Below are 72,089 nucleotides of genomic sequence, written 5' to 3'. Positions count from 1 at the left end.
GGAGAACGCCTCTGTGGCATACTTCATTCACTATGGAAGTTATCGTATCTCTTATTAGGAGCCAAAATCGAATATTAAACCCTTTGGGAAGTCCATCGGGGCCATGCGATTTGTGGGAGGGAGAAGGAGCCACAATATCAAGGATATCATCGTGATGGAATACAGAGAAATACTCTTCCTGGAGAGATGGCGTAACAACACTATCAAGAAGGGAGGTGAAATTAACGGACGGTGGACCGTCTGAATCCACTGCAGTATAAAGTGCGGAATAGTACTGGTAAAGTTCACGCATGATACAAAATGGGAGAACCACTCACGCCCATCTAGAGAAGGATGGTAGAAAGATATGTCCTTCGAGATCGCTTGTGAAGCCGGAGAAGATGATAGAGAGAGGTCAACTCATCCTGTACGATTGAACAAGGCTGGGAACGCTATCGGACACCATCCATTTGCCTGCATCTGAGTTTTAGATGGATGGTTGGTTCGTTGGTTTGTGAGATTGAAGGGACCAGACTGCGATGCTCATCGGTCCCTTTTTCCAGGACTGCAAACACCCACACAGGATAAAAACGAAGAATGGAGACGACAACAGACGACACAGGACAAGAAAGACTCAGACAGAGATCAGACAAAACGAATTAAAAACACACAGAGTGTGACAGTGGTTGGCCGACCATAGAGAAAAACAAAAAGGAAAAGCCAACCACCGAGAAAAAAATGGTTCAAATGGCTCTGAGCACTATGGGACTTAACATCTATGGTCATCAGTCCCCCATAACTTAGAACTACTTAAACCTAACTAACCTAAGGACAGCACACAACACCCAGCCATCACGAGGCAGAGAAAATCCCTGACCCCGCCGGGAATCGAACCCGCGAACCCGGGCGTGGGAAGCGAGAACGCTACCGCACGACCACGAGATGCGGGCAAACCACCGAGAAACACATTAAAAACTCAGTCTAAAACCGTAGGCCAAAAGCCAGACTCAAGACAAAATAAAGATAAATAGAGCAAATGATAAAAGCCCCCTACCGAATAAAACGCAAAACTAAGCCTGCCATGGCAGTGTCATTGGTTAAAAGGGCAGGGAGCGTGTCAGGCAGCGCTAACGTCCGCCTGAGCACACCTAAAAGGGTATACTTCAACAAAATGTGGACCACCGTCAAAACGAATCCGCAGCGACATAGAGATGGGTCCTCTCGGCACAATAAGTGGCCGTGCGTCAGCCGCCTGTGCCCAATGCACAGCTGGCAGAGGACAGCAGACTCTTTGCGAGAGACCTACATGAACGACTGCCACACAGTCTTCGTCTCCTTGATAGCACAGAGTTTATTGGGCGTGGTCAGATCGCGCCATTCAGCGTCCCATAGCGCGAAAACTTTGCGGCGTAAGACTGCTCGCGAATCAGTCCCTAGGATGCCAATGTCCAGAGATGGTTTACTGGTGACCTGTTTGGCCCAGCTGTCAACATGTTCATTGCCAGGTATCCCAACATGGCCTGGTGTCCACACATAGACCACAGAGCGGCTGCAACGCGCAGGAGTATGGAGGGACTCCTGGACAGCCACACCAGGCAAGAGCGAGGGAAGCACTGGTAGATAGCTCTTAAAGTGCTCAGGGAGTCGCTACAGATAACGAAGGACTCATCTGAGCAGGAGTGGATTTACTCTAGGGCCCGAAAGATGGCGACCAGCTCAGCAGTGGAAACGCTGCAGCCAGCCAGCAATGAATGTTGTTCGTAGTGGTCCCCTAGAGTCAGAGCATAACCGATACGACCAGCAACCATCGAACAGTTGGTGTACACAACGCCAGAGCCCTTATACGAGGCAAGGATGGAAAGAAAGGGCCAGCGGAAGGCCTCAGGAGGGACGAGTCCTTCGGGCACTGTGCCAATTTTAGCCAAAGGCAAGGGCTAGGCACACGCCACGGGGGTGTACGCAGAGGGGCCCAGAAAGGAGGTGGAAATGGGAACACCCCAAGCCCGGAGAGAAGCTCTCTGATGCGGACCAGGGTCGACGTTCTGGGAGATGGACAACCGACTGTGGGAACAGAAGACGATAATTAGGATGCCCAGGCAAGCTACAAATATAAGTAGCATAAGTGGCCAGTAAACATCGGCTCAGTAACTGCTGTGGAGGGACACCTGCCTCCACCAGTATGCTGTCCACAAGGCTGGTCTGGAAAGCACCAGTGGCAAGTCGGATCCCGCTGTGAAGGATTGGGTCCAGCACTCGCAACGCAGATGGGGGAATGCTGAACCATAAGCCAGGCTCCCATAATCCAGACGGGACTAGATTAACGACTGGTAGAGCTGGAAGAGGATAGAGCAGTCGGCGCCCCAGCTGGTGTGGCTAAAGCATCACAGAGCATGAAGATACCGCCAACACATCTTTTAAGCTGCCGAATATGTGGGAGCCAAGTCAACCGGGCATCAAAAACCACACACAAAAACCGATGTGTCTCCACCACGGCAAGAAGTTCGCTGGCAAGATAAAGCTGCGGCTCAGGGTGAACTGTTCATGGCCGGCAGAAATGCATAACGCAGGACTTGGGAGCCGAAAACTGGAAGCCATGTGCTACAGCCCAAGACTGCACCTTGCGGATAGCGCCCTGCAGATGAGTTCAGCAGCTGCAATGCCAATGGAGCTATACTAGAGGCAGAAGTCGTCAGCATACAAGGAAGCTAAGACAGACATTCCTGAGCCCGTTTATTGCAATTAAAAGCAGGCAGACCCTGAGGACAGACCCCTGTGGTATCCCGCTCTCCTGAACTCGGGGGGAACTATGGTAGGCCACGACTTGCACGCGGAAGGTACGATGCGACAGAAAATTTCGTATCAAAATCGGCAGTGGACTTCGAAGACCCCAACCATGAAGCGTAGAGAGGATGTGATGGTGCCATGTCGTATCGTACGCCTTCCGCATGTCTAAAAAGACAGCGACTAGGTGCTGATTGTGAGCAAAGGCCGTAAGGATGGCTGACTCCAGGCTCACCAGACTGTCGGCCTGAGACGGAGCCAGAAGGACCCGAGACTCGAGTACCCAGCACAACCTCTGACTTATCATGCATTCGAGCAACTTGCCAAGGACGTTGGTGAGGCTAATAGGGCGGTAGCTGTGCACCTCCAAGGGGTTCTTGCCAGGCTTCAAAACGGGGATAACAATGCTTTCCGCCATTGCGACAGAAGCTCACCCTCGACCCAAATTCGGTTGTAAAGGTCGAGGAGGCGTCGCTGGCAGTCCACTGAGAAGTGTTTCAGCACCTGACAGTGGATGCGATCTGGTCCAGGAGCTGTATCAGGGCAAGTGGCAAGGGCACTGTGTAATTCCCACTCAGTGAATGGGACATTGTACAATTCAGGATGGCACATGTGAAATGAAATGCTCCGATGTTCCAGCCGCTCTTTAATGGAGCGGAAAGCCAGTGGGTAATTCACAGATGCGGAACTGAGAGCAAAATTGTCTGCTAAGCGGTTGGAAATTATGTCAGAGTCAGTATAAATTGCCCCATTCAGTGACAGCGCTGAGATGCTGGCAGGGGTCCGATAGCCATACAGGCATCTAATCTTGGCCCAGACCTGCGATGAAGAGACATGGAGGCCAATGGTGGAGACATACCATTCCCAGCACTACTGCTTGTGTTGGTGAATGATGCAGCGGGCCCGCTCACAGAGCCGCTTAAAGGCGACGAGGTTTTCTAAAGATGGATGCCGCTCGTGACGCTGGAGCACCCGTTGGCGATCTTTAATCGCCTCAGCGACCTCAGGCGGCCACCAAGGCACAGTCCTCCACCAATGGGACCCATAAGAACGGGGAATGGCAGATTCTGCGGCAGTAACGATGCCAGTGGTGACCGAGTGAACCACCGCATCAATGGCTTCATTAGAAAGAGGTGTAATATCGAGCATGGATGAGAACATGTCGTAGTCAGCCTTATTCATAGCCAATCTGCTAGGGCACTCAGCAGAGTGACGCTGTGTCAGTGACAGAAAGATCGTAAACAGGTCACTACCACACAGGTCCGCATGCGCACTCCATTGGACAGACAGTAAGAGGCTAGGGCTGCAGATTGAAAGGTCAATGACGGAGTACGTGCCATGTGCCACACTGAAATGTGTGTAGGCACCATCATTTAAAATGGAAAGGTGGAGCTGGGCCAATACATGCACAATAGTGGCGCCTCCACCCGTTGCCACTGACACACCCCAGAGACGGTTATGGGCTTTGAGTCGCCCAGTAACAAGAAAGGTGGCGGCAATTAGGCTATCAGTGTAGCGAGGACATGCTGTGGGACATCACCAACCGGTGGAAGATACAGACTGCAGAGAGTAACAGCCTGTGGCGTCCACACCCGAACAGCGAAAGCCTGTAAAGGTGTTTGTAGAGGGACGGACTCACAGTGAAGAGAGTGAAGGACATAGATGAAGACGCCACCAGAAACCCTTTTTTTAAGCTGCCTGGTTCTTATAATAACCCTGATAGCCACGGAGGGCGGGGGTTCTCATCGCTGGAAACCACGTTTCCTGAAGAGCAATGCAGAAAAAAGGGTGAAGGCTGATAATTTGTCGGAGCCTTGCTAGATGGTGGAAGAAATCGCTGCAGTTCCACTGGAGGATGATATCTAACATGGCTGAGAAAGGCCTGAAGGGACTGGGGAGGCAAATTACGCCACTGGGTCACTTGCTGCCACCGATTCAGTACCCATGCGAATGACATCCATTGCATCCGAGGGTCTGGTAAGATCCAGGCCGTCAGCAGACGCCATAATCTCGACCTCATTTTCAGACACGGAGCTTGTAGGAAGCAGTGGGATGGGTGCCACTGCACTGTCGTGATTCTTGGGAACGTTCTTCTTTTTCTGCTTCTCACACTGTGCCTTCGGTGCTTCAGGCTGGGAGGGCTTCACTGTGTCAGTCTCAGGGACAGACGACGACCGTGAGGCCCTACGACCAGCGACTGGTGGTTGTTTCAGCCACTTGCGGGTGCCCGCTTTTCCGCTGGACGGAACTTGCGAAGGGAGGTCCGTTGGGGACCCCTTCCTGGCAATAGTAGTCGAAGAAGGCTTACTCTTCTCCGGCTGGGAAGTGGGAACTGATGTCTCCAATGGTTTGGGTAGTGTTGCTCCTGAAGCAGATGGAGCAGGAGCAACAGGGAGTGAAGTGCCCCCCACAATCAAGGGCGCTGGTGGAATCTGATCGATCATAGAGCCAACCGCATGTGAGGACACAGGAGATGGGAGAACCGTTGTTGCAGCAGCAGCGTAGGTCGACGTCATTGGCACAGAATGGAGTCCCTCATATTTCTGCCTAGCCTCAGTGTAGGTCAGGCGGTCCAGGGTCTTATATTCCATTATCCTCCGTTCTTTCTGGAAAATCCTACAGTCCGGCTAGCGGGGGGAATGGTGTTCTCCGCAGTTAACACAGATAGGAGGCAGGGCACATGGAGTATTGGGATGCGAAGGACGTCCACAATCTTGACATGTGATACTGGAAGTACATCGGGATGACATATGCCCAAACTTCCAGTATTTAAAACACTGCTTCGGAGGAGGGATATATGGCTTCACATCACTGCGGTAAACCATCACCTTGACCTTTTTGGGTAGCATATCACCCTCAAAGGCCAAGATGAAGGCACCGGTGGCTACCTGATTATCCCCCGGACCCTGATGGACGCGCCGGGCGAAGTGAACACCTCGTCGTTCTAGGTTGGTGTGTAGTTCATCGTCTGACTACAGAAGAAGATCCCTGTGGAATATAATACCCTGGACCATGATGAGACTCTTATGGGGCGTGATGCTAACTGAAATATCCCCCAACTTGTCACAAGCGAGCAACCTCCGTGACTGAGCAGAGGATGCTGTTTTGATTAGAACTGACCCAGAGCGCATTTTGGACAAGCCCTCCACCTCCCCAAACTTGTCCTCTAAATGCTCTACAAAAAACTGAGGCATCAACTTGCGTACAGATAAGGCACCAGGGTGAATAATCGGCACAGCTGTCTTTAGCCATACGTTCCTCCCATGGAGTGGCCAGGGAGGGAAATGATCTTGGATCATATTTCTCCCCATTGAGGTTAGACCTCGATCGCTTAGAGACTACTGGGGGAGGCCCACCAGCGAGAGATGATGTACCACGCTTCATTGGGGGTCATCCTCCCTGATGCCATCCACTCTGACCAGGGGCTCTCCTCACGGGTGCCACCCAGCCACAGCAAAGACCACCTGGCCTTTGCCGGGAATTCCAATGCCCCAGAGGGATAGGCATCTACTCCTCGGCATACGTGGGGAGGTAGCAGCTCAGGCATCAGCAGTGTGATGCCTGTGTAGTCAGGGGGCTACCACCAAGAGAGTACATGACGACCCCACCACAACAGACTGGCTACCGTGCTGGATGTCGGGTGTCGAATATCCATGTGTATTATGAGGGCGAAGATGGAAGTGCATAATGGAGGGCATGTATGATACCCGGAACACACTGCAACTGATGTGGCCGGAAGATCGGTGTAAGGCCAACTCCATGACAATATTGGATGTGCCAGATCTTAGGGCAAGATGGATATAGAATGCACCATGTAAGGCGTCCTTCCCCAAATGGTACGCACCAACGTAAAATTTTGAAATGTAGTGGTCAAACCTCTTAGAGGACCATCACTTTAAGGCCGAAACTTTTGAGACTCCTTTTAGTCGCCTCAGAGGGGTCCGTGAGATGTAGAGCGTTTAGCTTCCATAAAGGACGCGAAAAATGGACCCACTACGGGACGTGGTTAAGAGTCATTGAAACAGCACAGTGATCAATGAAACTGGCAGAAATTACATCAACCAATAGAAGCTGACTACATACGGCAGCAGATAAATAAAAGTTGTCCAATCGGGTACTTGAAGAAGCTGTAAAAAACGTAAACCGCACCAATGTAGGATATCTGAAAACCGAAGCATCCTGGAGATGCAAGGACGTCACCATATCATTACGTTCACGGCAAAATGTACAATTGTGGGTCTGATCTATACGACGTAAGACGCAGTTAAAATGTCCCCCCCCCCCCCCCCCCAACAAAACCTTGCACGTGTTTGGTCGGAATAAATAAACAACATCTTCCTTATAAAACTGCGCTCGATCGGATGAACCACCGGATCCAGACGGAGCATAAGGAAAAATTAAGGTGAGGTTATAAAACTACAGCGTCATAAAAACATCTAGCGTTTCGAAGTCCGTCAGCGCGATTCCATCTCGATAAAGCAAAGCTATACCGGTAGAATTTTCAGGCGTGACTTTGGAAAACAGAGTATCCAGGAAAACAAAACACATCAAATAATACCTCTTGTAAACACGATATATCAGCTTGGAAATCGTAAATAAACTGGCGTAACGCAGCAAGCCTTAATATGGAACGTATCCTATTAACATTGAGGGGTAGAAATGTGTATGCCTGCATCCGTTAACACTTGTAAGGTCAAAGTAAGGTCAATAAAACAACACTAAGAAAAAGCACTCATCACGTCCGTGTCTCCTCAACGTCTGGAGGCAGGTGAAAGAAGGTATAATACTAATCCTCCCTTCCGGATGCAGGGGAATCCTCGTTTTTCTTTTCACGACGCGCCGCTGCAAGTGCAAGTTGAAAACGCTGTTTCACACCACTCCGTGAAAACATACACTCTTATGTGGAGGGGTTGGGGGTCACGTCATGCTCCAATTTGAGAGGAGCCATCACTACTGCACTCGTCGGAAATCGGGTAGCACAATTCAGAAAGACCAACATCAACATCAGGTACAGAAGAGACAGGCAATTCAGTGCGGGTGTCGGATGACATCTCCTGATCATCAGGAAGAGAAACCATAGAATTCTGTTGCTCCACCGTCTCAGCGTGGAGGAGCGGTGCTATTGCACTGGAACATTGTAAAGACTGGCCAGCAGGCAACGTTTCTGCGGGAACATCTGAACTGACGGGAACCGTCAGATCTACGGGTGAAGTGGGGGATGCAGATTCAACACACATTTCGACAACAGAAGCAGCTACATCAACTCTGGTAATGCTAGGATCACAATTAACGTCAGTAGACAACCCATTACCGCCAGAAGGTGCAGCCTCTGTCAACGCCTTATCAGAAGAACGAGACTGGAGTGGGGAGTCCTCGAAATCTTTGCTGTCCTCAGTCCGCCGGCGTTTGACGTGCGCTGCAGGAGCCGTCGTCACCTCGTGGACAGAGGCCGTACTGATACGCATCGGTAACGGTGGAAATTCGCGAGGAGTAGCGTGGAATGTTGTCCCTACATCGCTTAAAGCTGGAGATTGACTGGCAGTTGACTGCGAAGATACTATGTCTGCTAACGTTAAAGGAAGACGTTTTTGATAAGACTTCGTCAGAGCAGTAGTACCGCGCCGACAATCAGATCTGAGCTGACCGCTTTCGTTACAGGGAAAACGTGTTCCTTCTTGCCCTGCATACGTAACATGGATTCGGTAACCACAAACAGTTAAGTTGGAGTAAATATTCTTTTTCACGCACATGTCCACAGTCCAGATACCATTATAACACTGGAAGCAATGTTGTGCTGACCAGCGTTCCCATCGGATATGCCGTATTACTCCAAACGGAAGCAACGCTGTTTTAAGAAATGAATCGTCCACTTCAGGAGGAGGGCTATAAATTCTAACCGATGTATACTCGAGTGCCGCATTTTCAAGGAGGACTTGACTAACGGAGCCATCGCGATGTGTAAACAACACTTTAGGACCAACCCGGGAGAGAAGCCGTTCTACTGGAACGGGATCGTAAAACTTCACAAAGAATGCATACAAAAAATAATCAAAATAAGCAGTGTCTACGTGATAAGGTGCAGCACGGATAACATCAGCCAACCAATCTTGAATTTCTAAGGAGCCAGGTTGAACACGACGCGTACTATTGTCAAAACTGAAACGAACGAACAAATGGCTCGGGCAGAAAACACCGTCGCCAAGAGGAAAACGACAAATAACTCCGATACGCAACTACAGGGTGTTTCAAAAATGACCGGTATATTTGAAACGGCAATAAAAACTAAACGAGCAGCGATAGAAATACACTGTTTGTTGCAATATGCTTGGGACAACAGTACATTTTCAGGCAGACAAACATTCGAAAATACACTTGTGGGTCTGAAGACATATTGGTATGGATATTACTCACGTAGTCAGACATATGTAAACGTTTTTGAGGTGTTTTCAGATATATTTGTTTTGCAAACAACCCCGCCTTTTCTTGCTGCACGGTAATGCGGTTATACGAGTGTAAGTCGATTGTTGTCTCCAAAGTAGTTATAAAAGTTTATTGTAATCATATAGGAAACTTACAAGAACATCTTTTTTGGACATAGTCTCCTTGCGTTTCAACGCACTTGGTCTATCGTTGTACAAGCTTCCTGATGCCCTCATATCAGAAGATTCTCGGTTGAGCTGTGAGCCAGGAATGCACTGCTTCTTTCACTGCGTCGTCCGAGGCAAATCGACGGCCCCTTAATGAATGTTTGAGTGGACCAAACAAATGATAGTCATAAGGGGCAGTATCGGAGGAGGGTGATCTAGTACTTCAAATTTGAGTTTCTGGAGCGTTTTAGCAGCGTGGGTAGCAGTATGCGGACGGGCATTGTCGTGCAACAACACAACACCTTTTGACAACAATCTTCGACGTTTGCTTCGAATTGAGGGCTTTAGCCTGCGTTAAGCATCTCACTGTAACGTACACTGTTTATTCTTGTGCCCCTTTCCCCATAATGTTCCAGTACTGGACCTTGTGCGTCCCAAAAAACAGTAAGCATCAGTTTTCCTGCCGATGGTTGGGTCTTGAACTTACTCTTGCACTGCGAATTTGGATGTTTCCATCCCACACTCTGTCGTTTGCTCTCCGGCTCGTAATGATGGATCCATGTTTCACCACCAGTAATGTCCTGACTAAGAAGTTGTCCCCTTCTTTACCATAGCGATCCAAATGTTTTTTGCAGTTGTCTAATCGCGTTTGTTTATGCAACTGTGTGAATTGTTTTGCGACCCATCTTGCACAAACTTTATGAAACCTAAGTCCGTTGTGATTGATTTCGTCGGCAGAGTCGTGACTAATTTGCAGACGATGTGCCACTTCGTCAATAGTTAGTCGTCTGTGCAAGAGAATCATTTCACTTGAACGCTCAATGGTTTCTTAATTTGTGGCGGTAAACAGTCGTCCGGCTCCTTCATCGTACGTAGCACTTGTGCGACCATTTGGGAATTTTTCACTCCATTCGTAGACACTCCGTCGTGGCAAAACACTGTTCCTGAACTGTACGGAAGGTCTTCGATGAATTTCGGCTCCTGATATGCCTTCCGACCACAAAAAACGATTTACTGAACGTTGCTCTTCTTTGGTGCAAATAGATAGCGGAGCAGCCATGATTAACAACACGGCATCGATAACGAAACTAACCTAGCAACTTGAAAATTGAAAAGATATAACAACAAATAAACAAAGCATGCCTCATCAACGTAAAACGACAGTACTACCAAAATAAACAAAATATAATTAAATTTTGGGTAATAATTGACTTACCCTCGTATTTACGAAACAAATGTCTGTGTCCTTTTGTGGAGGGTGTCCACTTAAGCGAACTTGTTATTATCATGTATAATTACTGGTCTAATACTGTAATACAAATATGTGTTTTGCACCGATTGTTCCAGAAGTATTTACCTATTTATACCAAAGCATAATTTAGTAACTTTCCAGAAATGTAGCTTCCAGTTCACGTGTTTAGTCACCTGTCTGTTTATCAGACTAAATTAGTAAGATTAACATATTGCTTTCTCTTGGCAACAAGCATGAGTATTAACTCAGTTGGTAAGATAGTCAATATTTGTAGATGCTTGTAACTGAGCAACTCCTGTCAGGATTGTCTAACTAATAATTCAGGTAGTAGATTCATTTACATACTTTTAAAAGAACCACCAGTATTAATAGCGCGTTTAAATTCAGTTATTATTTTATATAGACGCTTGCCACTTAATAACCCTTGTCAAGACTGTCTAACTAATAAATCAGTTACTAGGTTCATATGAATACATCTCAGTGCGTTCCAGTCTTATTATGCAATAACAAATTCTGGCTGCTCGCTTCCAAAGTGCCAACTCTCGGCTAGTCAGTTAACGACAAATAGCCTGTACACAGAAAGGGGTGCTGTCGTGCTCTCCCGTACGCTCATAATGCAGTAAGCAGTTTTGTTTCTGTTGTGATCTTTTTCTGAACTCAGCTACTCGCAGTTTATTAAATAATTGATCATTAGTATCGAATACTCAAGGAGGGTTGAACATTACATTTACTAAAATGATTTGCAGAAATGTGGCCAATGGGTCGTCTTACACGAACAAATAAATTGTGAAGTTAAGAGAATCAACATGACAATTTTTTTGTATAATTCTGAATTCGCTTTCATTACATTGATGGCTAACTTCTTTTATTCTGGGCTGTGAAAAGTCCATAGTGACTGTAGGTATTAAAGTGGCTGTCGCTTGTAAACAAATGACCGCCTACCATCGCCACTCCTGTTTCAGACCAATCCATTCTCCATGCTTTACTTTCCACTTTCTTACTCTTTACGAATATGCAGTTCAGATATAGTTCTAGTCGTCCAAGTATTGTTTGACAGTCTAAACGAGCGTAACTCTCTGTTGTCAGTGTTTACTCATTCTTTCAGAGAGCACAGGAGGGCGGAGTAAGCTTGTCGCAACCGAACCTGTACACACAGGGTCTGCGTCTTCTGGGTAAAAAGGTTGGTGTCTCTCAGACGAACTAATGTGCGACAATAATGGCACCCATGTGCCTTTAAACTTAATACATAAAAAATGTTTGTACATGGCAGGACATTAAAACTAGAACAACATGAACACGAAGGTAACATGCAACAAATGATCAATTGCAACGAAGAGTACTTGTACCACGTGATTGGTTATGCAAGTGATTATCACTTCAGCACAACCACACAGAGCAGGTAGAACTAACGCCTGCGGCTGGTCCCGGCGGAGGTTCGAGTCCTCCCTCGGGCATGGGTGTGTGTGTTTGTCCTTAGGATAATTTAGGTTAAGTTGTGTGTAAGCTTAGGGACTGATGACCTTAGCAGTTATATCCCATAAGATTTCACACACATTTCATTTCATTTTCAACTAACGCCATCTACATTCTGTATACAAGGAAAGGTTACGCAGCAGGTTTCTTATTCGTAAATCGCATTTGAATCTTGGTTATTGTAAGTCGTATAAGAAAGAGAATTGTCTACCGACACATTTTGGAATTAGACTGCAGCAGTATCGTGACCTATCGGGTCTGCAGTTTATCATTCCACAATCTTCTTCGGCCATCGATTGGAATTCCACGATTGCCACATAAATACCAAATTGATAGGTTCAGGAGGCCTATACTCAGTACCACACAAGGTCTCAATGGCCCCACACAACTAGAGTCCAAGTAGACTCACTCGGCCCTGCAGCATCGTACAGTAACATCACTTACCTTGAGTCAGGAAATGGGCTTGTTTGCAGCAAGGCAAGTATGTGTACGTGACCACACCTGGAACACCGTGGGGTTGTAGCATGGTATCCATTGTTGGAGCAGCACAGAGAGCTATGCCAGCAGAGGTATGACAACAATGGACACAAGAGTTGCACCACGGCAGCTTTTCAGACGAGTCTCTCTCCTACGTACTGTGTCACGAGAGGCGTATGCGTGTGTGGAAGGCTCCGAAGTGAACATAATATTGCCGTATCCACACAGCGCGTGGCGTACTGGTGGAGGATGTCACTGGGTATACTACTCAATCATTTCTGGTTTGCATAGTAAAAAGAACAATAGTTATGTATCTGCTCAGGCCACAGGCACCATTACATCATATCTAAAAAAGACACTCCAAAGTCGCAGGCTGCTAAACTTGTCATGATCTTCCTTGATGCTCTTGGTATTCAACACTTCCCCAGTTCATGTTCTGCGCATGCATCATCCATTGAAATTATCTGGTAAGACGTTATCGACAGACTGACATGCTGTCATCACTAACCACTATGGTAATGGAGTCCATGACAGAGTAGAAGCGCGATCACATACCCATACCCGTGATCCACCTCCATTACCACTCAATACCTTGATAGTCTAAAGCCATTGTTGCCGTCAGAGGTGGAAACTCTGTGTTCTAAACGTCACAATTTTGTTGTGTCACGATTTCTCAATATCTCATGTGGCAGAGTTAATGTCAGTACCCATCATTATTTGACACAATATGGTTCAGGGTGGCAGGTGAGAGGAGGCCGCCTAGGCGTCCTTTGGCAAGAAGCTCTGGGTGGCCTGGGCTGACACAGCAAAAATCACTATCTATACCTTACCCCACATATACGACTCACCATCAGAGGCGAACACTGACAGAGCAGAAGGAAAGATGGCAGGCTGTAGTTATGCTGACTGAGGTTACTACACCTCCTGGTCCAACACCTGGCTATTCTGTGTCCTAAGTGACAAAATACACTGGCTCAAATACCAATCGTGGGTAAAACCCCCATTAATGCTGCCCGCTTTAGCCAGGCAGTATAAGCCACGGCCAGAAAATTTCGAGAAATGCTCCATGTCACTCACTGTCCTGGTATGGTTCATCTAGCTGCCAGTTCTCGATGTTGCTCCACTAGCTGTTACAGGCAGGGCCGAGGCCTGATGTTGCAGAGAGTCGAACTGGTGCCTTCAAACAGGGGTCCACTCACTGGCTGACTGCTGCTGACTCCAAAACACCCAACTGGTAGTCTAGTATACGTATCTTGGCATGACCAGCTGACAAGTCGTTGCATCCTTACTATATGCAGACTTGGCTGTTGTGTTGTGCAGGAACAGTAATTCTGCAGGCTACTGTTGTGCCGCCCCCATACAGGGCCAACTCAGTGCACTGACAGCATTGTGCCAGCATATCCTCCCTCCATAGGAGTCTGAAACTAGGCTGGGAGCCAAACTTTGCACTTCTCCACCTGCCCAAGTACCGACTCCATGACACCTCACCTCGGCCTACCACTGTGTAACTAACCGGTTACTACGGGTTATTACGTTATTATTGGGAATGTAAATGCTTATTGCTTGTGAAGTTAACTTGACAAGATTAGGGTCGCCACCGACTCTAACCATACAATAATCGAAGGTTTGGTCGAGTCGGAAAATAAATAAATTTGATCACAGATCAAAAACTCACAAAAATGCATACGTTGTGAGGTCGCTCATAGCGGATACAATGTAATTAACAGTATTGCCCGTGCACTGTTCACGACAATCAAACATTTAAAATAAAATAGAAAGTGCATGAACACTGCATAAGATCAGCTCCCAGCAACACACCTGAAAATAAGACTTAACCTAAAGAATTTGTTATGAAATACAAGGGGAGACTAATCACTGGATCTGTGCATAAGGAAACGCATTGGATGTGCTAACGGGAAAGCTACGAGGTGAGTGGCTTAGGTGCAAAAACGTAATCTCCGAACACAAGAGAAAATTGTAGGTAAAATCATTTATTCCTAAGATAAAGATGTGAGGCATGTACACGATTCCTGATAACACGTGGTTTGTGGAGACACAGTTTCTAGGTATAGTGCCAAATTCCAACAATATCACATCACACAATCATGTTAACATTATCTAAAACAAACATGCGATCGGACAGTTAGTGATGCCGGTAGCCCAACAACTATAATGTTCTACCACGTGGTTGGCTCCCCACGGACGAAAGACACATAAAGCAAGGAAAATTTACGAGAAGGCAACGCTCTAAATATTTAGAAAGGTGAAAGCTTATGCAGGCACAGCTGAAGGCAAACAGACATTCATACAGAAGCGAGTGCTCACTTCTTATCGACACCTTTGTGTGGCGCTCTTCCGGCGGATCCAAGTCTGCTACAGAAATTGGCTAAAAGAAAAATCTGCCAAAGTTTTGCATTTCTTGCTGCGACAAGGCAAAGCAATCTTCCAGACTTGAAAAGCGAGACCAAAAGCTAACAGCTCTCCCCTCGCCAAGTAACAACGCTCCACGCGGTCAGTCTAACTCACCCTTCTTCGACTGGAGCACAGCTGTGGACGCTTCCCGCAGCGGCGGCAGACTGCCCCCTTTTTCCTCTCCAGCCTCCTCCACGCTCCGCGTGGACCGGAAAGCCCAAAGATGCCATTTCCGTCATCAACCTAACGCAGGTGGATTTCTCACAAGTAGCGCAAACCTCTTTGCCTGCTTGACCACTACGAGAGTTGGTTATTCTGTACCAGTGCTGCTGAATCTGTACGACTATCGCAGACTTTCTGCAGCAGACTACGCCACCGTCTAGCAACGTGACACACAACCACATTCATTCAATCACGCCACTATGAGAGTAAAGAGAAAAGAGAAACAAGGAAAAGAAAGAGAAATACTTGTGAAATTGGGCTACCGGACTAATGAAAGGTGGCTACAGGACCCTTTCAACTGCTGTAAACTGGTTAGTCTGTGAAGGCTGCTTGTTGAGTTCAGCACTCTGGGCTGACGTCTGACACTCGCTGCTAATGGTAACAACACAACTGCTATAACTGATGGAGTAAATAAATTAATCTCTTTTCACATTTCCCTGGCGTACTAACTGCCGTCCACTTGGCTCCAACTGTTCTGCTGTCTAAACAACACTCACCATCGCCGCAATCAGTAGTGGGGTACCTAAGTATCTACATCTACATCCAAATCCATACTCCGCAAGCCACCTGACGGTGTGTGGCGGAGGGTATCTTGAGTACCTCTATCGGTTCTCCCTTCTATTCCAGTCTCGTATTGTTCGTGGAAAGAAGGATTGTCGGTATGCCTCTGTGTGGGCTCTACTCTCTCTGATTTTATCCTCATGGTCTCTTCGCGAGATATACGTAGGAGGGAGAAATATACTGCTTGACTCTTCGGTGAAGGTATGTTCTCAAAACTTCAACAAAAGCTCGTACCGAGCTACTGAGCGTCTCTCCTGCAGAGTCTTCCACTGCAGTCTATCTACCATCTCCGTAACGTTTTCGCGATTACTAAATGATCCTGTAACGAAGCGCGCTGCTCTCCGTTGGATCTTCTCTCTCTCTTCTATCAACCCTATCTGTTACGGATCCCACACTGCTGAGCAGTATTCAAGCAGCGGGCGAACAAGCGTAGTGTAACCTACTTCCTTTGTTTTCGGATTGCATTTCCTTAGGATTCTTCCAATGAATCTCAGTCTGGCATCTGCTTTACCGACGATCAACTTTATATGATCATTCCATTTTAAATCACTCCTAATGCGTACTCCCAGATAATTTATGGCATTAACTGCTTCCAGTTGCTGACCTGCTATATTGTAGCTAAATGATAAGGGATCTTTCTTTCTATGTATTCGCAGCACATTACACTTGTCTACGTTGAGATTCAATTGCCATTCCCTGCACCACGCGTCAATTCGCTGCAGATCCTCCTGCATTTCAGTACAATTCTCCATTGTTACAACTTCCCGATATACCACAACATCATCCGTTCTGTTATCTAGGAACTCTTCAGTCCAATCACACAATTGTTCCGATAGTCCATATGGTCTTACTTTGTTCATTAAACGACTGTGGGGAACTGTATCTAACGCCTTGCGGAAGTCAAGAAATACGGCATCTACCTGTGAACCCGTGTCTATGGCCCTCTGAGTCTCGTGGACGAATAGCGCGAGCTAGGTTTCACACAACCGTCTTTTCCGAAACCCATGCTGATTCCTACAGAGTAGATTTCTTGTCTCCATAAAAGTCATTATACTCGAACATAATACGTGTTCCAAAATTCTACAACTGATCGACGTTAGAGATATAGGTCTATAGTTCTGCACATTTGTTCGACGTCCCTTCTTGAAAACTATAAATTGGTGGGGAAATCTACTCGAAATATTTTCCAAATTATCCTTCAGGTGCTGAGCCACAACAACTGCTGAGCCAGGGGGCCTATAGAGACATCCATTTACCATGTCTGAGCCTGCTTTAACCGTGACCTTCACCCAAATTATTTCACATTTCGGATCTCCGTCAATTTCCTTCGATACTATTGCACTTCTTATCGCTGTAAACACGCCTCCCCCTTCACTGTCCAGCCTGTCTCTGCGGTACACATTCCAACCTGAGTTTAGGATTTCATTACAATTAACATCTGATTTCAGCCAACTTTCTGTCCCTAGTACTATGTGGGCATTGTGACCGTTTATTAATGAGAGCAGTTCTGGGACCTTTCTGTAGACGCTCCTGCAGTTTACTATTAGCACATTAATATTGTTATTTCCTGTTGCATTTTGCCTACTCCTATCTTGCCGGGTCTCAGGAGGCATCTTGTCGGGCTTAGGGAGGGAATTCTCTAACCTAAAAAACCCACATGTGCACTTCACACGTACTCCGCTACCCTTGTAGCCGCTTCCTGCGTGTAGTGCACACCTGACCTATTCAGGGGGACCCTACATTTCTCCACCCGATAGCGGAGGTCGAGAAATTTGCACCCCAGATCTCCGCAGAATCGTCTGAGCCTCTGGTTTAAGCCTTCTACTCGGCTCCAAACCAGAGGACCGCGATCGGTTCTGAGAACGATACTACAAATAGTTAGCTCAGATTCCACCCCGCGAGCGAGGCTTTCCGCCTTCACCAACTCCGCCAACCGCCTGTACGAACTGAGGATGACCTCTGAACCCAGACGGCAGGAGTCATTGGTGCCGACATGAGCAACAATTTGCAGTCGGGTGCACCCAGTGCTCTCTATCGCCGCCGCCAGGGCCTCCTCCACATCTCGGATGAGACCCCCCGGCAAGCAGACAGAGTTATTTCCCTAAGGGGCTCCATCACCAGCCTATCGTTGGAGCTCCCAATAACTAATAAACCCCTCGCCCCGTGTGCTGCTCGGACCTTACTGAAGGAGCGGCCACATGTCCACTCACAGGCAGAGCGGGCGATGCCACACGGCCAGCCTCCACATTGACCCTCCGCCTCGTGCGCCACGAACGCCGCTGAACCCGCCACTCCCCTTGGGGAGAGGGTGGCCCAACCGCGCCCGGTACTCGCGAAGATGTCTCGATAGCAGGGACAGTGGGTGAAGCATGTAACACCAGACTCCCCACTGCCGCTACACTCCGAGGCAGCAGCCTGACGACGGCTGACCGCGGCCATCAACACGCTCAGCTGTTCGCGAACAGTGGCCAGCTCCTCCTGCGTCCGTACACAGCAGTCACACATCCTATCCATCCTAAGAAATCAATTTACTGTAGAGAGTTAATCAACTTTTAACTACACTGCTAATTCACGAAAGGCGGCTGATAGTTGGCTAAACTGTAGTTACTAGACATTTCTTGTAGAAAACAATGAAAATAGCACTACCTGTCTCTGGACTGTATTGAAAACAAACACTAGCACTACTGGCACAATGTTTGACTAAAGGGGCTCTCTCTGACTGTATTCAGAACAAACACGAAATCTATGGAACACTATCACTAGCATTCGACAATTAAAGCTTCCTAAAAGCAAAATCACACGGAAGAAGAAGTGACAGTAAGAAAAATAAGTACAAGCGCCATCCTCATATCACTCTGAAACTTATTTGTCTTCAATGAACAAATTTAATCAAGTGTTTCTCTGCCATACTGTATACATACTACTGCACTATAAACAGAAGTAAATTATTTGCAATGCTTTGTGTTACCTGGTTTTTAATGTTCTGCAGTATATTTTTCATACTTAAAATATAACCACGATACAATGAGTTTCTAACATCTAATAGAACTCAACCTTACTTCCTTCACCAGCTCACTGCATTATTGTGGCTTGTATGTTTCTCTTATACTACCTTTGATAAGTATTTATTATAAATCTCTTAGCAGGTTTTAAAATGGAAACAAATATTATCAGTGGACATTCAACTGGGTTCAAATTTTCCAACCAGGTAAACAACGCTCATAACCACTACGACTGGTAATGGGATACCTGATTTAAGCGCTGTCCTCGTGCACCACTGCAACTGGCGTGAAATGTGCTGGAGCCGCCATCACCACTGATGACAGAAGTGTTTTCTGGCAACAACAGAAAGAAGGAACAAATTGTATTTATTCTGTGTTGACAGCCGCGACATACATCGTCATCACTACAGTAGCGTCAGTCCAGAGACTGTTCTTTCCCATTGTCGTATTGCATTGGAACGTTAAATGGTAAAACGCCTCAACTGGCACTGGAATTTAAGCGTAGCATATACACTCCTGGAAATTGAAATAAGAACACCGTGAATTCATTGTCCCAGGAAGGGGAAACTTTATTGACACATTCCTGGGGTCAGATACATCACATGATCACACTGACAGAACCACAGGCACATAGACACAGGCAACAGAGCATGCACAATGTCGGCACTAGTACAGTGTATATCCACCTTTCGCAGCAATGCAGGCTGCTATTCTCCCATGGAGACGATCGTAGAGATGCTGGATGTAGTCCTGTGGAACGGCTTGCCATGCCATTTCCACCTGGCGCCTCAGTTGGACCAGCGTTCGTGCTGGACGTGCAGACCGCGTGAGACGACGCTCCATCCAGTCCCAAACATGCTCAATGGGGGACAGATCCGGAGATCTTGCTGGCCAGGGTAGTTGACTTACACCTTCTAGAGCACGTTGGGTGGCACGGGATACATGTGGACGTGCATTGTCCTGTTGGAACAGCAAGTTCCCTTGCCGGTCTAGGAATGGTAGAACGATGGGTTCGATGACGGTTTGGATGTACCGTGCACTATTCAGTGTCCCCTCGACGATCACCAGTGGTGTACGGCCAGTGTAGGAGATCGCTACCCACACCATGATGCCGGGTGTTGGCCCTGTGTGCCGCGGTCGTATGCAGTCCTGATTGTGGCGCTCACCTGCACGGCGCCAAACATGCATACCACCATCATTGGCACCAAGGCAAAAGCGACTCTCATCGCTGAAGACGACACGTCTCCATTCGTCCCTCCATTCACGCCTGTCGCGACACCACTGGAGGCGGGCTGCACGATGTTGGGGCGTGAGCGGAAGACGGCCTAACGGTGTGCGGGACCGTAGCCCAGCTTCATGGAGACGGTTGCGAATGGTCCTCGCCGATACCCCAGGAGCAACAGTGTCCCTAATTTGCTGGGAAGTGGTGGTGCGGTCCCCTACGGCACTGCGTAGGATCCTACGGTCTTGGCGTGCATCCGTGCATCGCTGCGGTCCGGTCCCAGGTCGACGGGCACGTGCACCTTCCGCCGACCACTGGCGACAACATCGATGTACTGTGGACACCTCACGCCCCACGTGTTGAGCAATTCGGCGGTACGTCCACCCGGCCTCCCGCATGCCCACTATACGCCCTCGCTCAAAGTCCGTCAACTGCACATACAGTTCACGTCCACGCTGTCGCGGCATGCTACCAGTGTTAAAGACTGCGATGCAGCTCCGTATGCCACGGCAAACTGGCTGACACTGACGGCGGCGGTGCACAAATGCTGCGCAGCTAGCGCCATTCGACGGCCAACACCGCGGTTCCTGGTGTGTCCGCTGTGCCGTGCGTGTGATCATTGCTTGTACAGCCCTCTCGCAGTGTCCGGAGCAAGTATGGTGGGTCTGACACACCGGTGTCAATGTGTTCTTTTTTCCATTTCCAGGAGTGTAGTATGCCAGAGTCGCGCATAGAAGTGGCTCAGTTTTTGGAGAACACTGGGGAGGACCATTGAGCCATGTGTCCAGTATGGTGTGCACAGTATGAACTGTTAGGTCACCGGGATTCCTGCACATAATCAGCACCGGTGATGTGTGTTATGTGCCACAGCTGTGGTCACAATGTCAGGCTGAAACTGGGTCCAAGTTGCTTATTATCAGACTCAAGGCTTACAGGTAGTGTTAGACTGTTACGATTGACTACGTATTTTTTCTTCTAGTGTGTATTTATGGTTTTCATATATCGTTATGTGTTTTCCTTATTGTATAAAAACCACATATCGGTTGAGTCAGGAACCCAGACAGTTAGGAAGTAGATCAGTTCTTGTAGCAGAAGGTAGCTCATATGAGAGAAGATAATATCGAAATGAATAAAGCGTTAAATGATATGAAGAATGATATAATCTTCTCCTTTTAACTGCTCCCGTTTAGATTCAGTTATCAAGGGATTAAATAATTCTTTCTCCGGCGAGGCAGGAGAGGAAGTGCTGCCATTTTTAGATAATTTGTCAGCGGCTGCAAGGCCAGTATTGTGGACATATGAGCAGTTGTTATAGATCATCAAATTCCGTTGCCATGAGGTCTTACGAAACTAAGTTTGACAAACTCAACAAGGTTCTGGTATAACGTTCTAAGAAACACGATAGCGTTAGATTTTATCGTGAGCAATTGTGTCGTATCACAAGGCGAATTACTCTGTCGAAAATTTTGTAGTTATAATGTGGAAGATCCATTTTAATATCCGCAAGTGCAGAGATAATATTGAGGCCAATGGAATCATTCTACAGGGAGCAGATCATAGACCAAAAGAGGTATTCTCATGACGACTGCACTTACTGTACCAAGGAAGTTGGGTGCTGAATTTCCAAAGGACCTGCGTGATTCTATTCTTTTACCCCATGTGTTGGAGGAAATAGGTATAGAAATGAAGGTCCTCTATAGAAGGAATGTGTCCTCTACTAATGTCATCTTCTGTCGCTGTGTACCTTCAGGTCACATTCAAAAGGAGTATGACCAGCCATTGTTTAAGAAATGTGTGAAAGTGGAACACCTGGAGTGTGACTGTAGAAGTAAGGGTTATAATGGTAAGAGATTAAGTTCAAATAATCAGCTGATGACAATGGCAACTTTAAAACCACCAGACGGTATTCCTAGTTATATTTCATCTAGATTCAATGTAGAAGTGATGTGTTCCGATTGACATGTTAGACAGGAAGTCCATACGTTTGTGTCGACTCTAGGGACAGTTAGAACTTCCACATTATAGATTACGTAGTGTGGCGATAATAGTTACAGTCACAAGGATCAGCAATTTTAAGTTTCTAGGTAGGAGTGGAAATGGAAAGATTCAGAGGTTGGTGGGGGGGGGGGGCGTGCTTAGGTTAGGTGAAGGGTACTGTGCAATCTTATAGTTGTATTTCATTAATAAGCATCATGTTAAAGTTGATGTATGGAAATACATTATGGAAATTGGGGACCATAGATCCTAATAGAGGAAGCTGTTGTCAGTGATGTATTGTTTCAAGGTTCATCTGTGATGAGCGACAAACGAATTAAATCCACGCAATGTCATTAACGGTCAGTTTATGTGGTCAAATATTGGAAGATACCAAGAAACTACTTTGGGTCAATGTAGGAACAGAACTACCTGCAAAGTTATCGTGTGTGGTAGAAACACTGTAAAAGAACGATGAGTTGGGTACATAACAATAATTATATCTGTACGAGTGTGTATGTGAAATAGACGGTAAACAAGTAGTGTTGATAACTGTGGATAATTTTGATATCGAGGACTTAAGGCTCTTTAAGGATTATTGATTGCCATTTTGGATGTTCCAAACAAGGATGACCTAGACTGGATAAGATGAGACTCCATTCAGGGGCAAGCCACTGATATAACTGAAGGGCTTATTTCAATAGTGGTACAAGTCCACGTTTCACAAAAATGGAGTTATCCTCACGTACGTACTCACACAAGCCGTGTTTAGTTTATTTGTGTTGTGGGACAGCTCCAGCTTCGTCCTGCTGCCAACAGGGAGCACCTCAATGCTGACGCATTAGATAATGCAAGCAGGAATTTATTTCAGTAGTGGTACAAGTCTGTGTGCTTTTGTACATTGCAGCGTGTTGCTATTCTTGCGAAGATGGTGGATTCAGGAGCATTATCAAGTGATACAATTGATGATCCAGATTTTCAAACGATTGCAGGTAAAAAGAATTTACTTACTTTTATCTCAGCATTATAGACATTTTGTTCCAAAAAAGGAATATGCGAGAATGAAGGTCATATTGACAATAACAATGGAAAATGAGGGTGTCCATCTTAATTTATTTCACATATACATATGTTTTCAGTCAACTGGTGCTGTATAAATCATAACTTGTGTTACTTTCTATCTAGATACCAGTGCCGATGACGATGAAACTTCGAATGAAAGTGCAAAAAATGACGAAACAGGAGACACTGTTAGTGATGCCTGTGCGAACGGTGCAGCCGCAAATATGCAGACAAAAAGGAAGCGTACTCGAAGCAAGAAGGGTGCAAGAAGAAACGGACACATATGAAAAGCATATTCGAAAGAAAAAAGGGATCACTGGGGAATTATACGTCACAGCAACTGGTAAAATAATTCCTCCAAAACCATTTCACAATGTGGACTGCAGGTGCGCCCATAAATGTTTCAGTAAAATTTCAGATGATGAGGAAGACGTTATTTGACAATTTCTGGACTATTGGTGATATTAATCGGAAAAATAGTTATGTGAATGGATTATGAAATTATCATTCAGTTAACCGCCGACAGCCAAGAGATGGCTCTGGTTCTGAGAAAAGCTTTATTTATGAATATCGATTACATGTAAACGGAAACTGTGCAATAGTATGCAAGAAGTTTTTCTTCAATGCTTTTGACATTTCTAATGGACGAATTTCTAGGCTTACAACAAAAAGCAAGGAAGAAAGTACACCTCACCTTGATGGAAGGGGCAAACATCAGAACAAATTCTCTGTACCGGAGGGTCTGATCAATGATGTAAAGGAACACGTCAAAATCTTTCCAGTTTCCGAGAGCCATTATGCAAGGAAGGATAATCCCCACAAAACGTTTTTAAATCCTGAGCTGTGTGTGGCCAAAATGTATAATTTGTACAAAGGTAAATGCCTAGCTCAGAATAAAGCAATTGTGGGGGAGCACATCTATAGAAAATCTTTAACAAAGACTTCAACCTGTTATTCCAATCACCAAGTAAGGACACTTGCTCTTTTTGTGACAAATTGACCTTTGAAATGGAAGTTGCTACCAATGCAGAAGAAAAAAGGAAGCTTCAAAATGAAAAGTAGCTTCACCTTAGGAGGGCTGAAGCTGCAAGAACAGCAGTGGCTATAGACACAGCATGCAGTGAAGAGACAGATTCCCAGGTTTACCTTTGACCTGCAAAAAGCACTTGCATTTCCTAAATTGACAATATCGGTATCGTACTACAATTGAAACATCTACGTGTATAAATTTGGTTGCCGCAATTTAACTGACGGCAAATCCATATGTATTTTTGAGATGAAACATCTGGATCAAGGGATTCACGGGAAATTGGTACCAGTTTATTGAAACATATTGAAAAGTGTGGCACTTCTCAAAAACAAGTATGCATACAGTGACACGTGTGGTGGGCAAAACAGGAACATAAACATTGCCCTAACACTAATGAAGGTGACTCATTAACAGATTTATATACAATGTTCAGTTTATTTTATTTCAATAGTGGTACAGCTACATTACCTCCACTTTTCAGCCTATAATGTTGCTGAAATTAATGATCCAAACAAATAGAAAGAAAGGTTGATATCTTGCAACAAGCCATATACTTGAATATTTGTAGTATCTCAACTGCAGATTTTTCAGCGGTCATTTAGCTTTGGGGCTTTGTGTCTCAGAATGAACAAAAATGGACATGTATCACTATTGAAATAAGCCCTTCAACTGCATTACACTCACAAGTCACAGATTTTGAATGATCGGAAGAAGTAGTCATCGAGTAATTATTGGCAGAATTCGAAGAGCTTTTTAACCCTGGGGGTCCATTGCCAGCAATTCTGGTGAAGCATATGATTCCAGTCGGAAACCAATCACCTTTGTATCATGAGCCGTACAGGTTCCCCCCCCCCCTCTCCACATATAGTCAGAAATGGAAGTGTTATTAATCAGCAATCACTGAGAATTGCACAAGTCTATAGGGTTACATCAGTCGTAAATGTGGCTAAGATGTCTTCAGATAAAAAAATGAAATATCGCTTTTCCTGTGATAACAGGTACCTTCAATGCGCGTATGGTCACTGACGAATATCCAGTACCCAATAATACTGAAACCCTGGAGAACTCGCCATAATATAAATATTGCTCCACATGGATTTAATAAGTTAGTACAAAAAATGGTTCAAATGGCTCTGAGCACTATGGGACTTAACTGCTGAGGTCATCAGTCCCCTAGAACTTAGAACTACTTAAACCTAAATAACCTCAGTACATCACACACATCCATCCCCGAGGCAGGAATCGAATCTGCGACCGTAGCGGTCGCGCGGTTCCAGACTGTAGCGCCTAGAACCGCTCGGTATAAGTTAGTACAGAATGACCGACCAAAAACTGTTTTTACAGTTCCTTGGGATCATTCCCAGTATTGGAGAAAAGTGGCCAATCATGTTTCGAAGATTTTAGCATGACGTTTTGAGGAGATTAAAACCATTGCAGTGTGTAGTGTACCTTGATGATATTGTATTTGCTGTTAGAGGTTACAGCTGTCTCTTATACATGTCACAATTTGCATATCCCCGAATCACCTAGAGCTATATTCACATATTCTTCTAGTACACTGCACACGCGGAGTACGTTCGCTGAATCTACTTGCTATTCTTCAGTCATTGTATTTGTAATGTCCATCGATGTTCTTTTCGCACGCGGAACACAGTCGTGACACAACGAGTTCGTAATATCTAACGGAATTCAAGTTTCCTTTCTTGGCCATCACATTATGTTGCTGGGCTTGTTTGTTTTTTCTAGACAAAATGGTTGGCTCTGAGCACTATAGGACTCAACTGCTGTGGTCATCAGTCCCCTAGAACTTAGAACTACTTAAACCTAACTAACCTAAGGACATCACACACATCCATGCCCGAGGCAGGATTCGAACCTGCGACCGGAGCAGTAGCGCGGCTCCGGACTGGAGCGCCTAGAACCGCACGGCCACAGCGGCCGGCTTTTCTAGACATTTACTGAGAAAGAGTTATTATTAAAACTCTCATCGATTATTAACTTAAGGAACAACCATTCGCTGACATGATATTCTATCTTCTATCTTTCTCTACTCTGCGGCTTGTTTGTTGACATAACTTTCTCTGAGTATCAGTTTCCTCACTTGTTACTGTACCAATGTATTTGATACTACAAATTATACTGAAGTACTGTTGACTTGATTTAATATGAGTAGTGGAGGTTTTCATCGAGCTTTCTCGTGGAAAATGTATGACACGAATAACTTTCACGTTTTAATTTTGTGGTCGTGGTTGTCATGGCCTGAATATAAGCAACTTACTGTCAGCAGACACAGCGACACAGATATACTGATGTACACTGACAGGGGTAAACACCATAAGCCCGAAATGCCTCGTAACAGAAGCAATGAGGGGAGAATGTTTGAACGAATGTAACTGACTTTCATAGCACGGAGCAGGGAATCATACTAACTGCAAGCGGACACTATCTTCAGAATTTATATGGGTACACATAGGGATGAACGTAATGTTAAACGTTCTTCACCTGACTATAAAAGATTTTTAGGTCAAAAAATTACTTGCCTTCGGCGAACCAGCGTATTCAGTTAACGAATAAATTATATTCTTCAAGGGAATACATGAAATTCTACCAAATACCCGTCCCTGACCTTTGCAGTCTGTTTCCTAGTCACAAAATCTCTTGGGTAATGAAATTGATGGAATTGAGAAGTGATAAGCCTGTCGAACAGGATGTAATAAGCCTGTCGAACAGGATGGGTTTCGGAATCAAGGTTCTTATGTATTCACGTAGCCTGGACATACTTTTATCTCCCACTTACTCCTGAAAGCTTGCTTGCTCAATAATGTTCACGTCTGGGGAGTTTGTGGCCAGAGGAAGTGTTTGAACTCAGAAGAGTGTTCCTCCAGCCACTCTACAGCAATTCTGGACGTGTGGGGTGTCTCATTGTTCTGCTGGAATTGCCCAAGTCCGTCGGAATGCAGAATGGATATGAACGGTGGCAGATGATTAGACAGGATGCTTACGTACGTGTCACCTGTTAGAGTCGTATCTAGGTGTATCAGGGGTCCCATGTCACTCCAACTGCACTTGTCCCCACCAGACTGAACCGTCCTCTGATAACATGCAGGGCCCATGGATTCATTATGTTCCCCCACACCCGTACACGGCCATTCGCTCGATACAATCTGAAACGAGACTCGTCTGACTAGGCAACATGTTTTCCGTGATCAACAATCCAGTGTCGGTGTTGACGGTCCCAGGATAGGAGTGAAACATTGTGTCGTGCAGTCATCAAGGATATACGAGTGGGCCTAGGGCTCCGAAAGCCCATATCGGTGTTGTTTCATTGAATGGTTCGAACGCTGACGCTTGCTGATGGTGCAGCATTGAAATTTTCAGCAATTTGCGGAATGGTTGCTCTTCTGTCACTTTGAATGATTCTCTTCATTTGTTGTTTGCCCCGTTCTTGCAGGATCTTTTTCTGGGCTCAGCGATGTTGGAGATTTGATGTTTTACCGGATTCCTGATATTCACGGTACACGCGTGAAATGAAATCCCCACTTCATCACTGCCTCAGAGGCTGTGTCCCATCGCTCGTGCGCCAACTATAACACCACGTACAAGCTCACTTAAATCTTGATAACCTGCCAACGTAGCAGCAGTAACCGATCTAACAACTGCGCCAGACACTAGTTGTCTTCTACAGGCGTTGCCGACCGCAGCGTGGTATTTTTCCAGTTTACATATCTCTGTCTTTGAATACTCAATTATACACCAGTTTCTCTGGGAATTCATTGTATATGCATGCATGTGTGTTCGCGAAAAAAACGGAGTAAGCAGACGGAGCTTGTTGCTTCAATACAAATCTGTTTCTGGATGTCGCGAATTCTCAAATGCTTGCTTGGAAGAGTTGATTGCAACTGAGTTGTTGACCCCAGTATACCAATGTAGATAATTGTTAGAGGTGCATATAGCGCCTGAAGATGGCATGATGGATTGCCGAAATTTGTAGCCAAAACAAAAGAAAGTAGTTTCTCTATTTGCATAGCTGTTAGGCGAAATACTTTATTAAACATTTGACCAGCCGCTGTCCCACGCCCACAATGGACCAACACATACCTTTGCGATTGTCGTCTGCCCAGCAAGTCGTATGTGCTACGACTTAACAAGGAAACTGAAGAACCAGTATCTAACTGCAAACGTACATCACGTCCAGCAGTGTTCGCACGCACAAACAATTCCCTGTCCCGGCGCTGTACAGAAGCCGAGTGCCCTGTCTGCGAGTCGCACGCACTGCTGGTCTGTGTGCGAGGTGCCGCAGTGTGTGGCTCAGACGACACACTGTGTGCAGGCGGGGAAGTTCGGGATCTCAACTGCATCTATCGCTATGCAGTGTAGACATAAAACTGGCCCAATTACTTCATAAACATTTTTAATTCTTCTGAAAAAGCGGATACATTCTGTCGCTCATAATCTAAAGCATAGGTTGAATCCAGACAAATAAAAACGTGGACTGTTTATGAGTGAACTTCTGTGGGGGACGTCTCTCAAATGGGATATCCCCGTACGCAACGTAGAGTCGTTTAGACAAAAATCGATGCTCTTATGTTCGTTACAAATTATTGCCTGTCGCTCTAGACTGAAGCATGTAAGAACAAATACTCCTAGCATAACGGAATTGTAACATACAACAATTAGTGCCACATGTGTCTATACTTTGCCTTTATGATGGCTTTTATTCTGCTAGGAACACTTTCAATGAAACGTCTTAATGCCTGTGGGGAAATGGCAGTCCAGTTTTCTGTAACAACCAAAACCAGTAATGTTGGATGGTTAGTTTTGGAGCGAATTCGGCGTTCTAACTCATTCCACATTTGTTGCATTGGGTTCATGTCGGTCTCGAGTGTGTCCAGTCCATTTCCATTTCAAGCATATTATTGTGCAGAAATCGTTATTTCACAGTAGCTCCTTTTTAATAAGGTGCGTTATTGTGTCGATAAAACAATCATTTCCTCCGAACTAGTCCTCGCCTGCATGTAACAGACAGTTGTGTCAAATATCTTGATATCCTTACGTATTTAGTGTCACTGGTCCCTATCGTGAATTAGAGGCTGGGCAATATAGCATACAAAATGGATACTATTAGGGCAGTAATGAGGAAAATTCCATTGCCCAGAATGATATATTTCATGCAACAACTATGTGTTGCAAAGTGCAATAACGGGACCAAGCCCTAACTAGGTAGAACAGCCCCACACCGTAAACCATAATCACCTCGGTACTTCACTGCTGACAGCTAGAGTAAACCAATCCAGATCATTCGTTTCCAGTCGTCCAATGCCCAGCAGCGTCGCTTTTTGCAACACTTCAAGTGCTGCTTAGCCCTGATAACAGAAATTTGTCGACCATCCCACTCCAATAGTTTTAGTGTCGTCTGGAGCGTGCTACGATCTGAAACATAAATTAATTGGGCAACGAATCATTTCATTAATCATCAACAACTATGTGGTGCAGAGAAAGTAAGGCTTACCTAGTTGCTACCAGGCAACTGTCACTCGCTCAGTGTCCAAAGAACACATAATAAAGGTAGCTTACACTATGCCTTTCGTGAATTAGAGGCTGAGCCATATAGCATACAAAATGAATACTATTAGGGCAGTAATGAGGAAAATTCCATTGCCCAAAATGGTATATTTCATGCAACAACTGTGTGTTGCAAAAATAAGGATTGATTCTGTGTATAATCAATAGTATGAGACAATTGACCTGTTTTACACTCTCACTCGGTCAGAATCGTAACTCAGATAGCTCACACTGCGCCTCATGTGTATTGTTGTGCTGACCAGCATGGACAAAAGTACTTTTTTTAAATACGCTCTTTGTCATGATGGAGTCATTGTCTCCATTTCCTGTGGTTTGCAATTAAAAATTGAAGCTTCACAACAATCTTTTTTTTTTTCAAAAATGCATATTAACAGACCATGATTCACAACAAATTTAGATGAATCTTCTCCATCCTTTTTTCTTGGTATGTTCGATCTGATGCACAAGAAATTTCTTGGAGGGAATCCACTCTACATTTTTTTTATGAGTAGACCATCACCCACCTCTCGTCATAACATAAATAAATATTAATTAAAAAACTCTTTTTAACCAGCTACGCATTTATTTAACGCAGAACATCTTTTTTGCTTCTAGAGAGGAAGCCTGGACGTTTTTCTAGTCGGAGGTAAGTCCTAACAGAAACCTATCTCAACCACCAGATCCCAGCTTGCCTGTTTCTGCAGTTATCAACGTCTCTTAATTAGATTGAACGAAAGGTAAGACTTAAAACTCAGATGTTGAAACTGGCATTGCTTCTAAATGACAAACTGAAGCTGCTGGCACTGTACTGGAAAAATGTTTAGACTAATATTCAGCCGCTAGATGAATTGGGAGAACTATTCGGATAGGAGAATAACACAGACATTTTTAGTTCTTATGAAAAATGAGATTATGGTGATGAAGGAGAAGTAGAGTTTTGACTAAAAATTATATTGTATGCATGGGGTGGACTGGAAACATGATTTTTTTTTTTTAGCAAAGTAGCAGACAGAACGCATTACGCTGCACACATCAGATCTAACCTACAGCAAGAGTGTGGATAATTGCCGAGTCACCAGTAGATGCCTATGGGGATGGTCTAATTATTCACGATATAGGCTACTCTAAAGCGAGAGGATTGTATAATTTATTGTTTAAAATTAGATCTACCAAAACGAGCTACACAGCACTAGAGGTTTAACATCTTCAAGTCTAGCAACGCCCATAAGCAAAGCTGTCCCTGTCGCAAAGCATTGCATTCAAATTGTAGCTATAAATACACTCAGATAGTGAAGCCTGCATTAAATAAAGTAGGTGTATCAACAGTGAGATATACATGTCGGTAAGAGAGGGGACGAAAACGCGCTTGAAGTTAGCGATTGAAAGAGTCTCCAAAAAATGGCTAGAACATAACAGTTTTGTTCACTGGAATAATTTGAATGACTTGCGATTAGTATGCTTAGTAGCTTCTAAAACAGTAGACATTAATTCACGCTATAATCAAATAATATCTACCGAAGAGTAAATTAACAAAACATTGATTATTGCTTAAAGGTTTTAATGTTTGAGAAGATCAGTTTTGGAAACAGTCCACCCAATTACTGCAGAAGAATTTAAAAAGAAAAACAAAATGTTGGAGACAGTACTACTGAGAGTGTGGAGCGAGGCAAATGAGCGAGTTCACTTCAGATGACAACCTGCGATATAACAGGTGCGTGTAATCTTATCTCTTGGAAAAAAACCGTCATGATTATTAGGTGCAGGATCTTTTTTCTCTGAAAGACAAATAAATTTTAGTGCGTCTCACACAAAATTTTTTTAAATGCAGAGTATCTCTTACGCTTCTGTAGAGGCTTGCAGTTGTGAGGAACAGCTGAGTGCAGTAAGCCTTTCCAATTTTCGGCACTCGTTTCTTTCTTGTCTCTCCGAAAAAAAAAAAAAAAAAAAACCTTCCCCAGCTTCGTTAGGTTAATCTCTTTCGTCATACTTGGTATTTATGGGAGACAGGTATTTCCAGGAATGTTACTGTGTGATACTGATGCAGTAGACAAGTTAAATGATGATTCAGGGAGGGATGCTATAAAAGTTGGGAAAAGCTCAATGGGAAGCTTGGTGTGGGAGCTTAGCCATCATTGACGTCACCACCACCACCACCACCACCACCACCACCACAACCACAACCACCACCACCACAACCGTCATCGCAGCTGTCATGACAGTTTTACACCCTAATCATAACTGTTATTATAGCTCTTGCTGCTGTGAAACCGAAAAAATATAATCATGAAACACGCACACATATAAATTCTAATAGCTCATGCATGTTTTATTTTTATTTAGTATATATATTACTATTAACAATATTACTCACCACTGATGTTTGTTTCCTCACTTAATATTACAGAATATACGGTCCTTCTGATCTAACATCATCATTATCATCATCATCGTCCTCAGCTTGTGATCAAGTAAAATAGTACTTTATGCAACTATAAATAATGATTGAGGCATGGAAACCAGTGATGGTGCTCTAGAATGTGTTTGTGAGAATTCAGCTTTCAAAGATCGAGTACTTACTGCCGTAATACTCAGTCACGATGGGTTCAAAGATCCGAAACAGTTTCTTGTCAGATGTCCGCAGATTTTCACTTTCAGAGTTCAAGAGCCGAATCGATAATTTAAGATGAACGTCACATTACTCTGTAAACTTCTGCTGCTCAAAACAGATGACATTAGGGAAACGTAGTCTGAACACGAAGAGCACACCTCTATTGGCTTTTGATGACATTAGTGAATGGTACTCAGCCAATGTCTCAGTGCGACTTTTGAAAAAACGGAGACTTTCAACGTTCGTGATTCAGCCTGGGCACAGAAAGAAGTTATTCTACTGGACGTTAACATCAATGAAAATAAGGGTTTTACACAGGACTACACACTGAACTGCCGAAGGTAATAGCAAATAAACATACGTCCAGTCAAATGATAAATCATGATTTAAGATGCCCTTTCGAGCAGGGTTATAACCTATAAGACAAGATGCCTATCGTGTCTTTAAATATATTCTATACGCCAATAAATTAAATTTGGCCAGCTACTGTTCCTTATGGAGTTGAAACATGTTCGAACAATAGACTAAAGACGTGCTTAAAAGTGTCTATCGCATCCAGCATTCAAATTATGATAGAATAATTGTAGTAGATAAACGAAAAAGTACAGAGACCGGGGTACATATTACAAAACACCGTCACGCGAAACTTGTTGTCTGTTAATGTTGCTGAGTACTGATAACATAGTTACATGTCATTTGAGTTACATAAACAACCTGTAGACCTGTGTGAAGACTAGCACCACTTCCTGTCATCTTTATATAGTAATATTCGAACGCTGCCTGTGTTTTTATTCCGAGAAAAAGTCATATCCATAAGTAGCTGAGAAAAAATGTATGTGTGACGAATGTACAATTTTAGATTTTGAGTTTGCAACCTCCTTTCAAAGAATTTATTGTATTGCTCAGTGATCGATTTAAAGAAAGTGTCATTTGAGAGAATGGTTTCGAACCGTTTGCTTCCGAACCACACGCCTGAGTTCCACTGAAGTGACATGGCGGAGCTGTTATTTTTATTCAAGTGAATCATGTGAGAAGGTTCCTGATATGATTATGGCCGCCCGACTAGAATTAACAGATTTTGAATACGGAATGGTAGTTAGAGTTTGATGCATGGGAAAGCGTTAGGAAATCCATTATTCCGAGAACCACAGTGTCAAAAGTGTGCCGAGAATACCAGATTTGAAGCATTGACTCTCATCATGGGCAACGCAGTTGCTGACGGCGTCCACTTAACGACCGAGGCAGCTGCGTTTGCGTAGTGTTGTCGGTGGTGACAGACAAGCGACAGTGCGTCAAATAACAGTAGAAACCAATGTGGGCTGCACGGCGAAGCTATCTGTTAGAATAGAGCAGTGACATTTGGTATTAATGGGCTGTGGCAGCAGACATCCGACGCGAGTGCCTTTTCTAACATGACGACGTCATCCACAGCGCCCCTCCTGGGCTCGTGAAAATATCCGTGGAACCCCAGACGACGGTAAAAATGAGGCCTGGTCAGATGAGTCCCGATTTCAGCGGTAAGAGATGTTGATATTGTTCAAATGTGCGCAGACATCACGAAGCAATGTACAGCAAGTTGTCAACAAGACACTGTGCAAGCTGGTGTCGGCTCCATAATGGCGTCGTAGTCGATACTTACATGAAGTGGACTGTCTGTGTCTTCTGGTCCAATTGAACCGATCATTGCCTGCAAATGGTTAAGTTCGGCTACTCAGAGACCATTTGCTATTATTCGTGGCCTTCATGTTCCCCCTTTTATGGATGACAATACGACATGTAGCGGGGAAACAAGTGTTCGTGACTTGTTTGAAGAACAATCTGGACAATTCGAGCGAATGATTGGGCCTCCCACATTGCCTCATGTGAATCCCATGGCACATTTTGTGATATAATCTAGAGATCAATTAGCGGAGAAACTTCTGCATCGACAACACTTCGGCAATAATGGACGACTACAGCGGCTGCATGCCTATATACTTCTGCAGGGGACTACCAATGACTAGCTGGATAGATGCCACACCGTGCTGCTGCTCTACGCTGGGGAAAAGGAGGTCCTACGCCATATTAGGAGGTTTCCCATGACATTCGTCACCTCATTGTGTACTGTAAGTAGCGAGACTGCCATTGCTCCAGAACCAGAGGGGCAGGCAAGAGGACTAAGCACTGAGACTGTGAGCTCGGAAACAGTCGTATTTAAGCCGGATATAACGTCATCGCAGCCAACGATGCATTCGTTTGCCCTCTTTATCCAAAGGTGTCAGTGGACTTCTCACAGTCGTGCTGACTCAGTTATTGTCATTTCCCCATGCCTTCGGAATTTCCATCAGCGCCACCACGCCGTGGAGCAGCTGAACTCAGAGGTTATGGCTCTGTAGTGCGAGGCTCGCAGAATGAGCCATTAGGTGGCGTCTGCACTACTTGGTTACAGCTCGGCTCGGTGTGGAAAAGTTGCCCTCTGCAACTTTGCACTCCTTCCTTGCCTCAGATCTTCTTGTAACTCACAGTATGAGCCAGATCTGGTTCCTTGGTACCTGCGCCAAGTAATAACATCAAAAAGTTACAGACGCACCGAGGAGTTGAATTTGATGTGCACCAATATTCACTCTATGGTCTTTTCCCATACAAAACTAGCGAATGAGTCTGTCTCTGAGCTGGGCTGTGTCTCATCAGTATAGGTAAGAGGGGCAGCGGTACCTCAGCCTGGGCTGGGTTGCTCCCTCTGTCTGGCAGTGACAGGTGAAAAGCTGGACTGACACAAAGTAACCGATGAAAAAAAAGTTTAAGAGCTCTAGTATTTATATTTCTTTGCAATAAAAGAAATTGTGATGTGACATATAGTGACGAGACAGATGTGCGCAAACCATGTGAGAGATCAGATTTAATGAGGACATTAAATGACAAGAGCATACAGAGTATAATTTCACGGAAAATTTATTGCAGTGTCTGGGATAACTGACCGGAGCTGATTATTGATCGCATGTGTGCTGAAGGAGCATCATTGGGCTTAATGTATGAAATACTGAGGTATGTGTGAGCAAGAAGGTGAGAGAGGGAGGGAAACAGAACTTATTACTATAAATAGCAGAATTTGACACTTTAAATACAGTGATTTATGTATGTCTTTAATGCATATCTTTGACCTTGGAGTCAATTTAATATTCAGCCAGATTTGTGTATGAGTAGGTAAATAATGCTCAACTTTGAGTTGTTAGCGCTTTAATATAATTTAACATTCATATCTTTGTATGTAAATAATGCAATGTGACACCATTTTTATGATGGGGATAATGAATATTTCTGACTCTCAAGTATGTTACGAAAATCTTTGATTATCAAGTGGATGTCACGAAATTTTTATTATATAAAAAGGTAGTGTGCTTTTGAAATTATGTAACTTGACAACAATTTAAAAAATCATTTAAATACTACACTCTGAATGATTATTCCTCAGTAATTTATTAAAATAAGAAACCATTTTGATGCGCTTGTGTGTGAGACAAGATATTATTACTTTGCAGAAGGGATAATGGACATATCTAAGATATTTGTAGTATTAAAGAATATAGAGATATGTGTATATATAAATGATGCGTTACTTTGTCCTTGGAATAATTTTTTAATATTATGCTTGAATTATGTTTACATACACAGTCATCTTTGACTTTTCATAGAAATGATTGAACTAGACAAAATTTTTATGCATCATAACTATTCGTAGACAACTGTAATTATACCCGGCTATTTCCATACCGTTTAGCGTTTACCCTTAATCATTTATTGTTTATCGTTTAGCATTTCCCATTCAGCATTTACTTTTAGGCACCCAGCGTTCACCATTTAGCATTTAACGTTTACCGTTAACCGTTTAATGTTTACTGTTTACCATTAGACCTGCAGTACACCTTCACCTAAAATGGAATGCCAGTTCCTGCAAATGGTTTGCGCTTTAGAACAGTTTCCTGTGTGGTGGTAAATACAATACCATCCGTGATCAATTAAAGAAACGTTACTGCTGGAATCGAGGTAAGCACAAGCTAGTTCTGAAGCAAGGAGACGCTCTCTGTCAACGGCATGCACCTTACGTCAGCCACTCGGAGGCGAGTTGCCGCTGCAGTACCTCAAAACGTCTCAGCTGCGTCTCTTCCTCGGCCGCGACTGCTCACAATCCTCAGAAAAATCGCCGAACTTATCACAGTCAAGTCACATACTACAGGATTAGTCCTGCATTCAGTTGTGGCAGTAGAAACGGCTGTAGTACGTAGCCTTCCCCCCCCCCCTCCTCCCCTGACAAGCAATCCACTTTTCGTCATTAAGCCGGCCGCGGTGGTCTAGCGGTTCTGGCGCTGCAGTCCGGAACCGCGGGACTGCTACGGTCGCAGGTTCGAACCCTGCCTCGGGCATGGGTGTGTGTGATGTCCTTAGGTTAGTTAGGTTTAAGTATTTCTCAGTTCTAGGGGACTTATGACCTACGATGTTGAGTCCCATAGTGCTCAGAGCCATTTGAACCATTTTTTTTTTCGTCATTAAATCGCATATTCCCAATCTCCGTAACCATTTTATCTAAATTATCAAACGTGTGTGGCTTATCGGTAAACCAAACCTGACCCGGTTTTGGTAGCATTCCTTCCGAAATATTAAGTACTGCCTTTTCTTCAAAATTTCTAAGCAGAGCGACATCATTACCGTACGGGCACTGTCAATACAATCCCCTAAAGGTCCGTTCATCGCTTGAACCCCGAAAAAATGCTGGTCATTGAATTTCTTTAGTCTGTGGGTTCCAAATTGCCAAAAAGAACTTTCCTCCAGACTCCCCGAGTTAGCCAACACTCTGCAGAACTTCACCAATTAGCCCACTTAATTAGCAGACTGATAGTGGCTAAATAACGAGCAACGCAGCGCTATACATAATTGGCATCTCATTGTCCTTGCAGTTAACTACAATATCCTAGCATTTGGTTAGTACATTCAATAAGCAACCTCTGAAAATTCTGAATAAGCTTAAGTCTATTTTAAGATACGATAATCCAGCATGAAAAAATATTTAAACCTTAATGAACTAATAAACAATGCAATAAAAATATTTTATTTTAATGGACCCAACAATTATTAAAAAAAACTCTTTACCGTTCCATGTATTTAATCCCAGTACAAACAAATTTCCAATGATGCATGTTAAATTACAACCCAGATGTTATGCTGTTGATCTCCAAGGCCTCGCTGAGAAAACTTTGCCATGAAACTGATATTTGCGTTTGACACTGGTCGCAAAGGGCCATCCCATTCGTTTTACACAGGTAAAATAAAAGCAGTTAAGTTCTAGAGCTCGGTAACTTATTAAATTCTTTTCTTCAGTTATGTTCTTACCTGGTCTAGCAATTGTATTTAAATTTTACTTGTAATCACTTTTAAATGCTTTATTCTCTGCCTCAACAGTATAGGAGACGGCAAAAAAAGCGACTACTATATATATTGCTACCCACCACGTACCCAAAGAGGAAACCCCGCCTGCTTTCAGAGTTAACAGCCTCTACTGTCCCTGGCAACCTTCACGTATTCCTCACTCCCAGCAGACTCCCACTAACGTAATGAGTCACGGCCTTACTTGACGGCAAGCAGCACAGAATGCTCACAGTGACCGAATGCTGTACAGCAGCTGCAACTCAGCATGTTGATGGTGTGTAGTGCAAGATAACTAGGTTAGGGTGACCGGTAGCGGTGACAGCTAAGCTACACGAGGAATTCCTGAGAGAGGCACATTATCACGTGCTCTCTGGTCTTGGAGGCTGCAAAGTCACAGACTGACGGGTGGCTGAGAGGTCTCGTGAAAGTAAAGGAAGGGAAATGTGTATCAGTATGTGAAAAACTTGTGTGCAGAGTTCACACAAAGGGGACTCATAAGCGAAACGGGAAATATCGCACCCGTTTGAGATGATTAGGATGGATGTGCAAGGATGATTTATCCGGGCTTCACATGGAATCTGTTTTCTTTCAATAATAACAGGTCACCTTTCTCGGTATGTGGATATGATTGCTACATCAAACCAGCAAGAGACAAAACTTATTCACTTTATTAGTTGTTGTGTTCAGTGTCTGTACTTTATGTTATTTTAAGAAACAGAGCAACCAGACGCACATTTATGTTAAAATTTATTCCCGAAACTTAACTTAATTGTAACAGGTACAGATGTGCTACCTAAATCGTTTGCAGTGTGCTACGATCTGAAAGGTAATGAAAATGGGGAACGGCGGATTTCATTAATCATCAACAACTATGTGGCGAAAAAAAAGTGGGGTTTACCTTGATGTTGTGTATAATCTATACTACGAGACAACTGTCACTCGCTCTACGCCCAAACGAAAACTATCAAAGGCAGCTTACACTGTGCCTCTTGAACACAGAAGACTGTAGCACTCATCAGTATTGTGAATGACAGGCTGGGCAGCATTATTCTTAAAAATACGCTAATAACATAGAAAACGGATACTACACTGAAGAACCAAAGAAACTGGTTCACCAGCCTAATATCGTGTAGGGATCTCTTGAGCACGCAGCAGTGCCTCAACACGACGTGGCGTGGACTCGAATAATGTGTGAAGTAGTGCTGGAAGGAATTGACACCATGAATCTTGCAGGGCTGTCCATAAATCCACAAGTAGGAGGGGTTGGAGCAAGGCATCCCAGATATGCTCAATAATGTTCATGTCTGGAGGGTTTGGTAGCCGACGCAATTGTTTAAACTCATTAAAATGTCCCTGGAGCCACTCAGTAGCAATTGTGGACGTGCGGGGTGTCGCATTGTCCTGCTGCACTTGCTCAAGTCCGTCGGAATGCACCATGGACATGACTGGATGCAGCTTGGTTCAAATGGGACTTAACGTCTTAGGTCATCAGTCCCCTAGAACTTAGAACTACTTAAACCTAACTAACCTAAGGACATCTCACACAACCATACCCGAGGCAGGATTCTAACCTGCGACCGTAGCAGTCTCGCGATTCCGGAGTGCAGCGCCTAGAACCGCACGGCCACCGAGGCCGGCTGGATGCAGGTGATCAGACAGGATGCTTACGTACGTGTCACCAGTCAGAGTCGTATCTAGACATATCAGGGGTCCCATACCACTCCAAATGCACGTGCCCCACGCCATTACAGAGCCTCCACCAGCTTGAGAAGTCCCCTACTGACATGCAGGTTTCATGAATCCATGAGGTTGTCTCCATACCCATACAAATCTATCCTCTCGATACAATTTGAAACGAGACTCCTCCGACCAGGCAACATGTATTCAGTCATCAACAGCCCAATGTCGGTATTGACGTGCCCAGACGAGGCCTAAGGCTATGCCGTTCAGTTATCAAGAGTACATGGTTCCATCTTCAGCTCCGAAAGCCCTTATCGGCGATGTTTCATCGTAGTCTGACACTTGTTGATGGCTCAGCATTGAAATCTGCAGCAATCTGCGAAAGGGTAGCACTTCTGTCACGTTTGGGAAAAGGCAGATGCAGAGATGTGGACATGAGAACGTGGATGGATACATGCGTAACGTAACGCTGCATTGAATTCAGCTATTTTTGTGCGTTTATTAAAATTGCTTAGAGTCTTATGAGTGGTGTGACTGATTGTAATGAATTGTAAGTGAGTTGTGTGCGTAGTAATGTTTAATTTAAGGATTCATTTTAATTTACTTTGGTTTAGAAATCTGACCAACGACAGCGGTCCTTCTGAGGTGCGTGGCAGGGTGACAGTAGCCCCTGTGCTCAAGTTGCTGTACACCAACAGTGAGGGTGGAGAAGGTGCTGGTCGCGGCCGCACTGCATCTCTTCGCCTGGAGCGAAATAGAGGCGCCACTAAATCAGCACCTGGAGGGAGGAGTTCTGTTTACAGGGGAGAGGACTTGGTGGTCATCAGTTGTCAGTGCACGCTAAGATTAGTTATCAAGGCTTGGGAATTGAGAAATGAAGTGAGGAAGCTGGAGGTCGTGTTTCATGTCTTCAACGAGGAGCCAACACCAGGGGTGTGCTCGGAAAAGTTTCAGGGAAATGCGAAAAGCTACAGAAACCGTATGAACGATTACGGGAACACATGCAGTAGCCAATCAAACTTGTACAGCATTCGCGATGTCGATGAAATAAAGGTTGGCTATTTGCTTGTTGGAGAATTTTGAAGAGTGTTTTCGATATGGAAAACACCACTGACCTCTAAGAGCTCAACGGGAGTGTAGAGGAAGTGAAGAAATTGGCAGCGGGTAGCACGTCATTGGTCGAGTGGCACACCACGCAGATAACAGGCTAGGAACGTGGCTCCTTCAACAATACGCGCATGTAACGGAAAGTGCAGAGCGAAGTGATGGAATATCCAAAGACATCAGAGGAGGCCATAAATAGCGATACGTGAATCATACAAGCGCTGCTGGATGTATTGGCTGTGAGAGTGAAATGGCTGTTGTAACCACTAGTGGACTGCATTTGGGACACGTGGGTGGTGATGACGAACTTGTAGGAAGCCCTTCAGCAGATGTCACATGGGCAGCTGAGTCCATTTGTGTTATCATCAGAGCAATAGTTTTGGAGCTACGAAAGGTGCGAGGGTAACTGCCGCCAGACTTGGGACTGATTACAGAGCTCAGCGACAAGGCGACTGGAACTGAAAGGTGCGTTGTTGATTAATGGGGACGCATATGGCATAACAGGGAAAATAATCCGTCTACCACCTATGCTCATGGGGACAACCAAGCTCACTGTAAGAAAGGCGCAGTTGTGGCGGCTAGAGTAACCACTAGAGGTTCTTCCGTTGCGGAGTTCAGCCTCCTTCAGCAACGCACTGAATTCAGAATGTATCCATTCCCTGAAACGACTCACAGCTGTGCAAGAAGGACGGATTTTAGAAGAGCTGTTGATGTAGCATGTGCAGGAGAAAGGGGCAGAGGAAAGACGCGTGACTGCGACCATGCGTTTAATATACCTGCTCCTGTTGTGATTCTGACGCTACTGTTTGCAGACTTCATCTGTCTGTATGTAAACCCATCCGTAAGTGTGATCCACTGGTAGTACATATTCCCGTAGAATGGATCTCTGAGTTTGCATCTACATATATACTCCGCAAGCCACCCAACGGTGTGTGGCGGAGGGCACTTTACGTGCCACTGTCATTACCTCCCTTTTCTGTTCCAGTCGGGTATGGTTCGCGGGAAGAACGACTGCCGGAAAGCCTCCGTGCGAGCTCGAATCTCTCTAATTTTATATTCGTGATCTCCTCGGGAGGTATAAGTAGGGGGAAGCAATATATTCGATACCTCATCCAGAAATGCACCCTCTCGAAACCTGGTCAGCAAACTACACCGCGATGCAGAGCGCGTGTCTTGCAGAGTCTGCCACTTGAGTTTGCTAAACATCTCCGTAATGCTATCACGCTTACCAAATAACCCTGTGACGAAACGCACCGCTATTGTTTGGATCTTTTCTATCTCCTCCGCCAACCCAATCAGGTACGGCTCCCACACTGATGAGCAATACTCAAGTATAGGTCGAACGAGTGTTTTGTAGTCCACCTCCTTTGTTGGTGGATTACATTTTCTAAGGACTCTCCCAATGAATCTCAACCTGGTACCCGCCTTACCAACAATTAATTTTATATGATCATTCCACTTCAAATCGTTCCGCACGCATACTCCCAGATATTTTACAGAAGTAACTGCTGCCAGTGTTTGTTCCGCTATCATATAATCATACAATAAAGGATCCTTCTTTCTATGTATTCGCAATACATTACATCTCTCTATGTTAAAGGTCAGTTGCCACTCCCTGCACCAAGTGCCTATCCGCTGCAGATCTTCCTGCATTTCGCTTCAATTTTCTAATGCTGTAACTTCTCTGTATACTACAGCGTCATCCGCGAAAAGCCGCATGGAACTTCCGACACTAACTACTAGGTCATTTATATATATTGTGAAAAGCAATGGTCCCATAACACTCCCCTGTGGCACGTCAGAGGTTACTTTAACGCCTGTAGACGTCTCTCCAATGAGAACAACATGCTGTGTTCTGTTTGCTAAAAACTTTTCAATCCAGCCACACAGCTGGTCTGATATTCCGTAGGCTCTTACTTTGTTTATCAGGCGACAGTGCGGAACTGTATCGAACGTCTTCCGGAAGTCAAGGAAAATAGCATCTACCTGGGAGCCTGTATCTACTATTTTCTGGGTCTCATGAACAAATAAAGCGAGTTGGGTCTCACACGATCGCTGTTTCCGGAAACCATGTTGATTCCTGCAGAGTAGATTCTGGGTTTCCAGAAACGACGTGATACGTGAGCAAAAAACATGTTCTAAAATTATACAACAGATCGACGTCAGAGATATAGGTCTATAGTTTTGTGCTTCTGCTCGACGACCCTTCTTGAAGACTGGGACTACCTGTTCTCTTTTCCAATCATTTGGAACCTTCCGTTCCTCTAGAGACTTGCGGTACACGGCTGTTAGAAGGGGGGCAAGTTCTTTCGCGTACTCTGTGTAGAATCGAATTGGTATCCCATCAGGTCCAGTGGACATTCCTCTGTTGAGTGATTCCAGTTGCTTTTCTATTCCTTGGACACTTATTACGATGTTAGCCATTTTTTCGTTTGTGCGAGGATTTAGAGAAGGAACTGCCGTGCGGTCTTCCTCTGTGAAACAGCTTTGGAAAAAGGTGTCTAGTATTTCAGGTTTACGCGTGTCACCCTCTGTTTCAATGCCATCATCATCCCGGAGTGTCTTGATATGCTGTTTCGAGCCACTTACTGATTTAACGTAAGACCAGAACTTCCTAGGATTTTCTGTCAAGTCGGTACATAGAATTTTACTTTCGAATTCACTGAACGCTTCACGCATAGCCCTCCTTACGCTAACTTTGACATCGTTTAGCTTCTGTTTGTTTGAGAGGTTTTGGCTGCGTTTAAACTTGCAGTGAAGCTCTCTTTGATTTCGCAGTAGTTTCCTAACTTTGTTGTTGAACCACGGTGGGTTTTTCCCGTCCCTCATAGTTTTACTCGGCACGTACCTGCCTAAAACGCATTTTACGATTGCCTTGAACTTTTTCCATAAACACTCAACATTGTCAGTGTCGGAACAGAAATTTTCGTTTTGATCTGTTAGGTAGTCTGAAATCTCTCTTCTATTACTCTTGCTAAACAGATAAAGCTTCGTCCTTTTTTTTATATTCCTATTTACTTCCATATTAAGGCATGTTGCAACGGCCTTATGATCACTGATTCCCTGTTCTGCGCTTACAGAGTCGAAAAGTTCGGGACTGTTTGTTATCAGTAGGTCCAAGATGATATCTCCACGAGTCGGTTCTCTGTTTAATTGCTCGAGGTAATTTTCGGATAGTGCACTCAGTATAATGTCACTTTATGCTCTGTCCCTACCACCTGACCTAAACATCTGAGTGTCACTGTCCATATCTGGTAAATTGAAATCTTCACCTAAGACTATAACGTGCTGAGAAAATGTATGTGAAATGTATTCCAGATTTTCTCTCAGTTGTTCTGCCACTAATGCTGCTGCTTCGGGAGGTCGGTAAAATGAACCAATTATTAACCTAGCTCGGTTGTTGAGTGTAACCTCCACCCATAATAATTCACAGGAACTATCCACTTCTACTTCACTACAAGATAAACTACTACTAACCGCGACAAACACGCCACCACCGGTTGCATGCATTCTATCCTTTCTAAACACCGTCTGTGCCTTTGTAAAAATTTCGGCAGAATTGATCTCTGGCTTCAGCCAGCTTTCCGTACCTATAACGATTTCAACTTCGGTGCTTTCTATCAGCGCTTGAAGTTCCGGTACTTTACCAATGCAGCTTCGATAGTTTACAATTGCAATACCGATTGCTGCTTGGTCCCCGCATGTCATGACTTTGCCCCGCACCCTTTGAGGCTGTTGCCCTTTCTGTACTTGCCCGAGGCCATCTAATCTAAAGAAAACGCCCAGTCCACACCACACAACCCCTGCTACCCGTGTAGCCACCTGCTGCGTGTAGTGGACTCCTGCATTATCAAACAGAACCCGAAACCCCACCACCCTATGGCGCAAGTCGAGGAATCTGCAGCCCACACGGTCGCACAACCGTCTCAGCCTCTGATTCAGACCCTCCACTCGGCTCTGTACCAAAGGTCCGCAGTCAGTCTTGTCGACGATGCTGCAGATGGTGAGCTCTGCTTTCATCCCGCTAGCGACACTGGCAGTCTTCACCAAATCAGAAAGCCGCCGGAAGACAGAGAGGATTTCCTCCGATCCATAGCGACACACATCATTGGTGCCGACATGAGCGACCACTTGCAGATGGGTGCACCCTGTACCCTTCATGGCATCCGGAAGGACCCTTTCCACAACTAGAATGACGCCCCCCGGTATGCACACGGAGAGCACATTGGTTTTCTTCGCCTCTCTTGCTGCCATATCCCTAAGGGGCCCCATTACGCGCCTGACGTTGGAGCTCCCAACTACCACTAAGTCCACCCTCTGCGACCGCCCGGATCTTGCAGACTGTGGGGCAACCTCTGGAACAGGACAAGCAGCCATGTCCGGCCGAAGATCAGTATCAGCCGGAGACAGAGCCTGAAACCGGTTCGTCAGAAAAACTGGAGAGGCCTTCCGTTCAGCCCTCCGGAATGTCTTTCGCCCCCTACAACACCTTGAGACGACCTCCCACTCTACCACGGGTGAGGGGTCAGCCTCAATGTGGGCAGTATCCTGGGCAGCCACAGCCGTAGTCCGATGGGGGGATGTGTGGGACGAGCTGGCCGTCCCCGACAAACCCCCATCCGGACCCCCACAATGGTGTCCATTGGCAACAGCCTCAAGCTGTGTGACCGAAGCCAACACTGCCTGAAGCTGGGAGCCAAGGGCTGCCAACTCAGCCCGCATCAGAACACAGCAGTTGCAGTCCCTATCCATGCTAAAAACTGTTGTGCAACGAATGTCTGAACTAATCTACAGAGTTCACAAAGTATTCGACACAAAATTTAAACGGTTATTAAAATACAAGATTGCCTAGCAAATACAGTCATGCTGCTACTTGTGCACTGCTGACACACTGCTCGGCGGCGGAAGGAGACTACGCGATTTTACACCATTCAGGTACTCAAACGCGATGCAGCAACTCTCAAATACTATAATACGCCCGAAATTTATGAATTAAACAATGCAAGTACCCAAAAACACGCAAAGAATTTAAGAATTCAACTATGTAACAAATAAGTGAGCTAAGAGTATACGACTTGCTGCTGGCTGCTGCTTATACAACGGCGGCGGTCTCAAGGCTGAGTGCATGAGAAATATTGTTGTGAGAAATGTGTTCCCTTTAGCTTAAATGGATAGAAGGCTCAGAGCATGCTTTGTAGTAAGGTGAGAGAATTGCAAAGGGCACAAGAAAAGCATGATAATAAAGTTAGAATGTGATAAGCGTTTCAAGAGATCTAATGGCCTGTTAAGTCAAGAAGTAAATAAATAGTCTAAGAAGAAATATGATGAGTTACCATACCATGTTAAATGCAGTCTCTCAAACGTATCGTATAAACCACCAGACACTCTTGTGATGGAATTTTTTTCTGTAAAATGTGGTATGGTATTCACTCGATGTCGTAATCTTAGATGTAGATCTCTTCTAAATGTGGGCCCAGAAGTTATGTCTGACCATTGGAGTGGGAAGTGTAGTGTCATTACTATTTTGTGGGCAAATCTGTGGGAGTATGGTGGCAAAGCTTTGCTGCAGAAGGTAGCTACTGGCATGTGCGTGGTTTCAGCGTTTCATTTACAGTGACAGGGCTGTTTACATGTTTATCCAACTTGAGGCAGAGCAGGCTTGGCGCTGAAAAATCTGCCAGCACAACTATAACATAAGGTTCCTGCATATTGGCAAGAAATTTCCTGCACTACAGGCTTCAGTGGCGTCGTCCAGAAAGCGAATGAAGGCGGTGTATTGGCATGACAGGCGCACTTCTGGCCTGTAGCATTAGCTGTCGTTTTGAAGCCAGCAGTACCAGTAGAACATGCAGGTTTCACCCGTTGAGGGAACGATATGGAGCCGTCAGCAGCAGTCACAAGTTGGGGCCTCTGTCACTATACCTCGCTGCCATGGCGGGATAGGGCCATCCCAGGTTCATTCCGTCTTTGGGATTGGTGCCCGCCCAGGGCTCAACAATGGCAGCCGCTTTCGGACTGTCTTAAGGGGAGTGGCCGCGGTGCCCACCATCATCCACGAGGAAATAGCCGTCTGCTGAGGAAATGGCTATCGCTGAAAGTATGCCAGAGGGCGCAGCGGATGCCGTGTGACTGCGTCATAACTCACATAACGGTGTAGCAGGCACAGGCGTCATCAATCCTGGGTACACGTCTCACAGCCAGCCAGCTGTCTCCTCGCCTGCCACGCTACGCCCACCAGGTTCTGAGTGAAATAAATCGCTTATTTCTTCATAGCTGTGTTTGCTGTTCGATTCCCGGCTGGGGCGGGGATTTTCTCCACACAGGGATTGGGTGTTGTGCTGCCTGCATCATCATCTCATCCCCATCCGGTGGGTAGGTCGCCCAATGTGGCGTCGAATGTAACAAGACCTGCACTAAGGCGGCTGGACCTGCCCCGTAAGGGGCCTCCCGGCCAATGACGCCAATCGCTCATTTCTATTTTTTATGAGTTGCCACCTACCTGCAACTTCGCCACAACCCTGCACCACACACCTTCTCGCACTGAAGCCACCACATTCCTCCGGGGGTTGACTTCAGTATCTATAAGAATGGGATATTACCTTGTTCGTACACTTGCTAATATTTTACTACACAATGCTCAGAACTTTTTTTTATAATCATTACGAATGGGTTAGTGAAATTCGTTATTTCACGGATATGTGGATGACATACAAATTTTTTTCTCTTTACATTTTACATTCTGCCTAAATTTCCCTTGTTCGTATGCTGTGTTTCTGCTTCTTTTCTTCGGGTCAGTTTAGGTCTTGTGCTCTCTTCGGCTTCTCTTTCTTCCTGTTCGCCCTGTGTTCCTTCATCCCCTGGCTGTGTTCTTGTCGTCTCTGTTCAGTCCATTGTGTTCGTTTGTTGTGTGGTGTCTCTTGTAGTTTGTTTCTTCTGATCACTTTCCTAAGGAGTGTTTTGTTTTGTATTGTTTCCTGTCTGATGTTGAGTTGCTCCATGCCATTTCCTACTGCACGTGTCCATTTGCTGTTTTTCGTTGTGAGCACCCAGTCAATGATCCGTCTCGTTATCCTATGTGGTGCCATTCTGCTGAGGTGTGCGTAAAACTATAGTCTTCGTTTCCTCATTTGGTCTGTTATTTTCATTGTGTGTTCGTAAAGTTCTTCAGTTGGCCTCTTTATCCATAGCCCATCTTTTTGCGTCTCCCCGAGTATTTTCCTGAGTATTTTTCGTTCCGTCTTGTCTCCCTGTTTGATTCGTGTCTGTCCTTGTACAACTGTGGTCTCGGCTGCGTTTAGTGCTTCTGGTAGCACCACCTTCTCGCAGTGTCGTAGCTTGGCCTTGCGTGAGATAGCCTCCTTATTGTACTGATTCCAAGTCAGTTTGTAGGCCTTCTCTAGTTTCGCTCTTCTCTCTTCATTAGATACCTTATTTCTTCCAGTACTATGCTGAATAGGAATGGCGAGAGACCTGACTCCTTTTCTGATTTCGAATTCTTCTGAGAGCTCTCAACAGAACTTCACTTTAGATGTCGCGTTTGTTAGTGTTTGCTGAATTGTGGCTAGTGTCTTCTTATCTACTCTGTATTCTTTCAGTATTTTAAAGAGGGTTTCTCTGTCTATTGAGTAGTACGCCTTCTTGATGTCGACGGAGGTGATGCTTATGTTCTGTTTGTGTTGCAGTATCATCTCAAGTTTACATATCTGTTCAGCGCACGACACGTGTTTACGAAACCCAGCCTGGTATTCGCCAATAAGGTGGTCTGTTTGCGTCTCTAATCTATTTGGCATTGGTTTCGAAAGTATCTCATATGTGACAGGTAACAGTGAGATGCCCCTATAGTTGTTTGGGTCCGACTTATCCCCTTTCTTGTGTAGAGAGTGTATCAGTGCTTAGCGCCATGCTTTCGGTATCTTTTCCGTTTTCCATATCTGTTTTTTTATTTTTGTATGTATTCTAACACACACACACACACACACACACACACACACATATATATATATATATATATATATATATATATATACTCCTGGAAATGGAAAAAAAGAACACATTGACACCGGTGTGTCAGACCCACCATACTTGCTCCGGACACTGCGAGAGGGCTGTACAAACAATGATCACACGCACGGCACAGCGGACACACCAGGAACCGCGGTGTTGGCCGTCGAATGGCGCTAGCTGCGCAGCATTTGTGCACCGCCGCCGTCAGTGTCAGCCAGTTTGCCGTGGCATACGGAGCTCCATCGCAGTCTTTAACACTGGTAGCATGCCGCGACAGCGCGGACGTGAACCGTATGTGCAGTCGACGGACTTTGAGCGAGGGCGTATAGTGGGCATGCGGGAGGCCGGGTGGACGTACCGCCGAATTGCTCAACACGTGGGGCGTGAGGTCTCCACAGTACATCGATGTTGTCGCCAGTGGTCGGCGGAAGGTGCACGTGCCCGTCGACCTGGGACCGGACCGCAGCGACGCACGGATGCACGCCAAGACCGTAGGATCCTACGCAGTGCTGTAGGGGACCGCACCGCCACTTCCCAGCAAATTAGGGACACTGTTGCTCCTGGGGTATCGGCGAGGACCATTCGCAACCGTCTCCATGAAGCTGGGCTACGGTCCCGCACACCGTTAGGCCGTCTTCCGCTCACGCCCCAACATCGTGCAGCCCGCCTCCAGTGGTGTCGCGACAGGCGTGAATGGAGGGACGAATGGAGACGTGTCGTCTTCAGCGATGACAGTCGCTTCTGCCTTGGTGCCAATGATGGTCGTATGCGTGTTTGGCGCCGTGCAGGTGAGCGCCACAATCAGGACTGCATACGACCGAGGCACACAGGGCCAACACCCGGCATCATGGTGTGGGGAGCGATCTCCTACACTGGCCGTACACCACTGGTGATCGTCGAGGGGACACTGAATAGTGCACGGTACATCCAAACCGTCATCGAACCCATCGTTCTACCATTCCTAGACCGGCAAGGGAACTTGCTGTTCCAACAGGACAATGCACGTCCGCATGTATCCCGTGCCACCCAACGTGTTCTAGAAGGTGTAAGTCAACTACGCTGGCCAGCAAGATCTCCGGATCTGTCCCCCATTGAGCATGTTTGGGACTGGATGAAGCGTTGTCTCACGCGGTCTGCACGTCCAGCACGAACGCTGGTCCAACTGAGGCGCCAGGTGGAAATGGCATGGCAAGCCGTTCCACAGGACTACATCCAGCATCTCTACGATCGTCTCCATGGGAGAATAGCAGCCTGCATTGCTGCGAAAGGTGGATATACACTGTACTAGTGCCGACATTGTGCATGCTCTGTTGCCTGTGTCTATGTGCCTGTGGTTCTGTCAGTGTGATCATGTGATGTATCTGACCCCAGGAATGTGTCAATAAAGTTTCCCCTTCCTGGGACAATGAATTCACGGTATTCTTATTTCAATTTCCAGGAGTATATATATATATATATATATATATATATATATATATATATATATATATATATATATATATATATATATATATAAATTGATAATGGAATAACTTACACTTACATCTATGATTCACCATTATTAACATAATAAAATAAACCTCCTCAGTCCAAACAAAACAATAGAAAAAAGACGATAGATACAACGGCAAAAATCCACTGTAGTCAACCAACTTTATATTAAATAGCTGTACACAAATTAAAATAAAACAAAAGACAGCATTACGCTAAGAAAAACACGTGGAAACGAAACAGTTCTGTAAATGTCACAAAATATTTGGGAAAATTTGTAGATAAAATAATAAGTGCACTTCATACAATCAACTAGCCAACAAGTGTCAAATCATAAACAGAATGCTACCACGTATTTCTCGCAAACTAGAACAATCCCACAAATTTACCCATTCCATTGTTTCTAAGTTAAAATGGGGTAGCCCAGAGAAAATATACACCGGACAGAGAGGAAGAAATTTCGAAGCAGTATTCACAGAAGATCTGAATCACACTGACATCAAACTGTCTTCATTTTGCTCACACCTAAACCTCAGCCGATGTCAGAATATGATGTCCGTCGGTCCCCACAACCGCCGAAAAGGTAGTCTACTAAATATTTTAGAAGAAATAGAGAGTTTCACATATATGAGGGATCATCCTGACATCATTTAGAACGAAAACACCGACCTAAAACGTAAAGAAATTTATCGAAAATTTCATCAGAGTTGTTGTAAATGTTGAATGTGGATGTAAATACCTTGTGTTTAGAAATTCCATTAACACATATAATACAATTTAGGAATGAAGTTACATACGTTCTGTCACGAACAATTCAATTCTTATCGTTAGATATACGGCAGATCGTCACTGACAACTGCACTGTACGCAAACCTATAGTTGATTACCACTGGCATACAGCAAGATAACAATATGTCTGTGGCTAAGAAAGCAGTACATATATTAGTCGAAATTAATTACATGCAGAAATGGCAGTCAAATTAAACAGTATGGAACACTACACACTAGAAGTTAATGTGCTCCGGAAGGTGCTTTGTCTTCTGTAGTGCAGCTGTTGCAAGCGGCAGAGCACTCCATCTACAAGAAACAACGTGTTGTTTTGGAACAGAGAGAGGAAAATTCCTTGCTTTCTTCTTCTCTTTTATTGAGCAATGAAAGTGTGGTCATCAGTAATATTTTTACTTCACAGCGTAACATAATATATAAAAACAGAACTACAATATTTCAATGAATAAATAATAATTAAAAACAATAAAAATTTATATTGGTGGTATGACAACGAGAACCACTCAATGGGAAGATAAACCTGCGGCTGCAATGTGCATGACGAGTTAGCCACCACATTGTTGGACTTTGTGAGAGGCCCATAGGTGTTTTTGTATTACTCTGCAGATGTCCTCAGCTAACTATAAAGCAACGCGTGTTATCGTGCGAAATTCAACAAATTTATCGGCACGCAGCTCAACAGTATTGCAATACAGCGTATCAGTTGTCACGCAAAATACAGATCGATAGAATAGTATGTGAGACGTATGATATCATGAAAGGGTATTAGGCCACGTAATAACTGAACAAAAGATAATTACATTCATCCTGATTTGGATGCTTCGTTCATATGCGCAAACGAGAATATAGAATGTTCTAGATTCTACATAAGAACACCTACGACAGTGACCAAAGATTGCCTCTCTCTCTCTCATCTATCCATCTCCGTCCCCCCCCCCCTCCTTCATCATGTTTGCAGTGTCGTTATTAATTTTAGTTTAACTATATAAGCTGTATTGTTAATGCTATTACTTTTTATGAACACAGACCAACTGTGCTGGAATTCGTAGAAACGTCTGTGAAAATAAAGTGATGGAAAGGGTTTAATACAAATAACTGAATCAGGTGCGTTTTTCAACTTGCGATTAACATACGTAGTTCAACTGAAAATTCTATGACGTTCATGGTGACAGAGTTACGTGGAGAGGTAATGATTCTCAAACCTTCCCAAATTCTGTAAATGAGCGTTTTCACTGGTTTAATATCGATGTAATACGTCGTTTCAATTTAGGTAAATCACGTCCGTAATTTCAAGCAAGCACTCACTAGAAAATACAGTGTAATTGTAATAGTAAAGCGACAAACTTGATAGTAAATTGTGAGATGGAGTATTTTAGTCTCTGAACACGTGTGTAGGAGAAACGGGGCAAGAATTTCCGTTTCTTCCGATGATTTAGGTTTGTTTATTTTATCTAGATGACTGTCGAAATTACTCCTGCAACAGGCAACCGCCATTTCGTTCTCCAAGAGATTAGCGCGCCGTCTGTGTTGCTCCCGACCGTGAGTGTGTATGACTTCTCATGTCTTCTTATTTGCTATGTTCCTTAACTTCATTTACTCTGCTCATAATGTTTAGAGCTCTCAGGCTGTCTCTCTCATCTATCAAGGCTTCCACTGTGATACTCATTGTACTGAACGTTGGGAAGTGCTAAGTCGATGACTTTTACGAAAGAATAATAATAATTCTCGCAGTTGATCACTGTATAACGGTAACGTCAGTGCTATTAATTGCGTGGAATGAGTATAGCTACTTACACTCAAGATTACATACTCTCATACACAATAATTTGTGTCTCATTTGACTTACCTCAGTTTTCTTCATTTGCGTTGTGAAGAGATCCAGCGGCATATACGGATAGTCGAGTTTCTGATTTGATTTAAATGGTCATATTTTCATACCGGCGTTCGTTGTTCTATAGTTATGATTACAGCTGCGTTATTAATCACGATCCATTATTCTCATAGTGGTTTGTGGCACTATGTGCTACGAAAAACACATGCGTCAAGTAAATGCTACCTCATGGCTGTGTTAACACTGTTAATCAGTTATATATCGAGCATTCTATAATTGAAGATCTGTTTTCTTCCGTCACAGGTACTGGAGATTCCTGCAGTGCTAGCCGATCCTGAAATGGAGAGTAGGAGAGACGTCTTAAGGTCTGTGGCACGATACCACCCCATCTGCAGGGTTTTCGGGCTGACGCCGTTCACAGTGGACGCTGAGAGGTGTGAGCTACGGAGGACACGTCTTGGTACACTGTATGCAGCGGCTGTTCTCATCATGACCCTGGTATCATCAACACATATGTGGTACTGGGTGCAAACTTTGCACGTCAGAAGAAAGGATTCCTTCAACTTTGTGTGGCTGGTTGCCTCTGCGGCGGCGCACAACGTCACCATGATAACGGCGGTCGCTACAGACCTGTTTCGAAACACGCGCAGGTACCAGAAGATCTTCACACTGTTGTCATATCGGGACGGCGGCGTCTTGGATTCTCAACGTTTCTCCAATGGGGCAGTAAAGACCTCCTATGTGGCAGTTTACGCCATGTCTCTAGCTCTGACTGTTGCTGTTTTTACATTGGATTGTCAGAGGAACGGCATGAGCTGGGAACTTATCCGCATACTCTTCACAAATAATATTGTACCAACTGCTGTTTCCAAGTACGTGGCACTTGTTCTTCTGGTGAGGGTTGACATACGACAACTCAACCAGTGCCTGGGAGCTTCGGAGCAAATTATCAGCCAGCGCCGTCCACTTGCAGACCGCTACCGGAAACTGAGGAGAGTCTACTCGGCACTGTGCCACCTGTCGCAGGAGGTTCTGTCGGCGCACGAGCCGTTCTTAGTTTCTTGCATGGTTACAGCGCTGTGCAGCATTTCCTGGAACGTTGTTGCAATAATTTTATTAGAGCGGGATAGATGGCCACTCGTGATATATATTTTGATTCTCTCGTGGCAGTCGTCACGTGTGTTGATGGTAACGTCGGCCTCGCACGCGCTGTCCAGGGAGGCGGCACAGACAGCTCCTGCCCTGTGCCGGCTACTGCTGGGTTCGAATCTCACCAGCACAGAAGCGGTGGAGCTGCGTCGCTTCTGGCGCCTGGCACGCAGCCAGAGCCCCGCTCATCAGCTGTGCGGCGTCACTCCGTTGGATCTGCGGATGTTCGTGACGTCCTTGTCCTTCATCACAACCTGTATTGTCATACTGTCGACTTTCTGGGCAGTATTCTGAAGAATCACTACTTCTAAGAATTAATAAGAGCAGTATTGCACACAGTGGGGAGTTCTCCAGCGAACTCTAAAACAGTGATGCTATGACTACGGTTTTATAGAATATATCATATGTTATATTAACTTGTACTTGAAGTGTAGGACACTATTTAATTTATTTATGTTACGCGTCTCGTTCCGTTGGACAAATTTGAAGAACAGATCTCTGTGGTCATGGAATACCTAAGTTCATGAAATTACAACAGAAAAGGAGTATTAGACCAATAAAATGTTTATGAATCCCAAAAATACGACAGACTATGAGTTTATATAAACGTAATCAATAATGTAACACAGGAATTAGTTTAATTTTGCAAGGAACTTCTCTGCTGAATAAAAGGAGTGACGCATGAGGAAAATCTTCAGCTTGGATTTGATAACGCGTGGATTACTTCTAAGAATTTTGGATTTTTGTGGCAGCTTATTGAAAATGGATGCTGCACAATAATCCACCCTGTTCCGTAGAAGAGTGAAGGCGGTAAAATACAAATGCAGATTGGCTTTCTGCCTGGTATTAACTGAGTGAAAGCAGCAAACTCTTGGGAAGATGTTGCCATTTTTAACCAGAAACGAGATTAAAAGTCATGCGGGGTGGACCATTTTAATCTATAAATGAGAATAATGATAGAGATGAGATACAGCAAATTGTTTTAGATGTAAGTTGTAAATAGCAAAGACGGTCACGCAGTGCTACCAATGGCCCTGACGTATAACGTGATTTTCAAGATAACTTGGAGGTTAAAGTAATTTTCTTTAAATGGGAACCCTAATATTTGAGTTCACATTTAAAAAGACTACAAATTACACGCATAAAATGATACATTATTTAAGGTCAATGAAGGTAAACAATCAAATATGCTTTTTGTTCTAGTAGAGATTATTCACATAAAATAGAGAAGGGCAGAGCAAAATATAATGTGCGATACCAACTGGAAGGAGCATCCCGAGGAATAAGAGGAAAGGCGGCTCATTAAACGACTTGTAAATCAATGATCTACGTTTTGTTTATGTTTGTTCTGTTTTGCAAATCCCACAATAAAACCTATACACTGTGATACAATTCTTTTTACCAATAAATTCGTTAATTAAATCTTAAAGACCAGATCTATGTTTGCTATTTCCAACTGCAACAACACAAACAGGGGTTTCCGTGAAATAAAATTCAATCTTCGATAACTGCATTTAAAATTACGGTTACGGTAATGACACGTGATCCCTTAGACCCCTTCCAGTCTGTATCTACAAACGTAATTTGCTGTATCCCTTCTCTATTCCGAGTTAATCCCTACTAGAACTAAAAACGTATTTCCTTATTTCATCTTAACTTAACCTTACCTTGACCATGAATAACGTATCATTGTATACGTGAATTTTTTCGCTCTTTTCAAATCCTGAATCAAATATTAGGGTTATACTTCAGAAAAACTCACATTAACCTCCAAACCACCAAGAATATTGCTTTCAGGTCACGGTAATTAGTAGCCATACATGACCCTCCTTGCTACTTACAACTCCTACCTAAAACATTTTGCTGTATTTCATCTCTGTCCCGATTTATTCCTTGAGAGGCCAAAACCAGAACATCCAGACTAATGAACAGAGGTAGACAACAGGTTCCCGAACATATGCCACTTATTACCCGAACCGCCCGTTTCTGAGTCAAAAATGCCCTTTGAGAATGGGAAGAGCTACTCCAAAACTTAATATTGTACATCATAAGCAAATGAAAATAAGCAAAGTAGACTATTTTTCGTGTCGAACTATCACTTACTTCATATACTTTTCTAATAATAAAATGGCAGCATTAAATATTTTAACAAGATCTTGAACATCGGCTTTCCACGATAGTTTAGTATCTACCTAAACGTCTAGTAATCTGAACTGTTCAGTCTCACTAATCATATGGCCATTCTGTGTAATTAGAACGTTAGGTTTTGTTGAACTGTATGTTAGAAAGTGTAAAAACTGAGTTTTACTGTGGTATGTTTAATACTATAACCATTCTGCTGTGATGAGGTCTTTATTTTTCAAAGTAATATCCTTACTTAAATTGCACAAAGTGGCTACAGGATAGGAAGGAAACGTATTCAAGTCTTTTGCGTAAAATAGCCAGAAATGGTGGAATGAGTTTAATTGAAAACCAATACCCAACATTCATCTTAGCTAACCGAAGAACTAGAGCAGCTCATGAATATCAGAGACGCTGGGCCTCTGGTGTACAAAATGCTTACAAGCCATAGTGCTTACAAGCGTAATAGAGTCAGTCATGGTGCGATAAATGCAAATTGCACGCATCCACATTAACTGACAGCAGAAGTGGGTGACCTGTCCTATCGTAAAGCATGCGCGTTTTGGTGTAGAAAAAGTGAATGCTACAGCTGGCCATACTGTCCCAACCGAAGAACTGAACCGATACTTCACATTACCCTCAAACACAATTGATCCAGAAACAAAATAGAGTCTCATTGTTAACTTCATGTCGGGTAAGCTACTGTAGCCACGAAAAATTCTTTCTAAAGCATGTTACTTTCAATACCGTCAAATAGGCCATCGTTTATATCAGATCAGCTACTATTGGACACGATGGTATCACGATACAAATGATGAAGCATGTAACTGACCCAATAATGGCCGCTGCAACAGACGTCTTCAACCACTCCTCAAGGATAAGTGTTCTCCCAGATGAGATCAGCACCTAGTGGACACAATGGCATCACGGCACAAATGATGAAGCTAATAACTTACAATACATGTCTTCAGCCACTCCTCAACAACAAGTGTTCTCCCAGATGCCTCGAAACAAGGACTAGTTAAGCAACTAACAGTGCGATTCTTATGTTCTTATAGTTCAGCAAACCTTTGACACTGTCAACTTTGATGTTTTACTTGACAAACTTAGCATCATAAATTTCTCGCCAAGCACAGTGCAATGGTTTCTCTCACACCTGACATCTCGACAGCAATGCGTCATATCTGGCACCATACAGTCGCAATGGAGGCAGGTTGTATCACGTGTGCCCCAGAGTTCAGTAATAGGTAGTATACTCTTTTTACTGTGATGTGTCATTGATTTTGTCTTGCTGCAAATACCATGTGTACGCTGATGGCCCCCAGCTGCATCTAAGTGGAAAGCGAATAGACCTGAAAAACAGCTATCGGGAATCTCAATATCCATCTCTGCGCACTATCAAAACTGTCGCAGGATTTTGGGTTAAACTCAACCCAAACAAAATACAAACCGTACTGGTAGGTCATTCTAGGCTCATATCGGTAATCGCTACTATCTTTAACCCTGTATGGGAACGTATCAGCTCCTCTCCTTCGGCAAAGAGTCTGATAGTAATAGATGAACATTTAAAGTGGACTCAGCCCGTAACTTCCATGTGCCCTGCACAAATACTTCCATTTACTGATTACATTGGTATTATACTACAAGGCAATTCTCAGGAAATCTTATGCACCTGGAAGTGGTTATGAATGCCTCTGTTCGCTATATGTGTGATGTGTTCACCATCGTATGTGTAAGTACACAGCTGGATGCACACAAGCGCAGAGATTTCCATACCATTTGTTTTCTGTGCTGTTATATGAACGAACACTGTGCCTCGTAAGTCTCCTAAGCTTTAACACTCTTTTTTGAAAAAAGTAACAGTAACACGCGTTCCCATTAGAGCAAAATCCTTTTGATCTCATTCCACAGTTCGACCATTTTCTTGTGCCTTTCTTAGTAGCAGTGACGCAACTGTGGAATAACGTCATATTGGAGAACTGAACAATATCTCCAGTTTAAGAAGACAGTTAATGACATATCTAAAAGAAATACTGATTATTACTATTGTCCCTGTACACAGACGTTACCCTTGCACATCCTTCATTCAAAACAGATCTCTCTCATTTCCAAGTATTCTTCGATGGTCCAGTCTCCTTAAATTTCCTTTCCCAAGAAATCGCTATCTCAGAGCACGTATATTTTGCACACCTATAATTTGTTAAATATCTTCCACTGTTATTATTGTGACGTTATACGTGCAGACAGAAGCGACGAGTGAAAATTCGTACTAAGGCCAGGATTCGTACAGAGACCTCTTACTCACTAGGCAGATTCGCTAACTGCCACGCCACCCTAGAAGACTGGCATTGCACGACTGCATGGACTATCCTAGCAGGCCTCCAAAACTCCGTTCAGGCCTCAGCCAACTTCAGATTCAGCCTACATATATATGCCGTAGATGTTTGAGACTTGAAATGGTCTCTGGAACCATATACTTTCATTTGATTAAAGAACCTATACCTTGGTTTAGTTCGATGCTGAGGTGATATTCCAGTACAGTCGGACAGCCTCTGCAATGCTGTTAGTGTCTAGGGGCAATAGCGTGAGGTCTGAGGGTTGATTGGCTGGAGTTTGGACAGAGGAGGGAAGTGCGCCAGGGTAGCCCGCGCAGATTTAAAAAGTCTCTGTGCCAGGGTGGCGCAGTGGTTGGCGCGTCTGCCTGGCGAGCAGGAGGCTTGGGCTGGAGTTTTCGTTTGTCGCTTTAGTCTGCATGAATACATCATAGGCGCCTGAGGCTTGGGAAGGTCTCTGGAGTCATATACTATTTGACCATCATCATCATTATTATTATTATTATTATTATTATATTCCTTTATCAGACGTTATGTCTGGTTTAAAATGGAAAGTGACGCGGACCTTGATCAAGCGTGACTTCCTTTTAACCGTGTGGTATATGTTACATTGCATTTAGGAACTTTCAGGTAACTGAACATGTATCAATAATTACAGATTTCTGTAGTTGTATATATACATTTGGATGTAGCTGTATAGCGTTGATGTACTCGTGGATATTGTGTGGTATGACTCCTGTAGTTGATAGTATAATTGGTACAATGTCAACTTTTGTCCTCATGCCACATGGCCTTGATATCCTCAGCCAGTTGGATGTATTTTTCAATTTTTTCTCCTGTTTTCTTCTGTGTATTTGTTGTATTGGGTATGGATATTTCGATTAGTTCTGTTAATTTCTTCTTTTTATTGGTGAGTATGATGTCAAGTTTGTTATGTGGTGTTGTTTCATCTGTTATAATGGTTCTGTTCCAATATAATTTGTATTCATCATTCTCCAGTACATTTTGTGGTGCATACGTGTATGTGGGAACCTGTTGTTTTATTAGTTTATGTTGTATGGCAAGTTGTTGATGTATTATTTTTGCTACATTTTCATGTCTTCTGGGGTATTCTGTATTTGCTAGTATTGTACATCCGCTTGTGATGTGATCTACTGTTTCTACTTGTTGTTTGCAAAGTCTGCATTTATCTGTTGTGGTATTGGAATCTTTAATAATATGCTTGCTGTAATATCTGGTGTTTATTGTTTGATCCTGTATTGCAATCATGAACCCTTCCATCTCACTGTATATATTGCCTTATCTTAGCCATGTGTTGGATGCGTCTTGATCGAGGTGTGGCTGTGTTAGATGATATGGGTGCTTGCCATGTAGTGATTTCTTTTTCCAATTCACTTTCTTTGTATTTGTTGATGTTATGTAATCTAAAGGGTTGTAGAAGTGGTTATGAAATTGCAGTGGTGTTTAGAAATGTATTTATATGAGCATTGCTTTGTATATTTTGCTAGTTTCTGCTCGTTCTATAAAGAATTTTCTTAAATTGTCTACCTGTCCATAATGTAGGCTTTTTATGTCGATAAATCCCCTTCCTCCTTCCTTTCTGCTTAATGTGAATCTTTCTGTTGCTGAATGTATGTGATGTATTCTATATTTGTGGCATTGTGATCGTGTAAGTGTATTGAGTGCTTATAGGTCTGTGTTATTCCATTTCACTACTCCAAATGAGTAGGTCAATATTGGTATAGCATAAGTATTTATAGCTTTTGTCTTGTTTCTTGCTGTCAATTCTGTTTTCAGTATTTATGTTAGTCTTTGTCTATATTTTTCTTTTAGTTCTTCTTTGATATTTGTATTATCTATTCCTATTTTTGTCTCTATCCTAGATATTTATAGACATCTGTTTTTTTCCATCGCTTCTATGCAGTCGCTGTAGTTATCCAATATGTAATCTTCTTGTTTACTGTGTTTTCCCCTGACTATGCTATTTTTCTTACATTTGTCTGTTCCAAAAGCCATATTTATATCATTGCTGAATATTTCTGTTATCTTTAGTAATTGGTTGAGTTGTCGATTTGTTGCTTCCAGTAGTTTTAGATCATCCATGTATAGCAAATGTGTAATTTTGTGTTGGTATGTTCCAGTAACATTGTATCCATAATTTGTATTATTTAGCATGTTGGATAGTGGGTTCAGAGCAAGGCAGAACCAGAAAGGACTTAATGAGTCTCCTTGGTATATTCCACACTTAATCTGTATTGGCTGTGATGTGATATTATTTGAATTTTTTTTGGATATTAAGTGTGATTTTCCAATTTTTCATTACTATGTTTAGGAACTGTATCAATTTAGGATCTACTTTGTATATTTCCAATATTTGTAGTAACCATGAGTGGGGTACACCATCAAAAGCTTTTTGGTAATCAATGTATGCGTAGTGTACCGACCTTTGTTTAGTTTTAGTTTGATATGTCACCTCTGCATCTATTATCAGTTGCTCTTTACATCCTCATGCTCCTTTGCAACAGCCTTTTTGTTTTTCATTTATAATTTTGTTCTGTGTTGTATGTGTCATTAATTTCTGTGTAATGACTGAAGTTAATATTTTCTGTATTGTTGGTAGGCATGTTATGGGGCAATATTTAGCTGGGTTTGCGGTGTCTGTTTGATCTTTAGGTTTCAGGTAAGCTATTCCATGTGTAAGTGTATCAGGGAATGTGTATGGGTCTGCAATGTAACTGTTAAATAATTTAGTTAGATGTGAATATGTTGAGGTGAACTTCTTTAGCCAGAAATTTGCTATTTTATCTCTTCCAGGGGCTTTCCAATTGTGAGTAGAATTAATTGCTCGGGTGACTTCATGTTGCAAAATTATCACTTCAGGCATTTGTGGTATCATCTTGTATGTGTCTGTTTCTGGTTGTATCCACCGTGCATGCCTGTTATGTTGTACCGGGTTTGACCATATGTTGCTCCAGAAGTGTTCCATGTCTGTTATGTTTGGTGGACTGTCTATTTTAATGTGTGTGTCATCTGATGTCTGGTAAAATTTCTTTTGGTTTGTGTTGAACGTTTGGTTTTGTTTCCTTTTATTTTCACTTTTTTTGTATCTTCTAAGTCGTTTGGCTAATGCTTGTAATTTCTGGTTCTTTTCATCTAATTACTCTACCGCTTCTTGTTGTGATATTTTACCTAACTTTTTCGTTTTTTTGTCTGATATTTCATTTCTTATAAATTGTGTTAGCTGTCCAATGTCTTTTCTCAGTTTTTCTATTCTGATTTGTAGTCTGTGTTGCTATGCTGGTTTTGTGGGTTTCTTCTGTGTGTTGGTTGGTTCTGATCTCTGCCTAGTGTGTATATTTAGTGTAGTGAGTGCTGCTATATAAACCAGTATTTGTAACTCTTCCATAGTTGTATTTTCATTTATTTTGTTGTGTATGATTGTATTGATACTTGTTATTGTTGTTTCGACTTGTGGGTTATTTGGTGGTCTATGCAAGAATGGTCTAATGTCTGTATTTGTGTCTTTGTATTCTATATATGTCAGCTGAAATTTTTCTTCTATATCTAACATGTATGTTACTTCGAGTTCTATTTGTGCTTGTTCTGGTGGCTCTCTTAAGATTTCGTTTTCCTCTGATTGTTTAATTGATGCGTGTTGTTCTTCGTTTGTTTGCTCTGGGATGTTTGAGTCCATTACCGTATTTTCTTCTTCTTCTGGTTGCACATTATTTTGTTCCAGTATTTGTTGTACTTGTTGTTTGATGTTTTCTAATTCTGACTAGGGTATCCCGTTATTTTTCATTATTACACGGATCTGATCAGCTAGTCGTTGTTCTGTTAAAAAATTTAATTCTGGGTATCTGGTAATAAAAGTTGTGTATACTTTTGATCTGTATAAAAAAAATGGCTCTGAGCACTATGCGACTCAACTGCTGTGGTCATAAGTCTCCTAGAACTTAGAACTACTTAAACCTAACTAACCTAAGGTCAGCACACAACACCCAGCCATTACGAGGCAGAGAAAATCCCTGACCCCGCCGGGAATCGAACCCGGGAACCCGGGCGTGGGAAGCGAGAACGCTACCGCACGACCACGAGATGCGGGCTGATCTGTATCCAGTTGAACTATTTCGTCACAATGCCACAACAGACATTCATATCATCTTAATATTATTTGTCTTATTAAAACTGTTATTTACTAGGTGACTGTGATGTAGAGGAGGCACTGCGTGTGTGAAACCCTGGTCTGGCGTAACAGAGGGCTTGACGGTCGTTATCAGATCAACCTAAAAAATTAATAAATGGAAAATAAAAGTAAAATAAATAAATAAATATCACTCGAAATGTAACAGAGGGCTTGACAGTCGTCATCAGATCAAGCTAAACAAATGAATAAATAGAAAATAAAATAAAAAAAAGTAAAATAAATAAATATCACTCTAAAACATAGGAGGCAAAATGAAACTGCTGCTAGGTTACCAGTAACAAAAATCAAAAGGTATATTGCTGGTAGCAGAGTGGCGGAAGAGAGGCTGTAGAAGGCTGTTGTCAGAATGAGGCTGAAGTTTGCCAGTGAATATGGATTGTTCAACGGACCTACGGGAGTGACCACTGGGACACCGGTCCACCGGAGCAATGAAAGAACGCTGCACAAAACATATGACGTAGCTACGTGCAGGTACCTTCCCACCAGGCTATCTTCTATTGGACGTTAACTCAAGTAACCAGTTTCAGTATCGCGAAACGCCTAGGGCTACAATAATTTGATGGACATTTGTCTTGCTAGAGTCCACAGTCCTCTAAATAGTAAACAAAAATAAATCTGTGCTTGCCGGCCGGAGTGGCCGTGCGGTTCTAGGCGCTACAATCTGGAACCGCGAGACCGCTACGGTCGCCGGCTCGAATCCTGCCTCGGGCATGAATGTGTGTGATGTCCTTGGGTTAGTTAGTTTTAAGTAGTTCTAAGTTCTAGGGGACTGATGACCTCAGATGTTGAGTCCCATAGTGCTCAGAACCATTTCAACCATTTTGAACCAATCTGTGCTTCTGCACTTCAGAAACAAGACAATGCAGGAATTTTAAAACACAGTACCAAGACTGCATCATGTGTTGGAAAATTAAACTAAATATTCCATTTGAGGAACACTTAAAACACCATACCCATTATCCAATCAACTTAGAACGCGATATGAATATAAGTATAAAAAGCAACCACAACAAACACAAGAACAGCATAATATTTAGACAGCCTTAGGAGAGAAGAAACACATTTAAAGGACTAGACACAGATCGAAACAAACCGCCTACTAAACTAAATAAAAGAAATGAAATAGTCAACATAAAAATCTTAAAATGGTACCGACCGAGGTGGCGCAGTGGTTAGGTTTTCCGTGATTTCTCTAAATCGCTTCAGGCAAATCCCGGGATGGTTCCTCTGCAAGGGTACGGCCGACTTTCTTCCCTACCCTTCCTTCATCCAATGGGACCTATCACCTCGCTGTTTGGCCCCCTCCCCCCTAACCAACCAACCAACCCAAAATGTATACGGCCATGTTAAAACAGTGCATACTATCACGTTAAAGAACGCATACATTGCGACACAGGGATGGATCACTGATAACACAAAGAGGTATTCAACAGTTCGTAATAACAATCAACAGGAGGAAACAGCATTCGAAACATAACACCAAGTAAACAGATGATCGTTTCCTAGCTTGCGAAAACGAAATATCGTGTGGCAGAAAGCAGAAGAACAGCTGTCAAACACGAAAAAGAATGAATGTTGAGTAGCATCTACGGAATTTGTAACCAGAAATTTATACTTCACTATATCATAGATAAGAAGGAAGTACTGGAACTGTCTATAACCTCAATGAACGATGTCCAGAATGCAAATCAAAACAGTTTAAACGTAAATGCATATACATTCCACGCCACTGAAGATGCCTTGCAAATAATAAAGGCGAAATGCGTATGGAAAAAAATATATAATGTGACTTTTGCATATCAGTGACAAGGGGACATTCTAAAGTATCAATAACCGATCGCAACGAAACTTGGTGCGTGTAGACGGGGCAAAATAATGCAGTATGTATTGCTTTTGTTTCTGAGTAGCGTCGCTTTCAAGCGCTAAAACACATCCCGAAAAGTGGTGTGGAATGTTTGTATAGAAATATTTCTCATATAAAAGTTCATATGTAATTAATGTTCATGAAACTGATTTTTGTAATAACTGTAAATTTCGCAAAATATACCAACACCACTAATGTATTTTGAGAAATGAAAAATTTTGTTAGAGGATTAAATTAAAGAAGTTTTCAAACCATATCTCTATAATAAAGCTTGGATTCGACATACCATTAGTGCAAAATAACCTATACACAATGTGCTGACAGAGTAATTTCAATGCCCCTCATTAAAATAGCGAAACATTATCTATTAATGTTTTTATTTATTTTAATTGTATTTGTTTCAAGTATCAAATTGTTATTTTACATTTTACATTCTTTCCTTTGTTTCTTAATTTGCTGGTTTATGTATGTGTATTTTGTTAATTGAAAATATTAAGTAATTCATTATTATGATACAAATCATTACAATAATGATATTTTGTGAATAAAGGCTTAAAATATAACGTTTTCTTACACCATGCACATAAAATGAATCATATAATTTACGTGACAGAGAACAGGAGAAAGTTGGTTATTGAAATGTCGTGAGAAGGTGCTGGCACAGTGAAAGATACCTCTCTTTTAATGACGCAAGATACCTCGTGTGGGAGGGAGAAAGAGATGTGAATGTTATTTAGATTCTGTAAATGAAATGCAAGGTGTCTTGTTCAACATATAAGTGGTTTATTCAGTGAAACTGCATTAAACTGCATATGCAATAATTATTGAAGTTTTATCAAATTTATTAAACATCCACTCACAAATTATTCAAATAATGATAAACAAAAATAAAAAAAATTGGGTCGCCAAATACTGTAGAAAGTATCAAAACAAAAAAAAAACAAAAACAAAAACAAAAACAAAAAAAAACGACAAATAGAATTGAATTGACACCAAGAGCTCCCAACAAGTGAATTATATAAGGTGCCTGCCCTGCTATTTGCCTTTTAACATGAGCATTGTATGAATTCATTCTAATTTAACATGTAAATAAATTACACGAGACGGGTAGACCTGGTGTAGTAAATGAGGAAGGAATTAAAAAAAGAACAGCTGAACATATGACTCTCTTAGCGGGCAAACGGTGAATACTGTGCCCTGCGTCTTTATGAGCATCTAACACATTGCAAAGAAATTGAAGAAAGCGAAAGAAGAATGCGCAGCTAGGAAAGCGGGCGTTTTCTGTATTACCATGTTCATAGAGTGGTCGGCATGGCGGTGGAGTCGACTGATTGCGTGCGGCTGTATCGAGACTCTGCCGGCGACGTAGTTGATAGCGTCTAACATGCCCTACGCTGCAAATAGTGACCGATACCTCCTAGCGGAAGTTATCATTACTAGACGACGGTATGCATCCATCTGCCAAGTGCAAACCTACCTGAAACTGCATTAAACAAAGCCCAAAACTGTTCTGACAGTACTACCGTCATCGGACATGCAGTAAATCAAAATGATCCTGAGTTAAGCTCTTGATAACGCGCACAGTGAGTGAAGCTCGCCTACTTGGATCTAACAAACTTTGCTCTCTACGCTATTTGCGACGAATGCAAAGTGCATTGACTCATGACAAGCGATAAGAGATTCGTTGCGACTTATCGGAAGCAGTCAAGAGTGAACTCCTGCCTCCTCAGAAGCAATATTCGGAATGTCCAATACTAGTGCGCTCCTCGCACCTGGAGAGAGACAGCTGCTCCCCTCCAGTGTCTTGTCTCCGCCCTTCCGCAGATTACGTAGCTCGTACTAATTTTCAAAGCCAACGTTAGATTCTTGCCAATGAAGAGGTCCGTTTCAAAATTTCCTCCCTCCTTGCCGTCGCATTCCGCGAGGAAAAGAGAGCCATACTCTGTGTGAGACAGAATATACAAATAAACCGAAAATTCTCCCTTTGAGTATTGCCGCTACGTTCCCAGGTGTTCTGCTCGCGGGAAACGTCCAAAATTCCCCGTGCCACTTGGGATTCTTGGACATCCAATTCGTGCTGTTGCTATTCAACTCGCCGCTCTGTCCGCGTTACCTAGAATCGTGCCAAAACTGTTTTTCGCTCTAAGTTTTAAGTTTCCGCTGCGTCGAGCACACGTGCGAATGTCCACGGCTTCCCTTGGCAGCGTGTTGATGTATGCAGCGTCTTCGCCTGTCGCTAATCCTCTGGGGGCTGCCCTCTGTGAAGCGTAGGCGCGCGACCGCCGCTCGCCAGTGGGCACACTACCTGTGTCCACCTGGCCGCCGGGTTTCCCAGCTAGAAATGCATCAGAAGAATTCCTTTCATGCACAAAGTGTACCAAGTTTGCAAAGAGAAGAATCATAGCCCTTTACCGACGCTTAATGACACAACAATTCACGTCCATCACGCTTCATACATTGCAATAAACTAATGACTGATTTTATTTGTTGCCTGAAGTGTGGATCTTTGGGTTGTTTGATTTCTGTGTGTGTAACTGTAGTTCACATATGAAAAAAAAAAGTGTTCTTATATTTGTTTCACTTTTAACGGTCACATGGTGCTGCTGTTGCACTAATCAGGGATCACTGTTTAGAGGGAGAGGGCCATGAAGCAATTGCAGACTGCTAGGCAAGGTTACAGTTCGTTTTCTCCATCAGTGGTACGCCACTCAAGTCTCCTGTGCCTCGTTGAACGTTGAATTACTTTGCCTGGCCTTTATATAGACAAGCTAAAAACTTGGTGACGTTGTACTGCTATGATTGACCTCTTGATAGACAAGATGGTGACTTGCCCAGGGTGGTAAGCATACCAGCCTGTGCTGTACGACATCTGTCGCCATCATGCGTGTTTTCCACGCTCCTCTTTTCTTCTTGTTGACGCCAATAGTATGGCGTGAATTGGGCGTTTTCTTTATGTGTGAGAGGAAAATTTGGTATGCACCGTTTGTTCCCGCTTGCTCGGTATGGCGCCGGAAAGGTACACTCCTGGAAATTGAAATAAGAACACCGTGAATTCATTGTCCCAGGAAAAGGGAAACTTTATTGACACATTCCTGGGGTCAGATACATCACATGATCACACTGACAGAACCACAGGCACATAGACACAGGCAACAGAGCATGCACAATGTCGGCACTAGTACAGTGTATATCCACCTTTCGCAGCAATGCAGGCTGCTATTCTCCAACGGAGACGATCGTAGAGATGCTGGATGTAGTCCTGTGGAACGGCTTGCCATGCCATTTCCACCTGGCGCCTCAGTTGGACCAGCGTTCGTGCTGGACGTGCAGACCGCGTGAGACGACGCTTCATCCAGTCCCAAACATGCTCAATGGGGGACAGATCCGGAGATCTTGCTGGCCAGGGTAGTTGACTTACACCTTCTAGAGCACGTTGGCTGGCACGGGATACATGCGGACGTGCATTGTCCTGTTGGAACAGCAAGTTCCCTTGCCGGTCTAGGAATGGTAGAACGATGGGTTCGATGACGGTTTGGATGTACCGTGCACTATTCAGTGTCCCCTCGACGATCACCAGTGGTGTACGGCCAGTGTAGGAGATCGCTCCCCACACCATGATACCGGGTGTTGGCCCTGTGTGCCTCGGTCGTATGCAGTCCTGATTGTGGCGCTCACCTGCACGGCGCCAAACACGCATACGACCATCATTGGCACCAAGGCAGAAGCGACTCTCATCGTTGAAGACGACACGTCTCCATTCGTCCCTCCATTCACGCCTGTCGCGACACCACTGGAGGCGGGCTGTACGATGTTGGGGCGTGAGCGGAAGACGGCCTAACGGCGTGCGGGACCGTAGCCCAGCTTCATGGAGACGGTTGCGAATGGTCCTCGCCGATACCCCACGAGCAACAGTGTCCCTAATTTGCTGGGAAGTGGCGGTGCGGTCCCCTAAGGCACTGCGTAGGATCCTACGGTCTTGACGTGCATCCGTGCGTCGCTGCGGTCCGGTCCCAGGTCGACGGGCACGTGCACCTTCCGCCGACCACTGGCGACAACATCAATGTACTGTGGAGACCTCACGCCCCACGTGTTGAGCAATTCGGCGGTACGTCCACCCGGCCTCCCACATGCCCACTATACGCCCTCGCTCAAAGTCCGTCAACTGCACATACGGTTCACGTCCACGCTGTCGCGGCATGCTACCAGTGTTAAAGACTGCGATGGAGCTCCGTATGCCACGGCAAACTGGCTGACACTGACGGCGGCGGTGCACAAATGCTGCGCAGCTAGCGCCATTCGACGGCCAACACCGCGGTTCCTGGTGTGTCCGCTGTGCCGTGCGTGTGATCATTGCTTGTACAGCCCTCTCGCAGCGTCCGGAGCAAGTATGGAGGGTCTGACACACCGGTGTCAATGTGTTCTTTTTTCCATTTCCAGGAGTGTACATGGGATTTACCGGATGGTTCAAGATTTCCGATGGAAGATACGAATACAGATCGACAGACGGAATATTAAGTGAGGTTTCCGCCTTCCAATTCTCCTGTGATGTTGTTCTGTGCCTTCGCCAAAGATTCCTTGGACAGTGACGTGTGTCCGCTGTGTTTATCTGTCTGGAGCGTTGAACTGGCTGCGCGTGGCTCGGCATTGTCGCCCATTGTGCTACGCTGTCGCTGCTCGGCGGTAACCAGATTACAAGGTGTTTCCTTGCAGCCGCTCGACCCTTCTGCCCAGGAGCTGCGAAGCCCTCCACGTTTGTCAGTTTGGTCCTTTCTGACCGGTAAGCTCCCCTTTCTCTCTCTATGTTGTGTTCAGCCTCCCAAAGTTCCTTGTCGTTTCTGCGTACAGAACTTTAAAGTACATTTTAGAAACAAATATAAATGTCCACAACTTACAATCATTTACATGTAGTTAAGTCCTTGTTGCTGGTCACCTCCCGTGACCTTTCCATACATTACAATTTACTGCAGAACTTGTCAATTGTCCCATCATTATTCTCATTTAAAAGAACTGAGTTACTTTACTGTATTCAGTTATAGAAGTTACATCCACTGTTATTACAACAATAAACAAAACAATATAAGACATGAAGAAGAGAGAAAAAAAAAAACAGGAAAACGTATAACCTATCCCAACCTAATAATCTATGCCTTTGCATTACGAAACAAAATATCTTTCTATGAAAATATAAATTTATACTATACTTTCTATCTGTTTACTAATACACTACTGGCCATTAAAATTGCTACACCAAGAAGAAATGCAGATGATAAACGGCTATTCATTGCACAAATATATATACTATAACTGACATGTGACTACATTTTCACGCAATTTAGGTGCATAGATCCTGAGAAATCAGTATCCAGAAAAACCACCTCTGGCCATAGTAACGGCCTTGATACGCCTGGACATTCAGTCAAACAGAGATTGGAAGGCGTGTACAGGTACAGCTTCCAATGCAGCTTCAACACGATACCACAGTTCATCAAGAGTAGTGACTGGCGTATTGAGACAAGCCAGTTGCTCGGCCACCATTGACCAGACGTTTTCAGTTGGTGAGAGATCTGGAGAATGTGCTGGCCAAGGCAGCAGTCGAACATTTTCTGTATCCAGAAAGGCCGTACAGGACCTGCAACATGCGCTCGTGCATTATCTTGCTGAAATGTAGGGTTTCGCAGGGATCGAATGAAGGGTAGAGCCACGGGTTGTAACACATCTGAAATGTAATGTCCACTGCACAAAGTGCCGTCAAAGCGAACAAGAGGTGACCGAGACGTGTAACCAATGACACCCCATACCATCACGCCGGATGATACGCCAGTATGGCGATGACGAATACACGCTTCCAATTTGCGTTCACCGCGATGTCGCCAAACACGGATGCGGCCGTCGTGATGCTGTAAACGGAACCTGGATTCATCCGAAAAAATGACGTTTTGCCATTCGTGCACCCAGGTTCGTCGTTGAGTACACCATCGCGCTCCTGTCTGTGATGCAGCGTCAAGGGTAACCGCAGCCATGATCTCTGAGCTGATAGTCCATGCTGCTGCAAATGTCGTATCATTTTATACGTGAATTTTTTCGCTCTTTTCAAATCCTGAATCAAATATTAGGGTTATACTTCAGAAAAACTCACATTAACCTCCAAACCACCAAGAATATTGCTTTCAGGTCACGGTAATTAGTAGCCATGCATGACCCTCCTTGCTACTTACAACTCCTACCTAAAACATTTTGCTGTATTTCATCTCTGTCCCGATTTATTCCTTGAGAGGCCAAAACCAGAACATCCAGACTAATGAACAGAGGTAGACAACAGGTTCCCGAACATATGCCACTTATTACCCGAACCGCCCGTTTCTGAGTCAAAAATGCCCTTTGAGAATGGGAAGAGCTACTCCAAAACTTAATATTGTACATCATAAGCAAATGAAAATAAGCAAAGTAGACTATTTTTCGTGTCGAACTATCACTTACTTCATATACTTTTCTAATAATAAAATGGCAGCATTAAATATTTTAACAAGATCTTGAACATCGGCTTTCCACGATAGTTTAGTATCTACCTAAACGTCTAGTAATCTGAACTGTTCAGTCTCACTAATCATATGGCCATTCTGTGTAATTAGAACGTTAGGTTTTGTTGAACTGTATGTTAGAAAGTGTAAAAACTGAGTTTTACTGTGGTATGTTTAATACTATAACCATTCTGCTGTGATGAGGTCTTTATTTTTCAAAGTAATATCCTTACTTAAATTGCACAAAGTGGCTACAGGGTAGGAAGGAAACGTATTCAAGTCTTTTGCGTAAAATAGCCAGAAATGGTGGAATGAGTTTAATTGAAAACCAATACCCAACATTCATCTTAGCTAACCGAAGAACTAGAGCAGCTCATGAATATCAGAGACGCTGGGCCTCTGGTGTACAAAATGCTTACAAGCCATAGTGCTTACAAGCGTAATAGAGTCAGTCATGGTGCGATAAATGCAAATTTCACGCATCCACATTAACTGACAGCAGAAGTGGGTGACCTGTCCTATCGTAAAGCATGCGCGTTTTTGGTGTAGAAAAAGTGAATGCTACAGCTGGCCATACTGTCCCAACCGAAGAACTGAACCGATACATCACATTACCCTCAAACACAATTGATCCAGAAACAAAATAGAGTCTCATTGTTAACTTCCTGTCGGGTAAGCTACTGTAGCCACGAAAAATTCTTTCTAAAGCATGTTACTTTCAATACCGTCAAATAGGCCATCGTTTATATCAGATCAGCTACTACTGGACACGATGGTATCACGATACAAATGATGAAGCATGTAACTGACCCAATAATGGCCGGGCAACAGACGTCTTCAACCACTCCTCAAGAACAAGTGTTCTCCCAGATGAGATCAGCACCTAGTGGACACAATGGCATCACGGCACAAATGATGAAGCTAATAACTTACAACACATGTCTTCAGCCACTCCTCAGCAACAAGTGTTCTCCCAGATGCCTCGAAACAAGGACTAGTTAAGCAACTAACAGTGCGATTCTTATGTTCTTATAGTTCAGCAAACCTTTGACACTGTCAACTTTGATGTTTTATTTGACAAACTTAGCATCCTAAATTTCTCGCCAAGCACAGTGCAATGGTTTCTCTCACACCTGACATCTCGACAGCAATGCGTCATATCTGGCACCATACAGTCACAATGGAGGCAGGTTGTATCACGTGTGCCCCAGAGTTCGGTATTAGGTAGAATACTCTTTTTACTGTGATGTGCCATTGGTTTTGTCTTGCTGCAAATACCATGTGTACGCTGATGACCCCCAGCTGCATCTAAGTGGAAAGCGGATAGACCTGAAAAACAGCTATCGGGAATCTCAATATCCATCTCTGCGCACTATCAAAACTGTCGCAGGATTTTG

The sequence above is a fragment of the Schistocerca cancellata genome, chromosome 1 (genome assembly GCF_023864275.1).
Source record: "Schistocerca cancellata isolate TAMUIC-IGC-003103 chromosome 1, iqSchCanc2.1, whole genome shotgun sequence".
NCBI classification, from domain to species: domain Eukaryota; kingdom Metazoa; phylum Arthropoda; class Insecta; order Orthoptera; family Acrididae; genus Schistocerca; species Schistocerca cancellata.
This window is presented reverse-complemented; position numbering follows the sequence as displayed.